This window comes from Balearica regulorum, chromosome 3, assembly GCF_011004875.1.
Source record: "Balearica regulorum gibbericeps isolate bBalReg1 chromosome 3, bBalReg1.pri, whole genome shotgun sequence".
NCBI lineage: Eukaryota > Metazoa > Chordata > Aves > Gruiformes > Gruidae > Balearica > Balearica regulorum.
The window spans coordinates 93556833-93628921 of record NC_046186.1 but is presented as its reverse complement, the minus strand read 5'-3'; the positions used below and the strand labels follow the sequence as shown (position 1 = coordinate 93628921).

General features: G+C 40.6%; 1 protein-coding gene across 1 annotated transcript; it reads left to right on the top strand.

The window, feature by feature from the left end:
- The first annotated feature begins 33947 nt into the window (after positions 1–33947).
- KCNK5 (potassium two pore domain channel subfamily K member 5) lies at positions 33948–68532 on the top strand. Its single transcript, XM_075749011.1, has 5 exons — positions 33948–34410; positions 62434–62545; positions 63984–64150; positions 64868–65036; positions 65873–68532. Exons 1-5 carry the CDS (start codon positions 34225–34227, stop codon positions 66691–66693), a joined length of 1455 nt encoding a protein of 484 aa, XP_075605126.1. The 5' UTR covers positions 33948–34224; the 3' UTR covers positions 66694–68532.
- The last annotated feature ends 3557 nt before the right edge of the window (positions 68533–72089 follow it).

Sequence of the window (72089 nt, the reverse complement as noted above, 5' to 3'; positions counted from 1 at the left end):
AGGAAATACTGAAGAAAGGGATGTGTCTGAAGTTGTCTCTCTTGCCTCCGTTTAGTAGTTTAAGTCAGTTATGAAGTTAGGTGCTTATGTGAGGCAGAACCTGAAACCAGCTCTTGAGCTTCAACATCTCAGTCATGCACTTGAACGCAGACAAATGAGGTGGAAGAACTGCCCTTTCCAGTGGCTCCTTCTTGCACAGTCACTTTCTGGCCCTCCTCAGCCTCAGGGGCATTGAACCCAGGGCTCCCTTTCTGCAGGGTGGCCAGTTGCCAGGCATTGGCCATTCCTGGTGGACACCTCCTACTCTCCTTTTGAGGATAAGGGGTCAGGACTGCAAAACTCACTTGGCAAGGAGCAACAGGGCAAGAAGGACTCACAGTATGCACCACAGTGTCTGGGGACTCAGGAAGGAGGGGAGGACCTCCGTCTCCTAGTCCATGTTTGGTTAGGTGTTTTGTGTTGCTGATCTATTCTATGGATAGAAGAGTGCAACTCTGCTGCTTAGTCCAAGCTATGTGTCCCTAGGCAGTTTAGATGAGATTTGAGTTATTTGCCTCAAGTAGTTGCAAAACTGTCTTAAATTGCTCTTTATGTGGTTAAATGCTGTTATGGATCGCACCATCAGTTGCTGCAATTCAGAAGTTTTAATTTAGTGAGCGTTAGGAGATCTGGTTGGGGATTTTTTTTTTTTGCTTTGCCACAGATTTCCAGAATGACCTTGGCAATAAAATCAATTCAGGTCAAATAACAGTGAACTCAATGTTTTAGGCATTGGCTATCACAAGAAATTCAAATATATCTGCACCTAATTTGTGGAGTCCAGCATTCACCCATTTCTTATACACATCAAGCAGACAAGTTTACTCACTTCCTTATTTTTTGTGACTGTGCTGACCAAACAACACTAGTTTATCCTGGACGTAAACAGAGATTATATCATTTTTGTACAATATAGGAAACCAAATAATGTTTGCAAAGTAATTTGAGATTCTCGGATGCATCAAATTATGTATAGATGCACAGGATACAATGCATATACCTTAGCTAATAATTTTTAATCTTCTCAAGTTTTACAAAATTTCTCAATCTATGATATCTGGATGCTACCTTAGGGAACTGAAGTTCACAATACAATGTTGGTCTCTGTTTCTGAATCTGTTCCAGGAAGATCTGGGGCAACCATGACTTCAGACAAATGTTTTGATTATGGAAATGTCTTGACCTCATCTCTGTGAGGAGCTGAAGACTCATAGACAGTGCCACTGCTTGAGACATAGCAATGTATCAACAATATAATTAATGATTAATGTACTATTTACACCCGCTTCTGCTGTACAAACACACACAAACATGATTTCTGCCACAAAGAGCTTAAAATCTACATCAGAAAATAACAGCAGTTTTCGGGGCCTGGAAAAGGCAAAAAAAGTCAAATCATTGACAATAAAAGGTTGTGCAAAGCAACTCGTCTACACTGTGACTTTAAACTCATGGTTTCTCTGCAAAGAAAAGCTACTGTCATGTAACTTGAAGAGATTTTAAACCAACGTAAAAGGTTATGTAGACACTCCTATTTCAGAATATTAGTGGCTAATTTAAGTGCAGATAAAATTTGCCTAAGTGCTTGCCTACATGGCAGATATTTTTCTCATTATCTTCATATGGTTAGCTAATGAAAAACTTGGTACGGTTTCCTCACGTAGGCACCCAGAGAGAGTACAGAGGTAGGCAATTATGCAACCGATGCAGGAAAGTAGTATCAGCACACTCAATTACACTCTGGAGGCTTCCTAACTACACACATGTATACATCTAACTTAGATATCTGTGTTTTAGGAGTTCCGTACTTCCGTATGTCTTCCCAGGTGTGTCCTCTCGTTCTGCCCAGAGATTGTGTCCAGATGCCCAGTAGCCCAGTTACTGCAGTAGTACAGATCTGCCTGGACTGTCTGACAAGAAGAAAACCCAAAGAAATTTCTGCCGGTTTTGTGCAGATCAAATCTACAGGGTTTGTGCAGTTAGTCCTGTGAGCCTTACTGCATTGGATGCTCATGCACTTCATGACACAAATGTTTCTGTTAGGGAACTCTCATAAAGAAAAAAGGGAGCCCTCCTTAAACAATACACCTTGTTTCATAGAAGAAAAGTGTCTCTTCAGTTTACAGTAAGTTGAATTATTCAAAGAACTCAAAGCTAAATTGGACAGAAAAAAAATATACATCAAAATAAGTGTCAGAATGGGGATTATGTCCTTCTTTGGGGGGGGGGGCGGGAATAAAATAATCCATCATGGTTTTCTTCATACTGAACAAGGCAGTCAAGATCCAAGGGAATTGCTGGAGTAGTAGTCTTGAACTACAGCAGTGAGTTTTGTTGGTGCTCATCTGTCCAAGCTCTGATGGCAGTTTCCCATACTGATATATATTCACTTCTCCAGTTAAATTAGGATGACTTTCTCAGGCTATCCTTTTGCCGTCACTTAAAAGCCATTTCTATATGGTGGATGAAACTAAGAGAATCTCACAGAGCATAGGATGCACCCAGATCTTTTCAAACAGACACAAAATAACGTGGCCTCAACTCACCCTCAGATGAATATTATGAATTCAGATGGATCAAGAGGATGGGCAGACCAGAGCACTGGCAACTGTTCAGACAGGATATCACATCAGAGCCAGGGGGCAGCTCCGGCACGGCAGTCATTGCCCTGATGTTGGCATGCCACTAAATACTTTGGATTCCTTGTAGGTAAACAGCATGTACCCTGGACATACCCGTCTGAGTGCAGAAGGGCTGTGGACAAATGAAAAACGTATAGTGTGAATTGAACACACGGGATTAAATTTTGCCTCAGGTGTCTGCAGTTAAGACCGCTGGTTTTAGTGCAGTTATCCTGGCATGGTGTCTGTGGCACGCGGCAGAGAGCTGTGAGAGGAACCGGAGCTGTTGTTGCTCGGGGCTGTTGCTGGAGGGCATCCGGTCAAGACAGGCACTTGCAGCTGCTGAAGTCTGGACACACACAAACACAGAGGGAATTATCCCTCCTTACACCACGTTTTCCTCAGACCTCGGTCTGAGTCGTCCTCAGCAACCTCTTCCACCGTGTCACTGCGTGTCTCTGCCGTGCCTATGGTTTGCTCCACTTCTCAGCCAGGGTCCAGCTCCTCCACTTTCCCACCTTCAGCCCCTCAGCCCAGTCCCCCCAGCCTGACTTTGCCGCTGCCTTGCTCCTGCAGCTGCACTGGGGGGAAGGCAGTGGGGGATCCCAGGAGCAGCGTGGGACACTGATCCCTCACTGCACAGCGCTCTGTGGCGTGGGACAGCTGATTTGGGGCATCTTGCTTCAGCCCAGCTCAGGGCCCTACTCCCAGGGATGTTGTTTACAAACATATCATTGTTCACAAGGAATCTCTGATGCACTCTAGACAGGGCTATTAAAATCCAGACTGTCCCAAAAGGTCATAAAAAGCCTTGTGGAGTGGCGGGGCTTATCAGCCTGTATGTCACGCATTTATATTGCTTCTGGACCTCAGCAAGTGTCTGTGTTTATCCTGCACACAGAGCTATCTGGAGATGCTAAATTATCTCTGCACTGCTTTCGATTCTTTCGTGTGCACGTGCCCTAGGGTAAGCGAAGTGAAAATATGTCTTGCAGAACAAAAGCCCGGACACAATCTTTCTGATGAGACAAGCTTATTTACAGGTATCTATCTGAGAATGTCTTTGCTCAGTATTACTGTATACTGTGGGTAGAAGAAATCCAATCTTTATGAAGTCCATTTCGCTGAGAAGTGCAAACATGGGGAATGGAAAATCTGGAGGTATTCTGAAGTTACGGATTTGTATCAAGATTGATTACAGTTGTAGCTCCTAATCGCATGTTAGAAATGGCATATACCTGACCAGTACTGTCTGTACTGCTTAAGTCCCTGAGAAGCCCCACAACCTTGCCTTGCAAGATGGAAACAATCTATTTTGTCACTACCACCCTCCGTTCATTAATTTTCAACAGCTAGGGATCTTTAGCCAGCACATCGAATTAATGCATCAGTGGTCTTCCACAAAAAGAGCTCAAACATCAAGCCTCAAGCCCTCTGCATGAGGTAAGAAAATACCTTTGCTAGATACATAACCCAGGATCATGACTAGCTAACAGTTAACTAATGGGATGATACATTTCTCTTTGCCCCTTTGGGCATTAGGAATGGTGAGGCTGGGGAATTGCGTTAATTAATTACGCACCCTCACTGCCCAGCTGCTCTGAATGTTCTGTCCTGGAGTTCATCTTCCAAAAGGCACTTTTATTTTTCTGGGCTTTTAAAGGCAACTGCATTTCAGATTCTTCGGACAGAAGAAAATGGCTGCACTGTAACAGGGTTAAAATCAGGCATATACATTGTCTTCATCAGTGTCTGGAAATATTTCTATGTTAAGGCTATGAACCTTAAACACACTGTTAGGGGAGATACTTCAGGATTTAAAATCAAAAGCAAGTGAAAGTACTGATTAATAAGAATGAGCTGAATAGTAACTAGCTAGGAAATATTTTCCTCATAGCTAAACAGTGAGCAGAAAGAACAGAGATGAGGAAAGATGGAAAACCAAATTCTGAACTAAAGTACTCCATAAAGTCAAGCATCCAAAGAAAAATACATCCTGATTTTTCCCTGTTGCTTTCTTCTGCCCAGGAACTGCATTGTTAGTGTGCGTGGTGCTCTGCAAGCCAAAAAGAGACGCCTCTGTCCCTGCCCTAAGTTAAACAAGCTGATGCTGTCCTGCCTTCCTGACCTCACTGTCCCAAAGATGGGCTATTTTTGCTGCCTGAGCTCTGCTACGTACACAGGTGCTCTAGAGAGAGGCTTGTCTTTCAGAAAGCTCCCCACGGCACAGAGTAGCTGAGGCATCCTTGGTTTTGTGTAGACTAAAGCCACTGAATTGGACTTGGTTTTAGTCCTGGGTTTGTCTAGTTTTAGGTTTCCTTGAGAGCTGGTGACAGTGTGAGTAGGAGGAAAAGAGGGATCCGTGGCAGGTTGGGGAAATCAAAAGACTGGAAAACCATCTCTGCTTGAAGGAAGGGCTTTGAGCCACCTAGTCTAAATCCCAGTTACAACAGAGGTTCTTCATGCAGTGTAATGTGGTAGCCAGACTGAGTCTGGCTCCGTGCAAAAATTGTATCATGATTACTGGTTATCATGTCTCTCCTGAGAGGCGTGCTGTGAGGCTTTCACTTCTGCCTTGTCCCCAGGGCTGGTTTTGGGGCTGGTCGTTGCAAAGGTTAATTGACTGCTTTTATGAGCTATGAGCGAGAGAGGAGAGGAATGGGGAAACAAGTGACGAGAATATTTCCGGAAAAGGACCAAGTACAAAACTGAGGGTAGTAGGGGATGTCTGTGGCCTGAGCAATGGTTACAGCTTGAAAATCTCAGATCCTTTGTGCAGAATGAACTGAGGGGCCCAGAGTGGGCTAAAGCAGAAATCTGACTTGGAAACAGACTGTAAAAAATACAGTGGCGGTGGTGGTCACTTGCTGTACAAAAATATGGTGCAATACCATTCTTATTAACGAAAACATAAAGAAGAAGGCAGGAAGAGCCAGGATCAGAGCGCATGTTAGGAGCAGAGTGATTTCCAAAAAAAGACAAGGCATCAGTGGCCATATACAATTTTGTGCCTACTCAGTGCAACTAATAAACACTACTACAGATACAAATCAAGTATTCATGCATTGAAGTCAAACACCTAACTGCAGACAACTTGCTTGCTTGGTCCTGGAAGCTCTGAGTTTGTGAATTTGGTCTGGATGCCTGAACAGCTCTCAGTCGGGCCTGTGTGCATGTGTGTATGCCTGTATAGCACAGCAGTGCACCCACCAACCCCGACATCTGAATCTCACAGTAGAGTTACGTTAGGGACGGTAATCTATTGGTGTATTTCCTGACAACAGTTTCTGTTGCGGATAACATCAGAAAAACTGAATCTTGGCGAGACTGGATTTTTACTAGAAATACAATGTAGTATTAATGTCCAAAAGCCCACTCAGATAGGAAAGTAAAGGAATTGTTAATGTAAAAAAGCAGATTTTTATAGAATAAAGACAAGGCTTCCCAGCTAGAATTAACCGCCTTCATAGTGTGTTTTAATACTGGTAGGACTTTCTTTTCTCTCTCAGTAAACAGCCATAGCTGACAGGAGCGGACTTATTCTTTACATAGTCTCCACACTGCTTGAAGTTGTGGCAGAACAGAGCAGCAACTATGACAAAGATGAAGCAAACACAGTTTAAAAAAGACGCAACTGGCTAAATAGTAGCATTCAGACTTTTTTTTTAGTGTTGTCATGGGGGAACCCATGCTGACGTCTCAAATGATGTCTACAAGAGCAAAAGAAAGCTCCCTGTGTTGTAAGATGGTCTATTATTCCCAGTTATCTTGTTTTTAAGCCAGAAAATTTAAAATCCTTACCAATTTTTTTTTTTTAACTGTTGGGAGTTGTGGCTCTGAATAAAACCAGTAGGAGTTTTGAGAACTCTTCTCTGAGTATGATTTTAAGAAACAATGGGAGCTGAAAAGCAACTTTCAGCTCAAAAGTGGTTCAGCTTACAGGTTGGATCTGAAACTATATCCTTCGAATCAGTGGATTCACATCGGCAATGTCTCCCTGTGTGTGAGGAGGAACAAGAACAGGCGGACTGCAATAGAAACAGCCTCAAACATGAAAGAAAAGAGAGTGCTCAGGACCACAGAATTACTGGAGGGACAGGGGATGTATTCAGGGTTATACCCACTTTTGTTTATTTCCAGCACATTATTTTATGTGCTTTGCACATGTTCCTTGCATCAAAGAATATATCCAAGTCACAGTAACCAACGAAGTCTTTGGTGCACGTAGACTTTGAGTGTCACGCAATATCAAATATGGTTTCCTATCTTTTTTCAAATATTAGTAATTTGTCTGGCTGGCATAGACATGATATATGAATATGAGTTGGTGTAGGTGGGAAATGAGATAGTATCATTGGGCAGGGTAAAAAAAGGTGACCACATGGTACAGGATGCTCTATTGATAGTCGACCTATGAAAAAACTTGGGCTCCTATGTTCAAAGCCACATACTATCAGGTTTATTCCATGCACGTATTTTCTGGAAACTTTGCCAAATGTTTGCACATAAAATCAGCCTTGGTTATAATGACATCTCTGATAGATAGTCATACAGACACCAGTGAAGCAAAAGCAGTTTCTTTTTCTTTTCACCATATCTTTTTCTGTGATATATATTTCATATAATTATGTGATATATTATATATATTTTCTGTGATACTTTCACACTCAGCACAGCCACTTAGAAGTGCTTGCAAGAAAAAGTGAAAGATTATTTCTTTAAAAAATGTGTGGATACAACTGGAGTTCTTAATCCTTATTTAATCACTAAATTCTGCTTTTCAAACTAGTGAAATCTCATGCCTTGGAGATGTCCTGGACATTTAGCACACTTGGTGTCTAGCTATGAACCCCTGAGTTTAGGCATCCATTTCTAAAAGCAGGTGAAGCTTTTCTTTGTATTTGGGTCCAGCTTGAATGCCTGTTGCACAGCGTGCAGGTGATAGCGAGGTGAAGGCCCTGGTTTAGGTATCAGATCTGGATTCTGTGCCTGGCTCTGCCAAGCCTTCTTTAAATGAGTTGCATCATCTTTGTGCTTCGTTCTTTCCCATCTGGAGAACAAGGAAAACAAATCCCAATTTACATTGGCATTGCGAGCATTAATTCATTACTGTCTGTAAAGGAGATCAATCCTCTGATAAAAAGTGCTACAGGAATGCAAAGTATCTCTATTATATAAATACAAAAATGGGGATAATGTAAAGGTCTGCCTTGGCTAAATCAAAGGCTCCAATACCAACTGCAGTCCCTCTGAGAGCTGAAAACCAACTGGTCTTTGGATATGTGGCAGGATTTGTGCATTCTGATCAGGGCAGGAATAATATTTAGCACTAGTGAAGAATTTCTTTAAAGGTAAAGTTGCTGTTTCTCAGTGACACAGAGCACTTTTCTGTCTAACTTGTCACGTTTGTGTCATCTGTGCTGCAAAGAATGTGCCTCATCTGTGCTATATATTCCTGCTGGCTTCTGTCAGTGGAAAGTTCACTAAGGTACTCAAGGGCCTGTAAGTGGTCTATCACAGTTCAATGGCCCCTTTTATTTCTGACTATCGAGTCCCATAAAGTTCTAGTGACGGCCATTAAGTCTTTATGACACATTATGGAAGAAGCATCATAAAAGGACCATTTAGGAAGAGACTGAGTGAAGCAAATGAGAAGATTTCTATTCAATACTCACTCCAAGTGAGGGTCAACCTAGGACACACAAGTGCACAGTCCAAGTGTAAGTAATAACAAAGAGGTTGTTTTACAAAAATAAAATGTCCACAGGCTTTTGGACTGTGGCTGGAGTCAGCTATACCTCAGACATGTGTGATTCTTGGTGTACTACTGTTACACATTAAACATACCCTGTATGAAGTTCGTAAATATTAGCAAATGCTTTTCTTTCCCTGTATTTGCAAGAATGCAAATTTAGAGGCAAAATTTCTCAAGTGCTCTAGTCCCATGGGTAAAAACAGCCAGTAATGAGAATATGAAGAACAGTAATTCCTTATTCAGTGGAGTGCCGTTAGCAGGGTAGGCTTCTGTGCATTCTCCGTGACTAGCCTTTTGAGTCCTACCACTGTCTACTTCACCAGTTAGTCCTTCAACATCACGTACCATATTTCCAGTGTGTACTTCCCTTTCGGCACCAGCAATATTTTTTAATGACTCCAGGCCTCAGGCAACGGAGACTGTTCAAGCACCACAGACAGAATTGCTTCTTGACCTGGTCACAATTTTTCCACCAAAACAGATTTTCCAGAAAATAACTCTTTTTCACTGGTAACTTTTTAACTTTTTTTTTTTTTTCCCCTGGAGACACAATGGCACTTTGAAAGCTTTTGGCAGAAGTCAGGCAAGTTGGCTGCCCGGCTAAAGGTGTGACTGCCTGATGGGCTCACAGTCTGGCTAGCTTCTCAGGGAACTGGCCAACTTCCTTGGCTTCTCTGCTTGTAGCTGAGCAGGTATTTGGGCTGTCCAGTGGACTGGGTTGTTCCCAGTTGCTGGAAACTTGGCCGCTGGTGTTTTGTCCTGAGTACAATATTAGAAGACTGGAATTTTACACAAAGCAGAAGCTGGTTTGGTTGGGTTTTTTCTTCCTGCCACCACTAGTCACCAAGAATATACAGCACTAAGTTGTGGCCCAGTGATAAAGCTATTGCATCCAAGTAGAAAGGTCTTGATATCACTTTTGACCAGAGTTTGTGTTTCAACCTGTGTCTAAGGATGGTGGCAGTAGACTGCAGTCATTTCTGGTGTAGTCTAAAACATGACTTGTTTTCATTAATTGCTTGATTTTTGCAAGAGTAAAAAAGAAGATGAAAGCCACCATGCACCCTCCTTTTTCCTCCTCATCTTGTGATCTATCAATATATTTCAAGAAGTCTCCTGGCTTAGATTCTTGACGCTGAGAAAGTATTATAATTTTTCCTCATTCCCACTACATGTGAATGCATGTGATGGTCTTGTCTGTTTTCGTCTATGTAATGCAACATCAGTGCCCCAAAGGCACTGGTCATTCATCTACTTCTGCCAGCATTCTTGACACTGTCTTGGCTTCTTCCAGGCAGTTTTTGTGCATCAGCAGCAACACATGAGACAGCATGCCTTCTTAGATCTTTTTCAAGTGACCCCTTAAAAAATTCCTCTGTATGTCTTTTCTACACAGTTTCTTGAATTTAAGCATAGATAATTGACAACCGTTTTGATAAGGAGTACAGAGATGTCATATTTTAGAGGCTAAGATCACTATATTTCCAATGAATTCGCATGAATATTTGTATTAATTTTCATCTGAAGTGTAAAAATGTTTAAAGGCAGTCACTTTAATACAAATTTTACATTCAATTTGCCTCGCCCAGCCCAGGAATGTATTTTATATCTAATTCATGTCCCTCTCATATATTCATGCAGACTATTATATACTGTAAACATTCAATTCAGTTAACATTAAAACTTTTTGACCACAGTCCATCTACTTGGATCCTCTAAGCTTTCCAGTGCCAGACAATATATATATAGCACACATTCTTTCTACAAGAGTTTGCAAAGAAATTACTAGAGCTACACAAATTTTCAGTGAAGTGTATTTGGATTCTTTATCTCAATGTTATTTACAAATTCAGTTTGAATCAATTAGGTACCTTTGGCTAGAACCTGGTAGTCCTCAACTTTTACCACAAAGATGGAGGAGGATGTGACAGATACTGGATTTATCTGACAGCCTGGCAGTAGAGTGTTTACCTGGGCTGTGAATAACCCTGGCTTAGCACCACAACTCCACTTTGCATAAAACATTTAAATATTACAAAAGATAGACCACAGAAAAGTGTCCAGAACCAAGACTCCACCTAATATGTGATAAAGTCCCTGTAAGGCTGGAGCTCCAATCTTTGTTTCTGCAAATGTTTATCCAAAGTGAAAGTCCATCAGCAGATAACTGGAGAGCAGCTCTTTAACCACATGTTGATTATGCCACTTTTCTGGGAGGTGAGCAATGGGAACAGAGGACAGATTTGAATCTGGATAGCTCATGTCCTGTGTAAGTGCTACAGCCCTTGAGATGCTGAATAAAGGGGCAACTGTCTCCCCAGCAGTAGTTCTGAGAATTACTCCCTCTCTACATATTTAGATTTCTGCTTCTGTGAAAATTCTTCAAATGAAATATTTCGTGTTAGCTAGAACATGACATGTCAAATTAAATAAATTTCTAATTTTTGTTTGGCAAGAAGATTCAAATTGTGTTTGATCCAGCTGAATTTTTCCCCAAATTCTTATTTGACTGCCAAGCCACAAAATCAATTATTTGGACAGCCATCTAGTAGATGTGTCTGATGAAATTGCTCAGAATAAATTTTACCAAAAAATCACACTATTTTTCTGTGTTTCTGTAAACAGATAACCTCATTGCCAAACAAATATCTTTAACTATTTACATTCCCTTTGGCTCCCACATTTCTGTAAGGTTTCAAGGACAATCAAAATATCCAAACATAGCTTGTCCTTTTTTGCTAGGATTTCCGTGCCCAACGTGTTGTACCCTCACAAGACCTCGAGAACAAGCTGTGTTTCTATGGATATTTTTAGAAAATATGTGTATTTTATCATTATGTTGTATGCACCACTGAGGAGCCAGATACGTGCTATCACTTTCTTTTGTAAATACAGAAAATGACACATAGGTAGGTAGATTGTTGGCTTGACTCTACCCAGGCAAAGTCTGCAGAAGTAATAAGTGTGTAGAGTCAGATGTTCTCTTATCTTCAGTAAATGTAAGGAGTTAGCAGCCCTCAAAGGCCACTTTCACTGCACTTTAGCTAAGATACAGTAACTGATCACAGCCATAGTAACAGTCATAGCAGTGCAAACTAAGCAGACAAGTCTAAATGTCCTCTAGAAGGGGTCTAAAGCTGTTCACAGTCAAATAGTTGTGCTTTTTTTCAGCTGAATGGGCAGCAGCTGCTAGTTGTGGGGTGGCATTTGGAAGCTGAGCAGTGAAACTCTTGTACAAATGCATACACCCCTATGGTTGGTCTCAGATGCTAGACCTTACTAGCAGCATGAATTTATATGGTTCTGTTACTAGAAGATTTGCTGGGAACTGATGCAACAGCTCTAACAATCCAACAACTGCAAGAAAAGTGGGTAATTCAAGCCTATATTGGAATTATATCTGCTTCCTCAAACCTGTAGTGCTCTACCTCCATGGCAAAGCTGACCATCTGTCCAATCCCTTTGTTTAAAAGACTGACCCCAGGAGTTGTTTCAGATAGTTACATGGATTAACTGAGCAGATGGTTTTAAATAAACATCCACCCAAGTGGTTAACATGTGCTAATCAACCCAGCAGAACTAACAGTTGTGCCTCATCTTTTTCCATCCAGAGTGGCCAGAGGTCTGCTCCTGAGTGGTGCAATTTCTTCAGTGCCCCAGACAGGTACCGACATAAACTCTGGTTTAGCAAGGCATTTAAACACGTGTTTAAATATCACTGCAGCAATCAGATTTGAACCTTGAATGAAGAGCCTTGTTCAGTTGGAAGAATACAGGAATTTCCATGAGAAATCAGATTGAACATCCAGTTAGTCCAAGCCCACCTGAGACTGTGGTCAGACCAGAGGTTTACAAGGCAGGCAGAAGAAGCCTGCAGCAGGCAGATAGAAATCCATCTGCTCCAAGGTGTTTTAAATATTCGGCTATAAGATCAAAGATACTCTCCTGTTCTTCTAGTTTAGTTCCTAGTCTCCCTTTTCCAGGCCACTTGCTGTATTACATACTTTTCTCACGCAGCTCTTACTTGCCTCCAATCTATGAAAATATCAGTCTTTCCAATCTCTCTTACTGTGAGAGGTTTTGATAATTTATCATGCTTTTTTTTCTCCATTGTGGATTTGCAGCACCCTTTGCAAAGTGGCTTGCCGTGGTCCTGTGGTTGTCCCTGGGCATCCTGTTTGGTGCCTGGCACAGCAGGGTGCCTCTCCACTTTTGATTCCCGCTGGTAAGCAGAGGGGTGAGGGAGAGGAATGGAATTTCCCAGCCCCTTTTTGTCACCGTGTGTCATCTTATTGCTGCAAGCTTTGATTCTGAAAACCATTTGCAGTTAAACTTGTAAAGGGTTTTTGAGTAAAGTATGTATTAGTGATAGATGTAATTTGAAGGGTGCTGGGACCCTGGGAAATGAATGAGGTTTGGCTTCTCTGATGCAATTACTAAAATTGCAGATAGATCAGCTCAACAAGCATGTACAATTTCAGTTCATTTTGCATTGGACTCAAAGCCAATGCCTGTGAGACCCTGAAAGGCATATGCTGAAACTGTAACAGGGTTCCACGCACCTCGAGCTGATTTAAGTTTGGGCAGCCTTAGTCTTGCCTTCTTCTTTCTCTCCTTCCCAGCCTCATATTCCTTCCTTCTTCCTTGTGCTAGAACTAATATTTGTATGTCTGCAATATGATCTGGTTTGTGAGATGATCTGGTTTAAAGATAATTAACTTTTTAAAGTTATTTTTTTGGAAACTGCCAAGGCCGCTTGCAGGCCTATGGACCATTTACATCCTTGTTCCATGGTAAATGGGATGTAAAATCTTCATAGGCTTTGAATTCACCAGCCACAGAAGGACACGTGTCTCCCATCTCTTCCACTCAGCTGTGGGAAGATTTAACCTTCTAAAATTCCCTGTTCTACTTAGTGGTATGTCTAATTAATTTTCTCTTAGCGTTTGGAGCTGCACTGCATATGGGAGCACTGTATCTGCAAAGCAAACCCTTAAAGCCAGAATCAGACCATACTTCTGGCGAGAGGCCACTAGAGCGGGAGAAGCAACAAACCTATTTATAATAGGCATTTTGTCCATCAGAAGAATGTCAACAGACAAATTACCGTAACCTGCCTGAACCAGCTCAGCCCTCCTGCAAATGAAAGCTCAAATTGTATTGGGAGTGTTTGTTTTGTCATTTTTTAAATAAATGAAGAAATCAATGGTGTATTCACAGCAGCCAGTAGAGCAAGTTGTCATTTTAGATGGAAAACCCCAGAACCCTTACTGCTGCCACTAAATGACTGCAGTTCTGGCTGGTATCAGCATTAATCCTACCTGGGTAAACACAGATTTGTCTGAGTCACAACTTTAAGTTGTGTCAGCTGCCATGCTTTCATCTAGTAGTTTCAGGAATGTGGTTTCTCTACTGGATCCATCTGGAAATTACCCCCCCCCCCCAAGACAGATTGCTTGTCAGTATCTCCTTAGGGCTTGTCTTCAATGCTAAATGCTGCTTTTCCTACCTTTTTTTTTTTTTTTTTTAACCTTGGGGTAGCTGATGTACCTCAACTATCCAAAGATAAAAGGAAAGGTAAAGAATACCTGCAGCCACAAGAACAGTTGCAGTGGGACAGGGGAGAAATGCTGGCTGTGGGGTAGAGCCTTAGTACAGTAGGACTTTGTAATCTTAGGGACACCTGGGAGCTGTCTACCATGTCATCTCATTCATGCTGGCACATGTGCTGGGTGAATGAGATTGGGAGTAAAGGCTGTACAATGTGCACAAGAAACAGAGAAATGTTTTTTATAATGATTTTGGAGTCCTGATTTTTCCATTTTGAACTGTAAAAAAAAAAAAAAAGCCAGTTCTGTACTTTTCACACTGTTTCACATAATGGGTAGTCTTTGTTTTCAACTACATTAAAGCCCTTCTGTACCTCCATCTTGGTCATTTTATTGTACGATAGCCCTTTCTATTGACAGAGAAACAGCTTGTTGTTGTTAATATTTTCAAGGCAGGTACGTTGACTGGAACAGCATTGCCCAGCTGTCCCAGAGCCTCGAATGGAATCCCGAAACTTCACGGTGCAAATATAAAGGGCTGGTGCGGTCAGGCCACCAGGTCCATCAGCAAGCCCTGACATATTTGGCCATGTTCCACTAGCAAGACACAGAAAGAGGATATCCTGTAAGTCTCTTAGATATTCAGATATTTTTCTGTTCAAATCATCTTCCCTCCTTGTGCAAAATACTCGTGTCTCAGAAAGCTAGGATTAATGCTAAATCGTTGTTACTTACATTACAAGGCAAGGTCTTTAAGTTTAGCCAAGAATATACGATGATGACGTACCTTTGTGTCTCAGATTTTTAACTGATACCACCATGTCCAAGGGAGGTAGAAGATGAAAGTATTAAATCTCCTTGGTTATATTAAGTTAATCAAATTAAAGCCTAAGGCCGGGAAGGAAAATCAAGTTCATTAAGCTGTGCTAAGCCATGCTAACATTTTGCTTTCTTGGGGTATTGACACTGCCAGAAGATATCTCCCCATTCCTAACTTTTCCTGAGTCTCCGTATCATAGGATAGCTTAGCAGCTGGCTTTTTAGCCTGCGTGTCTGCAGATCTCTCTTTGACTTCAGTTTCACTTTGCATGCCATGTTTCCCTCTTCCACGCCCTGCTCTTTCCCCTCAACAAGAGATGCAAATACCAGATAACTGACAGTTTAAGAACTTGTGATCGCCACTGGCATTCATGGTTGGAGGTCGTTATTAAATGAGACATTAGAAATCCCCAGGCATGGAAAATGTGTAGCTAGCTTGACGTTCAGGGCTCTCCACAGATCTTATGCCTGGAGATCTGAGATAGCTTAAATGTTAAAGTTCCTGTCGCTTCTGACTGTGAAGGCGATCTTGAAGTGGCCACTGCCCCTAACCTGCAGGCGGGCAAGTTGAAACAATCGTAGTCAGAAGTGTGAGTTCTCTCTTTGATCTCTCTGAACTGTTAATTGTTTATCCTCAATTAAATATTTACTTTGGACATGTTTTCTAATCTACGGCTTTATGCCGCACAACACAGGTGTGCAGACTCTTGCCATTTTAAGATCGCCGACATTATTTTCAAGATAAGCTTAAGCTTTAGTGTCTTGCAAAAAGACTGAGGCTCCTAGACATGCAAGTCATTTCTAAAAGGAGTCTTAGGCTTCTAAATTGCTGAAGTGCATTGGAGACTTGACCTCTTTACAGAAAAGAAAACTGTAATGATTAGACAGAATACACTCTGATACATAGGAAGTTATGAGTGGCTTTAAGGATTTAGCTTAAGTCAGTAGGCAATCAACTGAAGCTAAATCAACATAGAGAATGCTATGTCTACTCAGATTACATCAGTTTAACATCAGTTTCTATACAGATATAAGACTTACTTGCCTAACACCTTTATAGCTGTGTGAATGTAACTTTACACAAGGAACTACTCTGAGAAATGTGAACACCTCTTTCAGTGATATCAGCCCCTAGATCATCATTGCCATAATGTCACACTGCGCCCTAAATTGAATGAGTGTAACTATTTGGTATCACATACACTTGGAATGAGAATACTGTTGTGACAGAACACGATCACCCAACACTTCTGGAAGTCCTGAAGTTCTTCCCAGCAGAGAGAGACCTCGTTTTACGCAGACTCCCGCATTCCCAGCAATGGCACTCAGAGACAGTCCTTGAGCAGAGCTGGCTGCCAGAGTTACAGTGCTTGACCTGGAAGACAGGAAGCAAGGAAACATTTAGACCACTGGTTTTGAAACAACCCGTATGGCAAGGCAGGGCTGATGGCAGGGGACCTGGGAGCCTTGAAGACTAAATCTGAGCCACCAAGTCAGCATTGTGGCACTGACACGGAGCTATGGACCTGGAAGCTCAAGTTCTTGGTTAATTTCCAGACCTATTGGCTGGACTTTGAGCAAGCCACATGTCATCAGCGGATTCAGCCTGCACTTCTTCAGAAGTGCACTGAAAATATTTTGGTGAAACATTTTATGAGTTTTTAACCCATTTTATGGGTTTATGAGTATATATTTTCTAATAAAACCCTTTTACATTGCAAATTTCTCACTACTCTCAACAGTTAAATTTTCATAATCACCTTTTGTCATGTTCATACAGTCTGTCTCAACATATTGGAGTCATTTGACTCTGCTAGTGCTTGGAGATCACCTAAAAATTCATTTGCAAGGAAGAACGACGATAAAAAATTAAAGATAACCTTCACAAAGATTTTCATCTTTCTCTTCCTTTGAGGTCTGAGTAGATAAAGCTATCTTATATATGTTAATGACACTCTTTGCTTCAGCATCACATCACCTCCCAGAGATTTTATGGTTAATCCATATATACTATTTCCCTTCCCATAATTCCTGCTAAGTTTTCTATCTGTCTTTAGATCATTGCCTTCCCAGAACAAGCATACTCCTCTTCTGAGTTCTGTCGATCTAGCATATAGTGGGGGATACTATAATAATAATAATAATAATAATAATAATAAAATATATCATTAATATAATAAATATTTTAAAACCGTTACTATTTTATACATATGGTGTCATTTAATGTCTTTCCTGGTAAAAAAATAAGTATAATAATCATTGTGCTGTATCATCAATAGTTCTTGAGCTTGAGAATGTGTAATCTAAAAGGAGAACTTATAAAACCGTGTAGGTATTCATTTACTCACTGGGTTCCAATTCAGCAGAACTCTTAAGCACTTATCTAAATTCCTGTGCAGCAAAGCATTTAATCTTAGATTAACTCAAGGTTTTAAATACATTTCTTTTCAAGAAATCACTGAAACTAAATAAATCCATAATCAAACTGAATTACAAATCCATATTGACCAGGACAGCCAACTGGGTTTAAAAGTAATCATGAAAAAGTCATTTGGACCACGTTTCCACCCAGAAATTGTACGGCTCCAACTATCTTCTAAAGTGCGGAAGAAGATATGTGAAGTGTTTATATCAGAGTAGTTCACTACCATATGAAAAGCAGAACATTTTATCTGCTTTTTTCAGCTGCATTTTTCCTATAGGTTTCAGCTATGCAGTTGTGCTGGTAAAAGTCATGTCTCGGACCAAAATATTATGCTAATACTAAATAGTCCACACTGGAAATGACAGAGAGATGAATAACCTCATCTGTCAAAGACATCATGAGGTTGTGAAGATAAAGCTGGATGGAAAAATACTTGCTGTGCCTGAAAAAATTTTCCTACTCTTAGTTAACCAAAGGGTTCCCAAATGATTAGACTTTTTTTGGGTAAACACAAATGTAATATATTACTGTAAGAAAATAAAATAAATATGAAGACAGTAAAGGCTGAAGTAGGGGACTAAAAGAAGATACAGGATTATAGCTTTATCTGTATTGTCAATGTCTTTCATCCCCTGGTTTCTGTTTCCATTCACATACTGCAAATGGCATAAACATTAGATACTAACTGAAGAAATCAAAGAGGAGCACACCAGTAGGAAGCAGTACTATAACACAGCAACCTCAGAAAGCTATATTCCAGCAGTAGGTAAAAACAAGGGCAGCTAGCAGCAGCCAAAAACCAGCAAAGGACAGAGAGTACCCATAACAGCACGTCTTCTGCAATAATCAGCAGATAGGATTAATATTCTTTTTGACACTTTCTTTTTTAGGGTTGAAATTTCCAAGTAAAGTAACATACCCTGACCTTAAAGTGATTTACAAAGCAAAAATAATAGTTTTTCTAGTTCTCATGAGGTTCTGGAACTGAGAACAATTGTCAATGCTAATTTTTTAAGATTCATTTACCTACAGGACTCTTTGGGGATCTTGGATGTCTTATAGTAAGCTTTTTATTTTTGTTTATTTGAACTACTGGCATCAGTCTCTGATTCAATAATGTGAGAGTATAGGAAGGAAGGAAACGTAAAGTCTTTAGCAAAGACTTTTTTGCCTCCTAACTCTTCATAGGGCATTAGAAGTGGAAATTTGCAAACTAGAAACTGAGTTTTAGGTAGGCAGAAAAGAGTCCCTGTCACCTCAGTTAGTCAGCGTTCATTTTTCTGGTTGGCTAATGTCCTATGCCAGTGTCTGCTTGCTGATGTAAAACTTTCTAAAATGTTATCATTCTTAAATTGCTATTACTATTTTGTCCTAAAAAATAAACCAAGAAGATAGAGAATCCATGAATTTGGGGGTAACATTTTGCTCTTTTTTCTAAAAGGAAGAAGTTCTGAAATCTTTCTTGTATTATGACTGAAGATGAGTATTGCAAGTCCTTTTTGACTTCCCAAAATTTGCTGGGAATCATTGAGATTAAGATTTTAAAGACCATGCGGTAACAGAATTTGAGGTAATTACATTTCATTTAATCCAAAACCAGATCAATATGAGAGATGCCCCTGGATAATTAGTCAAGTGATTTGATCAATTCTTAAGATCTTACCTTGACTAATGTTCTTTTATCTCACAGGGAATGTTCAAATATATAAACGTATAAGCTTACAATATAAAGCTATGCCTATAGGCATATAGACAAAGCCACATTCATGGCTCCTAGTTGTAGCTCTGTGGTTCCTAAGTGGAATTTGAAAAGCCTAGATGTGCCCTTACCACTACCCAAACTTTAATCTGATCACTAAACATGAAATGTAGGATGACTTCTAAAAAGACCTTTCTGGGAATTCTCAGCCACATATAGAAACTGAAAAGCATATTAGGAAACTGTTTTGTAAACATGCAAGTGAGAGGTGTTATATTTTTAACATATGAATACCTGGAAGATATTTCTGTTTCCATGAGAAATCTATGATAGTTGAATTCTCTAAGGTTAGGTTAAGTATCGGTCATTGTAACCACCCGAATTTATCCTGGACTAATCATGCAAAAATACTTTCATTTTTTATTTTACTACAGAAACTGATAATACTGACAGAGAGTTGGCAGACTCAAACCTTAAGCCACCTTATTTTCCTACATTCATCTGCAAAGCTCAGAACTGTGTGTTTGTCTGTTCTCTAAAAAAAAAAAAAAAAAAAAAAAAAAATTTAAACCCAGCACTGACACAACCCTTTGCTAACAACTCGGTTCCAATAAGTGGCCAGCGGGACTGGTGACACACTTCCTTTCAGAGCACTGACAATACAGAAGTTGAATAGTGCATTGCATAACCTGAGGATTTGCATTCAAAAAAATAGAGTAAAAGTTGCAATGATGAGCAAACTGAAATTCAAACACCCAGAGTATGAAATCAGCTATTCTCACAGGCAACTCCATTTTGAACAAATTGCTAGTCTTGTGTCCCACTCACTTTCCCAAAATGTGACAAGCAAATACTATCTTGGGCAGAGCTCCACCATCCCATTCTCAATTGGCTAAGCACGGTTACAGCTCCAGAAGTAAAGTGAACACAGCCAGATATGTTCTGTGCACCTTTTTATATATATCTCTATATAAAAACATATAGGGTTATAATTTAATGTGATAAAATCCCATTATGGGAGATGAATGCTATAGAACAGTTTTCAGATTCCCCTCTTTAACTTTCCATAATACACATATGAATCCATCTATGAATGCAAAATTAATTTACACATGCAAATTGCATAACTGATTGAACAGTTACTAGACTTGTGTGCTCAGGTGGGGGATTATTTTAACATCTACCTCAAATTGTGTGGATGCAGTGTAGGCGTTCTGCTGAGATTATGACTAACATACCTCAGGGGAGAGCTGGGAGATGGTTCCAGGAACCTTCTCTAAGACAAGTGCCTCTGACTGCAGGTTCAGGATTGGCCTCTTCTGGAAAATATCTTACAAGTATGTAGTAAGTGTGTGTTTAGATACTTAAATACTACATGCACTGCTTTCAGACTGTATTGTGTGTTTAGGGCATGACCCTGACTCGGAAGGCTACATATGGCAGAGTTGGTTGGTTTGTTTTTCAGTTCCATTGCTTTTTTTTCCTGCTCACCACAATAATGTCTAATTGTTCCTCTTGTTTTAAACATCCACTGACTGCATGCTTCTTCTAAGAGAGTGTAGACAGACCATCTCTATGCAAAGAAGGGACAAATAGCTTTGGGGTTTTTTTAAAAAGTGTTGTTTCTCCTCATATGCTGGACCTTGAGAGGGGAATGTACCTTCAGAAGTGACCAGCGCCCTTCAAATTCTTATCTAAAGGAATCCCACAGGAAACCTTGGAGCTTTTACAAAAATTTGGACTGACTGTTATTTATCAGATTTACAAGGACACTAGTCTTTGGCTATCGAGCCCTCTTGGAGCCACCAACTGTCTTCTCCCCTTCTTGCTTTTAACAGTAGAGGAAAATATTGACTTAAGTTTGCTTCATGCTACCAATTTGTAGTACAAACAGGTTAACTATAAATTCTGGCAAGATCGTAGCTCAGTATTAGCCCTGAAGGCCTGACATCAGCGCCTGGTTATGTCAAGTTGCAGGCTCTCTAGCAACTGACAACAAACATTTGGACCCAGCCTTTACTGGGTGGGGAAATTGTAAGAGCATCTTTCTCACAGTAACCAGTGGCCTGCTGTCATTTCCCTGATGTGGTAGTCAGAGCCTTTAATGGCTGTACATCTCTCAACATCTTCTTAGTTACAAAGTTCCTGGTATTAATTTCTCTCCTGTATGAAAAGACCCATATATTGCCTATACGGCTGGTTCTCGTGACAAGCCAGAAACTGAATCAACCACTCTTGAGTAACAACCCAGAGGCTTATTATAAAACTATCTTTTTAAGCATATTTCAATTGTGTCATTGTAATTAAATGCATGTAAAGCACTTCACAACCATCCAATGCTTGGGAAAGTTAAAAGGGAGACTTGGCAGATACAGCCTATTCTAATATCTAAGGAGCAACTGAGTTCAGAAACTATTCCTAGAGTATGATAACACAGTTTGGGCTTCTCTGAGGAGTGACATTGGTATCGCCCTTGAGTGAACATGGTAAGCATTCAAAAAGAAGGCAAATGAAAATCTCAAAAATAACATTATGTAGTGTCATGACATCATGTTGGTCAGGTAAATTAGTGAGAATGATGGTGACAGAGAATCTCGTCCAGCAGGAACAGGAGGCAAAACTCTCATGTTCCAGTCATGATGGATTTCCTGGGCCTTTGCTCAGAGTCCGTTTCTTGCTTCCTCTTCTCTGCCCACTTTTGTTGTACTGTTCTTTTGCTGTTATTGTTGTTCTTTATTTTCTGCTTAGTTTTGTGACCTAGGGTAATTCACACCACTATATCAGAGCTGCCTGTGAAAACACATTCCCACAACTTCAAGCTGTAGTTAGTGCTAAATAATGCTTATAAATTAGTTTGGGACCATTATGTAAAAGGTATAAAGCCACTGTATTTCTATTATTATGTTAATTCAAAGACCTTCTGATGGTATAGTTTTGGGCCAAATCCTGCTCTCTTTGCAACTCAGAGCAGGGTAAAAGCTTTTTCAGCCCATGATCATTTTGTACTACTCCCAACTTGCTGAAATATGTTCTGTCCACAGCTGAAGAGTTTCTGGTGAATCCAGCCTGTTTTAAACTAAGAGGGCTTGAGTTTATGACATGGTTATCTGTGCAAATGTGCAGACCTCCATGGTTCAGGGTCACTGTTTTAAACAGTATATCTTCACTCGTACTTGTCTCCAGCTTTCTTAAGTATATTATTTAAGGCATTTTAAACAATGAAATTATTACAGCCACTGCACTCACAACTCATTTTTCTACATTTTTACCTTGAGTGGTATCTTGCACACACTATTCTGTAATAAACAATCCATGACAACAGAGGTTAAGTGAGTTGACAACAGAGATGGGTCTGCTCCAAAACTCCAGCTCTGAATGTATCTGAACTTCAGCAAGTTTAAAGTGCAGTGCAGGGCAATGAAACTCAGCCCTTTGTCAAGTCCTTATTTTCTTGACTTCATGGGTTCCTTTCATTTTCTGTGATACAAATTAGTCCTCACCTCGGCCATTTGCATTTACTTCTCTGAAACACAAGTTTAGCTTGCGCTGGGAGGAGCATCCTGCTAGGACAGAAAAGAGAGCTGGTAGTTCAGAAACAGAGCTGGTGGTTCCTCTTTTTCTTACTGGTTGAAGGGGCACTGTTCTTCTCACTGCCTCTCCTTCCTTCTGCTGGCGCCACAAGATTTCCTCTCCTCTTCCACAGTTCTGCAATTGCTGACACCCTTCGGAGAGCACAGAGCGCCACAGTTTCTGTGTTTGAATAGAAGTGCTTTTCAGTACTTTGGCTCTGAAACACAGGAACCCAAAGAACTCGTACTCTCTGACCTCCTTGCTTTAATATTTTATTTTTTTAAAAATTCTTTAACGTACGCTAACCCCTTGACAATTTCAATGTTTTTCTAGGGAAAAGGGAACAACATTTACCTTGTGAGGAAGCTACAAGGAGCTTAGTAACCTGCATGGCAACAGATTCTCATGAAAAGAGCCTCTCTAGCCTAGCATGAACAGATGAATCTTTCAGAATAAGATACAAGATACAGCATTTTTAGGAGATTAGAGAAGGCCTTGGGCTGATCTGGTAAAAAGAAACTGAAGGCTGACAGGTTACAGCCATTTGGCAAGCCAAATAATAACAATGTGTGGTTCGCTATATGAAATTTCTCCATTTTTAAAAGGAAAAGTCAACCGTGGTCATTATTTCTATGGTTATGATGGCAGTGATGTGATCCATTGGTAGATGCCAACAGGAGCCCTGCTGAGCCTGAGGCATTTTGAGTGAGATTCACTCTGCTGCCACCGTTCCGCTGCGCCCATTGCTCCCGGTGGCACCCCCAAGGTAAGAGCTGTTGCCAGCACTGTGGCTGCAGAGAGGAAGCGCTCAAGCCTGGAGCTGGAGCAGGTGGAGGAGACCTCGCAGGGGCCCGCATTCAAAGCAACCTTGTTAAGCAGCACGCGTCTGCCAGCAGTGGCATGCCCTGTGCATCTCCTCTGTGCATGATCTGACACGCCCAGTGTCAGATCACGTATAGGAGCCAAGATGTGGGTATGCATTCTCAAGTGATGATTCCCTCCGGCCTCCTCCCCTCTCCTGTGATGCAATTACCCGGGAGCCTCGCTGTTCCAGACTTTTGACAGTTCAGAGGTCTGCAAAGGGTTGAGCCAGACTCATTTTGTATTATGGATGAAATACGTCTGGTCAAAAAAAGTCCTATCTGTCTGGAGGATTTTAGAGGCTTGTATCCATCCCCTGCATAAGCAGAATTTCTTCCAATAGATAAGACAGGTTCCTGGCTGGACCAATAAGAGAGGAAAAATCTGAAACAATGAACGGGCTGTTTGTTTGTCAATGAGATGCTTGCTCGTTTTTGCTTGTCTCATTCTGAGGCACTATTTTTCAAGAAATATATTTGCTTTGGCAAGTGCACTTGGGAGCCTTGGCCCGTGTCATCACAGCCACCGTACTCAGCTGAGCCTTTTTGCAGGAGGTTGGCAAGGCAGACCAATGCTCCGTGCCAGGCGCCATAGATGTCACAATATTCTGTTAACTGTCAGTGCATGTAGCAGATGCTACATTTCTGAATATAAACTGCACTGTCCAAGCATGGACAATGTATGGAGGTGGACTACTCAAACAGGACAGAAGAGTGATGTAAAAGCTTTCTCCTGCTGTAGTACTTGCAACCTTCATTCTTTGTCTTCATAGTTCAGTAGGTACAAGGGCTTTGGTGGTACTTTCCAAACTGAGAAGAGGAAGAAAAAATAAAGATCCCCACTCCTCCCAGATAATCTTTAGTTCTTTTTAATCAAAATTCTCCCATGTGGCGGAGTGTAACAACACAAGAGTTATATCCCACTTACAGCCAACCTGAGGATTAAGTAGAACTCAGGTGCTATATAAACCATACCCTGGCTCTGCGCAGAGGGCTGAAATTCACTCAGTATTGTGCTGTGCACAGTCCTTCAGTGAGAAAGTCAATACAAGGAATCAAGACTATACCAGTATTACGATTCTTATGCTATGTATGTATCTGGTTCTACTGTTTTCCCTCTTGGCCCAACAAGTGTTGATACTACAGCAGAGGCAGCTTATCCAGCTAGAAGGTGAGCTGCCTGCAGGACTGGCCTTAGAGAAGACACTGTGAGAAGAAACAGAATATGAGAAACTGTCAGAGCTCAATGGGAATAAGTTGTGTGTCTAAAACTCCCCCCCAGGAAGAACAATACATCTTTCTAGTTTGGAGGACATTTTAGTATAGAGGACTTTACAGCTCAGCTTTGGGAATGTGACTGTTTCAGTGGAGGGCTTTGCATGTCACAGGTGGCCTGTGTCAGTTTCAGTGGCTTTTCACTGGTGTCCAAAAGATGATTTGTGAGTTCTGATACATTGCCTGGAAGTGGCCTCCCATATGTGAGATAATACTTAGTGTTACAGAGAGATAGGACTTTTTGTGTCCTGCATTCCAGTTCACGTGTAACCTTCCACTCTCATTTTTACCTACTTATCAACATATCATTTGGATAGTTTTAAGAAATATAAATGTGCTAGGAGCAGGGAAAGTTCTACTGACTTTTTCCTCTATGACTGCATAATGTCTGCCTTTCTGTGAAGCTGAGTTTAGAAGTTGGATCAGGTGTGCTGGAAGCTCTTCTCCTACCCAGTCTGTTTAAAAACAGGCATAAATGGTGTAAAGAGACTGACCAAAAAAGGCAGAGAACTGGATATGCAGCTTTGAAGTTAGTTCAGGAGAATATCAGAGTCATTCTTTCCATTGTTATTTGAACGCTCTCATTACTGCATGGTACGGTGTATTCTTTGGAAAAGGAGTGCATATGGGGGAACAGATTGGACAGTGTTACAGTCTAAAGTTATTTGCTATTCACTCTGCAAGGTACAACTGAAAACATAATTCACTGCAGTGACTAACTGAAAGGTGCATATTGCTTCTGTACGCATTGGCAAACTGTCCAGCTGCTAGTGTGAGCTCTTCCTTATCCCTGCACACTGGCCCTGATGCACCCAACTGTTCTGAAAGCCTGTGTGGAACTGCAAAAGTCACACATGGAAAAGACTGAGAGGTTATTTGATCTGCCTCCTTAGCAGTGCCAGATTGCACCTTTTCTATTATTCAAGGCATTTTTATTCTCCTTTTTTCTCTCTCTCTGCTGCTGTTTGAAGGTATTAAAACCTGCTATCCACACAGGACTGAATTCGGGTTTTATGTCTAAACCACAATCAGTGTAACAATAGTAGATCTCTGACATGGAAGACTGCTGAACTCAGAGGTGTTCTCCACCAAGTGGAGAACAGAAGGAAAGAAAAGGTTCAGATTTGTACAGGATCCTAAAGCGTGGTGTCTCTCTTCAGAAACAGATACGAGTTTGCATCAAGATTAAATGGAGAAAAGACATTTTAGTTTAGTCACTCCAGATGTGAAAGCCAACTTTTTTTCTGGAAAAATGATAGCTGTAGTGTCTGATCGTCTGATCGTGTGGCCCTGTTGCCTACAATGCGTTCAGTGGAGGCCTGCAATGGCAGCCAGCCTGCACAACCCTTCCTGCAGGCTCCAGCGCCATCCTTTCTTACAGTGCCCGCCTTACTGCAGCAGCAGCCTCCCCACTGTCTCTTTGCCAGGAATGACCACATCAGCTTTTCCCACTGTTCTGTACTAGTGACATGAGGTATCAAAATCCCCTCTCTGCTTTACCTATGAGCCCCAGTAATGTCCTTCCCACACTGCTGTGTTAATGGGTGCCAGATTTCCACACATTATCATGATAATGGATATTCCAATTGTAACCTTTCCACATTGCTCTCCAAGCAGATTTAGATGCCAGCATTGCAGCATGCCCTGCAAGCTGGCCAACTATAAAGAAAGGCAAAGGAATTTAACCTCTCTAGATTTCATGCAAGGCATCCGAACACTCCAACAGAGAGCTGCAAAATAACTCGCTTCCCACTGCTGAGAATAATTATTTGTTAGTTAATGTATAATTGTTTAACTAGGGCCTTTCCCAGCATTAGAAGGAAATTTGAGAGGCAGGTCTTCAGCTGATAGATGCAGGTTTAATGATCTTGTCCCAAGTGCTTGTAAAAGACTAGTGTTGAGACAAGCCCAGAACTAAATGAGGCCTTGCTTATTAAGCAAGGCTGCTGTAGTTGCACTAGACAGCACAGCAGAAGAAAGATATTTCTGACAGTTCTTTTATTCATCTGGCTTAGACATTGCTTATTTTTCACATTTTAATAGTTCTGAGGCAATTATCAGTTCTTTCAGTCAAAATGAAAGTTGCATTGTCATCTGTTTATAATAGACACATATTCAAATAACATACAACACAGTTAACGTCAACTGTCAGGTTCTGGCCACTTCTGTTTAGTGAAAGCAGCACGATTTCTTCAACCCAGATAAGGAAAATGATGTTTTTGGTAGGGCAGAGGCAGCTGTCGTGTGGTCTGTTGTACACATAGCACAGTAACTTCAGCAAGGCAGCCTGAGCCTGTCCACGTGCTGGTGACACAGTGGCAGTAATGCTAGTCTGTACACTCCAGACTACTTTTAGACTTATCTTGGAAACGAGGGGGTGGATGGGTAGGGGGGTGTAGTTTCTGCAGGACACATTTCTGCACTCAAATATGGGCTGTGGTAATCAGATCTCTCTTATGAAAATTAAGGGCTTCAGGCTTCTTGGCATATTGCCAGGACAACCTTAACTTGGGCAAAATGTTGGTGCTCCTCCTTCCCCTGTGAAAATTTCATCACGAAAGATGATGATGCAAATTGCTTTATAGGATCACAGACACACCTTTTATTAACTCTGATTGTCACTGAATTGCAAAAGATTGGGGGTGAGAGTAGGGAGTGAAGCAAGGGTAGTAGATGAGGCAGACCTAAGAGCCAGGCTCCCCAGCCCGTAACTTCTTTATTGTTACAAGTATCCCCATCAGTGAGAGTTCTTGAGCAAAGGCTGCTGACCTGAGTGTTTGCAGATTGGTCCCATTATTTGCATATGCTTCCTTGTTCCAAAGAAATCTTAAACACATGCAAGCAGAGCACTGAATTTTGTGTCCTGACTGAAGCAATGCCATCTGCAGAGTACACCCATCTCCTTACTGACTCAATCTTTTAAAATAAATTAACTACCCCATGTAGTTTTTATTTCCTCCTCCTCCTCCCTTTTTCTTCTTCTCTCTTTGGCAAAAGAAGTATCTAATATTCAAAGGAAATGAGTTGTGAAACCTCTAACAGCCTGCTAACCATTAGTTTCTATAACCCATGTTGGCAATGCAATATTCACTGGGGACCTCTGGCTGGCTCAGATGGTCCTCTTGAGAGAAAGAAGCGGCTAGGGATGTTCACTTCTGGATGCCCTTAGAGAGCACTGCATCACTTCATCTTGATAGGCTCAGTGTTCCCTTCCCCATCCCTCTTCTTCCCCTCTCCCCACCAACTGCTCCAGAGATTTTTGCAGATGTACCAGATCCCCAGGTAGAGTTAGAGGTTGTCTATTATGCTCTCTGCCTTCCCTTAACTCTGATTTCTGCCAGGCTTCTCCCACACCTCACTGCTGGCACCGTTGTGAGTCCAGCCTGAGTTACCAGGACTTCTCCATGAGCTCCTCAAGGAGAGCAGCAAAGTGGACAATTTGAATCTGCTCCCATTCACTCACTGCTTCCTCAGTTTCCCTGGACTTTGTTCCAATTGTGAGACCAACAGGCCATTGGACAGAATGATGAACAGAGCACTGCTGAGGTGCTACACAATAGGATGAAAACCTACAGCATCTAATTTGCTTTACCACTTCAGACATGGGTTATCTTGCAATTGACTGTGACCCTCCACACACATCCCTGAAAAGCCATTGAGAGCCAAGAGCATGGTGCTTACCATGAGACCAGGACCAGTGTAAGATATAACTTGCAGGCAGCTTTTATGCTTACACCAGTGACAAGAGTCTAGCTGTTGACCAAAGCACTAGACCAGGTGGATTTTTTCCTGATGTTCTAACTCAGTCATTTTTGTGCCAGGTTGCCTCCCTGGAGTCATATCTGCTAGTGACCTGGATTTGCTTGCTACTTCTACACTGGGTTTTGGCGTGTGGGAGGCACCACTGGAAGGCAACAAACACTGAGATATGACTTGCCTCCAAACCCTCTTAGTATCTCTCCTGATAATGGTCTAGAAGGGTACAAACCATAAGTTAAAAGCTACAAACAGCTTGCAAGCACTTTACTTGCAGGACAGCTGTGGGTGTTGTGGCTCAGCCTTTGCTGTCTTCTTTCCCAATACCGCACATGATGGAGGAGGGACCACAAAGGACCTGTGAAGGTAGACTATGCCAGGAACTCTTGTATTCTTACAAAACTCCTTTAAGCATAGAAGGAAGAGGCACATGCCTGGAGACAGTGTGGGCTGTGACCCTTCTTTCACTCAAGGACACTGAGCACAAAAGCAACTAGTATCCATAGCAAAATATTATTTGAAATTCATGCTCCTTTAACTGAATGTAGCCAATTTTCTTGCTTGCTTACTCGATCTTTTTTTCCTCCAGATAAGTGGAGGAAAATAATAATCTTGCAAGCTGTTGCTGCAGGATTTGGAACAGGAGAATAGGTGATAAGAATATGATCCTTTTCGATGTTTTTAGGATGTATAGCTGTCCTCATTTATTATCCACAAGACTCTATTCACTCAAGAGGGAAAAAAAAAAGCTATCAACATTCTCTCTGCCTTTCCCTCTGCCAAAATTAATGCGGTGACTTTGTTTCTATAAAGGGAAGAGGTAGGTGGGAACAGCTCTTCAGTCATGTTCACTAACAAAACATGAGCACTACATGCCGGGCATAGAAGGGAGCCCGATGTGGGTGTGGAACTGCCCAGTCACACACAAGGCCCTCCCTTGCACAACCTGACGCAGAGACATGCAGTTATGCCACCCAACTGGGAGACGGGGGAGGCCAACAGCTCCTTGAATTCTCCTGTAATCTGCCCTGTCACATTCAGGGAGATGCCGTAACACTGGAGAAGACTTTTGCACTATGTGACATGAGATTGATAAAAGTTAATTTAAACTGGTTTGGGAGACAAGTCTCAGAGCAGTGTGCAGACATTCATCCATATTACTATATGCAAACAGAATTTAACTCCTTCTTAATGACACAAAAATAAGACTCAACAGTGATGTTTTACATAACAAAATAACAGATTGTTGGATTATTCACTGACTCTGTTACCATGGTGCTCAGCTAGCCTTAAGCACACTATCTAGAATAGTAATGTGCTCCAGGTATCATGATGGTAAAACCCACCCAGTCCAGGACCGACATTGTTCAAGTTGAGGGATTTTGTACAGCTTTACACTGAAGTGTCTAGATCACTGACATGAATGTCAGTGTGAGGGACTATCATAAGTGTTTGGTAGTACTAGTGTTTATCTACAAGACTGAGGCCATGGTGAAGCAGAAAGAGGAGACCAGAATCTGTCTCTGTAAAATATTTAGAAGGACAGGGTTTCATCATCCAGTGACTGCTCTGGATGGCTGAGGAACAAGGTAGTCAAGGAAATACAGGCAGAAAAAATGTTGAAATACGTGGACTTCCTGATGAAGACATTTCTCTTGAACACTGCAGGTATCTCAGTGAAAAACAGATGATCCAAATGCATATTTTTCCTTGAACACATTACAGCCATTCCACACAGGTATTGTACTCATCACCAGTTATTCATGACACGGCATGACTAACATCTGTCATGTGGTGTTTGTTCACTCATTATCTGTCCATGGGTGAAGAAGTCTGTTGCAGTGGTATGCAGATTGTTTTGGTAAAGGTTTTTATTCTTTTTTTAATTTTTATTTAGTATATGTTACTGTACGTTCAGGGCACAAAACACACAATGTCTAAATACTTAGGCCAAGAGGTGCGAACAATCCTGTGGAGAACTTTCTACAAATGTCTCATAAAATTCTGCATCATCTGCAGACCAGCTTTACCCTTTCTGTATGCACTGGACTGTACAAAGAAGCCAAAGTGCTCGTGATGATAGTACACCCCTCAACTTACTTAAAATCATACATGGCTAGATGTATAACACTTGAAAGCAATGTTGGAGGTGCCCAAATTTCAATGGATAGAGAAAAGTGAAAGATGCAGAGTTGACAGACATCATTGAGAACAGATTCATCAACCAGCCGAAAATAGACTTACAAGTGAAAAATGGCACAGGCTTGAAGAGAGGCTCATAGTTCATACTCACTACAACATACGCTCCTTGCCACTACATGACAGGTTTCCTTTGCGCAAATAATGTCTTTTACTTGCTCCATCTAACACATTTTCTGATATTTATTCATTCATTTCAAGCTGCTCTAGGAAACATCTGTACAGCAAATGTGTCTTAGACATACAGCTTGGATGAAAGAGATTTCCTTTTGGACTGGACTGCCTGAAATAATGACCTATGCAAATAATATAAATGATTGATACTTGCGGTATAGCTCACCACAGTGCTATCTGCTGTTTCTCTCTTGATTTTTTAATGAGATTTTAAAGCCTTTGAGTGTATAACCCCAGCCTTTTCATTAACTTAGCTAGCATGAAAAGCTGTGGGGCCTATGTGGCAGGTGCTGTGGGTTAACAATAGGGGTACTGTTTAATCCAAGGGAAACAGGGAGTAGAAAAGGGCCGTGAATGGAAGGATATGGGATCTTTTATGAGGTCAGGAGAAGCATTTTGGATCAGGAGGTGCAAAGAGAGGCCAGCTACAGAAAACATTCATTCTTGCCACGCTCACTTGGACAGCAGCATGAAATTATGCCTTGTAACTTGTTCCGCAAAAGACAAAGGAATCAAAGTGAAATATCTAAATACAAGGAAGTTGTTGATACTCAGAGGATCACCTCTACTTGTAGGAGTAGTTGGCTAAGGTTCCCTGGGGAATAAACTATTCTTCTGGGTGGTGTTCCTTACCAGGCTCACCTCTTTGAAACTCAGAGAAACACAAGGAGACAGTCTAACAAGTGCAATAGCATTTCAACACAGGGAAAAAAAAGGTATGTGATTTACAGGTTTGTTTGTTTTTAAACACTGAGTCAGTTACTGAGAGCACTAATTATGCTATCAGGGTTGGGAGTTTAGAGTGGAAAGTAGAAATGTTGAATCAAAATTGCAAAAAAAACCTTTCTATAAAACGCCTGAAAGTGGTTTTGCTCTCATCTGTGCTTTATAATTGCAGTAGGTTCAGGGTCATTGGTGTCACTCCTTGTGCCTTTAAGATAGTGTTTCAATGGTATAAATGGGCCTTTAGAGACTTAGAGACAGATGGAGAAGAGTACAGTTTCAAAATTTAATCAAATACCTTCCAGTTACGAGGCACAGATGTTCAGGGTCAGGAACACACAAGTGTAATATTGCTATAACGTGTCAGGCTACTGACGCTGCTGTTGGAATAACCTAACCATTTGCAGGTGACTCAGAAGAAGGTGCGAGAGCACCAAAAGGAAAATTATATCCTAGTTTGCCTATGGGAAGAGTTCTTCCTCAATACTTTCAGTCAGTTGCCATTAGTATTTACATACCTTACAGTTTTTAACTTTAATTTTAAATTGGTGAGGCAATGATGGATGCTTACATTATTCATTTACGTAGCCAATGGCTTTTCAAGTTTTGCAAAGCTCTTGGGCCAAGTGATAACACCTGGGAATAATTTTCATGTAGTAATTATGCATCATGAAATTCTTCTTTGCCTTTTAATTAAAAGTTCTGCCTTACAACTTCATGAAACTTCCCTCATTTTTGCCTTAATAAAAAAAAGGTTACTGTAGATTCTCTATGACACTCATTATTTTTTAAATGTTTATTATGATGCCTTCTACTTGATTTCTCCTCTAGCATGTATAAATGCTTTTTTTTTTTTACTACTACATTTTGGCAATCTTTTTCTTTTCTTAATGTTTCCTTTACATAACTGGGGAATCCCATGCAAAGGCAGCAATGCTGATCATGTAACATGCTTGTGGATTTTGTGGTTTTTCCAGTCGTACTTCTAGGCTGCCAGGAACCTCTTGCAGTTGTATTTTCACTGAGCACTATACACAGTAGTAGGAAGAACTGCTTAAGGGCCATATAATTTTCTGTGGGCAGTCTCATAAGAGCATCCCTTGGGCATGATTCAAAGTTTTACAGATAGGTGTCTGGATACCTCCTAACCAAGGCAGTTCCTTTGCCTTCCACGTGCTCTTCTTTTTATTTTCTCGTATTCCGTAGCATATTTTCCAGTTGTTTCCTTCCTCTTTCCCATTCTCCTCCATTCTCCCTCCTCCTGTTTCAACTGTGTCTGCATGAGAAATTTCAGCTGGCTCGTCTCAGCCCTTTGGTGTGTGGACTCCAGCTGACATACCCATACATCCCAAAATCCTTAGTGTTGATGCAGTTGATATGGACAAGTCTGTATTTTTCAGTGTTTTCTTCCTACTGGGGGAGGCAAGGTGGCTGAGGAAGGCAGAAAATAAGTTATCCCTACAAAAACAGTGCTTCTAAGATAAACCATGTCCACACCATAAGCCCTTTGCCATGGTGCATAACATGTCACCCTAACCTGTCACTGACTTGCTCTTTCCCTGACCCCATTTCCAGCCCCATTCATTCAAATCAGTTGGGTTGCCTTCCTTCTGCCTTGAAATGCGAACATGGAGGAGTGTGCACTTGTGTGTGGCTGTAAGCAGCTCCCGGGAAGGGCTCCATGAACACGGTGAGCTTTGAGAGAGCTTCTGCCCAGATGGGTTTCTGAGCATCTTGTGGAAAATAACTAACTGGGGTCTCTCCCTCACTCCCAAACTGGCAGGCACACAGATGGGCGCGTATAGGAACATTTATTATTGAATGTACAAAATTAATGAAGGGAGGGAGATGCAGTTCTTGCTGGGAAGGCTCTGTAATGCACGTGTGTGGACAACATCTTGGGGAAGAAGTGAAACCTGCCGACAGCCCTCCTTTTCTCCTCAGAGCTCCTGCTCGCCTTTCCCCTGCACTTCGTTGGAGCCAGGAAAGGCAGCTCTCGTTTCACAGCCTTCCAGTGTCGAAAACGAGACACTCCCGCTGAACCTGGCTGCACGAGGGAAAAAGTAAAGTAAAAATGAGGGGCGTTACCCCTTCTTCCCTTGACTCAAGGAAAAATACGGCAGGGAAAACACGGCTCTGGGCGCAGGGACCACCCCTGCTGGGGGGGAAGGCGCCCGGGGCCGGACTCACCTCAGCGGCCCCCACTCTCGCTCCCAACGGCCGCGCGGGCAGGGCGGGAAGAGGGGAGGTCGCGGCCCCGCTCCCCTTCCCCCAGGCGGCCCCTCACGGGCGGGCGATGGCCAGACCCAACCGCCGCTCGCTCGCCCGCCCCGCGGGGACTGTCCGCCCCTCACCCGGCGGGCCCGGGAGCACCCGGGGGCACTCCGCCGGCTTTTCCCCCGGCGGCAGCCCCGCGTGCGCGGGCCGGTGGGGGGAGGAAGCGGGGGGGGGGAACCAAATTCAAATCGCTGCTGAGGAGGGTGGGGAGAAAACTGGGGGAAGGAGGTAGCTGGGGTGAGCGGAGCGGAGGAGGGAGGAAGGAAAGGAGGGAGGAGGAGAAGAAGAGAGTGGGAGGGGAGTGTGGAAGACTCTAAGGGAAGCTGCAGAGGCCGGGAGAGGAGGCACGGCGGACGGTGGGGGAAGGCAGAGGTGTCAGGGGAAGGACAGGGCGGTTTACAGGCACCCACGGCTGCTGCGCGGGGCAGCCGCCCCGGCCCGCCCGCCGCGCTCCGCCCGCCTTCCCTCCCTCCCGCCGGCACCATGGTGGACAGGGGCCCCTTGCTGACCTCGGCCATCATTTTCTACCTGTCCATCGGGGCAGCGATCTTCGAGGTGCTGGAGGAGCCGCACTGGCGCTCGGCTACCGACGACTACAAGCGGCAGAAGACGGAGCTGCTCAAGCAGTTCCCTTGCCTGGGCCAAGAGGGGCTGGACAAGATCCTGCAGGTACAGCGGGCGCCGCCGGGGCGGGGGCTGGGGCTGGGGGGTGCCGGGTGGCGGTGGCGGGCGGCGGCAGCAGGTGCTGCCGGGCGCCCCGGAGCGGAAAATACCGCGCCTTTGGGCGGGCGGGAGGAGTGCTGCCGGGGCTGCAAAGCCAGTCGGCTTCCCGGGACAACCCGACCGTAGCTGTGTCTTCACAAAGCCCGGTGCCTAAAAACTGTCCCTCGAGCGGGAGCGCGGGGAAAGCTCTTAATTGTTCTTAACTACTTAATGATAGAGTGATTAAATGGGTCCGCGTTGCCCCCCCCCCCCCCAAAGTGATAAAGGAGCTCGGGGTTGATTTCGGTTTTAGCTGGCTGGTACTGAGGACAGGAGGAGTTCCCGCAGGCAGTGTGCTCCCGCAAGCCCGTCTGCTGCTAAACCCAGTAGCCGTGAATGCAACTCTTGTTTTAGAACCCAGGGTGGTTTCTTCTGCCTCAATGGATGTTGTGTTATGAGGTAGGGAGGGTGAAGCCAAGCGTCTTGATCCTCTGCTGTTTGGTTTGATTTCATTCCCGTCCTCTTCTATTTTTCGTGCTGAATACTCTCGTTGTGAGGAAAACTTGTCTGGGGGTCCGAATGCGGGTCCCGGAGGTCAATAGGGGTAACCGAGGGCAAGGCTGAATGCCTCGCACGGAGGGATGCTTGCAACTCCTAGGCTGTTATTTTTACTTTAGGAGAATGACTTCTTTTCAGGCCATAAGGAGTTGATGATCGTCCTATCTCGCTCATCTTGCAGAATGCCTCTTCAAAGCTAATTATTTGTCAATAGCATGTATGAAATAATGGAGCAGTACATACTTGGTTAGTGCCTTTTTATGGACGTCGTGTCCATTAAAAAGTGGTGGCAAGCAATGGTGAACCATGAAAACTAGGCTGTCCAGATATGTGGGACTCCCAGTGGTGAGAATGAGTCATTTGGGTGTTTATTTCAGAAATGTTTATATTGACTAGATCTGCTGGTCATTATGTTTTGGATTTTTTTTTTTAATTTTGCTCTTAAATTCACTAAAAGTCTACTAAAATGCTGAAATACAGAAGACTGGGAAAATGGCTCATTAGTTTTGTTGGTGTAATTGATACTGTGCAAGCTTAAAAGATGATATGGTTCTTGATCCTAAAAGTTTGTGGTTTAAATTCTCTTTCTTCAGTTGGTGACTGCTTTCTGTTTGCTTCAGATAGCAGAGCTTTCTGGTGGTAGTGTCCTTATTGTTACCATCTTAGTACCCCATTAAATACGTGCTTGTGGTATACAGTGGAATGGGTGGATGGAGGCTTGAAACTTTAAAGGGATGTTGGAAAATTAAAGACATGCTATGTTTTTTGAGTATACTTTTGCTGTTCAGGAATCTTACTGAAATCTTACTCTAGGCTATATCCCAAACTTGTTTTAAAATCCTCAAGAAAAAAACCCTTATTTGGATTGGGATGCGCATTGAGCCTGGCATGTTTAACTTGTTGTAGACATAATGCAGAATCTAGATTCTGGCTAAATTTAGGATGAAATTCATGTTGGTATGAGAGAATCATTAGTTGTTGTGGTTTTGGGTTTGGTTTTTTTTTTTAATGATCCTTATCATAATCCTGAAGTGGCAGAAAGATTTTATTTTTTTTTCCCTTAAAACACAAAATGACAATGAAATATCCTCTAGAATGAGGATGGGTGCAGAAGCAGTGAGGAGAAAAGCAAGCAGTATAAGGTGAGCTATGGCCAGATCACAATATTTGGTTTGAGTATCTCTCCCCAGCACAATGTGGAGGGCCTTCCCTCTTCAGTGCATATTAGTTCCTGGTGATATTCTCATATTCATGTGATTTCAGTTTTGCCTCTGTACTACTTCCAATCATACCTTACTTTCCGTGTCCAGTCTTGCTGTCTTGATGATCCCTCATAGATATTCTGTTGTTGTCTTAAGCTCAGGTTAGCTAAAATGTAAGTCTTACCTTGCTCTTATTTCACTCTTACTGGTAACTGGAAGCTTCACTGCCTGTTTTCTTTCAGACTTGTAGTTTTGTTCCTGTTCTTATTCAACTTCTATGTAAGAAGTGGTGGTAAGAAGGGGAGTGGTATCTCTTACAGAGGAGGATGACAGGGTGAAATCTAGCCCACTTGAAGCTAACTGGAGTGGGGGGAATCATGTAAGGGCATCAGGATTTCATCCCAAATAAGCTGTAAAGTATATCAGAAATAATCCTTGTAGTTGTCCTTTCTTGACCGCTATCCATGCTGCTTCTGTTGGGTTCTGGTGAATCTTTAAAACATTACTACATCTGTTCTCTTTCAGCAAATCCTGTTCATCCTGTTCTCGTATTAAACCTCAAAATTTATTCTCTTACAATATATCCAGAATGTTGTTTGAAAACATGTGTTTCCCCCCTTCCCCATGGTGCCCTCCCCCCCTCCCCAATCCTCATCTCTGTTTTATTCATCTGAGCCTCTTCCATGGATTCCCTGAATTTGTGCTTGGGATTTTGCATGATTTGACTAATTGTTCTGCTCTTGTCTCTTTTTTTTAAGTCCCTTCAGTCTTCATCTTGGAGCCTTTTCTCTCACTCTGCTTGCGGTCCCTGCTTACACTCATGACTCTACAGAGCCACATTTAGCTTTGTTACTACTTCACTGATATTTTTTTTTTTAATATCACCATTTAAAACACACCGGATAAAGTTCTTCCACAAATATCACCAACTATAGAGTTTTAAATCAATAATAGAATGTCCTGAGTTGGAAGGGACCTATAAGGATCATCGAGTCCAACTCCTGGCTCCACACAGGACCAGCCGAATTAGACCATATGACTGAGAGCATTATTCACATGCTTCTTGAACTCAGTCAAGGTCGGTGCTGTGACCATGTCTCTGGGGACCCTGTTCCAGTGCTCAACCACCCTCTCAATGAAGAACCTTTTCCTAATATCCAACCTAAACCTCCCCTGTCACAGCTTCATTCTGTTCCCATGGGTTCTATCACTGGTCACCAGAGGGAGGAGATCAGTGCCTGCCCCTTTGCTCCCCCTCGTGAGGAAGTTGTAGGCCGCGATGAGGTCTCCCCTCAGTCTTTTCTTCTCTAGGCTGAACAAACCAAGGGACTTCAGCCTCTCTTTATATGTCTTCCCCTCTAGACCCTTCACCATCTTTTTTGCCCTCCTTTGGACACTCTCCAATAGTTTTATGTCCTTTTTGTACTGTGGTGCCCAAAACTGCACGCAGTACTCGAGGTGAGGCCGCACTTTCCTAGACCGGCTAGCAATGCCGTGCTTGATGCACCCCAGGATATGGTTGGCCTTCCTGGCAGCCTGGGCACACTGTTGACTCATATTCAACTTGCTGTTGACCAAGACCCCCAAGTTCCTTTCAGCACGGCTGGTCTCCAGTGTCTCATCGCCCAGTCTGTATGTATAGCCAGGGTTGCCCCTTCCCAGGTGCAGAATCTGGCGCTTGCCCTTGTTAAACCTCATGCAGCTAGTGATTGCCCAGTTCTCCAATCTGTCTAGATCTCTCTGCAAGGCCTTTCCACCCTCGACGGAATCAACAGCTCCTCCCAATTTGGTGTCATCTGCAAACTTGCTCATGAGACCTTCTAATCCTACATCCAAGTCATTTATGAAAACGTGATTGTTAGCAAAATGCAAGGATGCCAAGAAATGCTCAAATTGAACTAACAGTACCAATTTTGTTTCCCGAAGCATCCTGAAAGCTGACAAGGACTGACTTATTCAGAGACAGATCTCTCTGCTGCCCTCGTTCCCTGCTGGGGTCAGCTGTTGTGTTCGTCTGAGCCTAATGTTACCTGTAAGTGCAATGGAAACTGTGTTGAATGGCTACAAAGTTAGATCTCTAGTGCCATCTTAACATACTTGTCTTTTTAAGTGATTATCAGCACAGACTTTTCAATTCACATACAGACAGGTATTTCTGTACCAAGAGTTTAAGTGATTATTAAGTGGGCTGTATTAGGTCTAGTATTGTCTAAAGCTTATATTGTGTAATAAAGATTTCAGAACACATTACAGTAGAAATATGCTGCAATAAATGTTTATCAAAATGTGTTTAATGCACATTCATGAAACTTGCAAGCTGTGTTTTGTAGGATATGGTAGAAAGCATTTTTCTCCAATGCTAACTGAGAAATGCCTAAAAATTAACATGTTTAAAAACAGCTTTTAGAAGTATCTTATGTGAAGAATCCTTTTGCTTTTGATTATTATCAATACCATATTACTTATTGTAACTATAAGGGGTAAAGAAAGTATTTAAACTCTTCTTGGACTAATGCTACTTAGAACCTGATGTTAAAGGTGACTCACTCTGGACAGTGTATAGGCTGGTTGCTGCCTGCCCGTGCTCTTCTGGGTGAAGCCAATTGCTAAAATGAAAATGAGATGCTTCATGCAACAATTTATGTAGGCCTCCAAAGACACTCAACCACAACCATGTGTTGACACAAGGAACTATGTAATCTCTTCTCACTATGTACAGTTACCTTGGAATAGCAATGTCTCATAACACTATGGAATATCTACAAAAATAAACATTTTTAATAGTGATATAAATGTGCCATGTTTATCAGCTGTAGGATCTTAAAAGTAGTGTAACACCTCTCTCTGTTGATAAAAGCCTATGGCTTGTCTTTGCCACTTGCTGCTGTGGCCCGAAGTCCTAGGACTCTTCAGGAAGAGGGAGAAGGCTGAGATCCACAGTAATGGCAACCTTCGCCTACCCTGCAGGAGTGAGTTTTGGAGATAGAAGGAAATGTCAGACAATTCAGTCATTTCTCTCTTCTCCAGTTCCTTACTTTTACTCTTTATTGCTCCATCCTGATTGTGAAACATCAGTTTGATGATAAAGGAGCTTTTCATGCAAGGAGGAGCCCTCTTGACCCTCAAGTCACTATTCACATGAGCAAAGGTTTGCAACACTGCGCTGCATCTTATTTACTGGGAAATCTCTTTTACTGGCCCACCAATCGTCAAAACTTAAATGCTTCCCATTGATAAGCATCAGGCTGGTGAAAAGAAAGGGAAGAATTTGAAGATGAGTGAAAATGGTTAGTTTCAAAGCAGAGCAATAGCTGGCTCCATTTAGGAGAAGCAGACAAACACACTGAGTATGAGAACAAACAATTGAGGTCTTTATTTGAAAAGTATACAAGACTCTAAACAGGCCTGAGAGAGAACTTTAGAAACCTAAATGTTTAGACTTAAAGCCCAGTGCTGTGAACAAACATTTAGAAGACTTTTAAGGAGAGCTTCTGCTAGGGTATACATGATACACAGGAGGATTATGCTAAAAGAAATAACAGTTAAGTGGCTTAATAGTAGTTTCTCCCCCCCCCTTTTTTTTTTAAAGCCAGGATGTTGTCTTCGCTCACAAATACCAACAGGTGCATTTACAGGTTTTTGGTTTGTGTTTGAGGATGCTGTGAAGTTTGCTTCTAGTTCTTGGCCTTTGTCAGTTTTGTTACAAAACTTTAAAAACATTCTCTGATTCTGAGCACTGTTTCCCACAATGCTTTACTTCCAAGCTGGTATCTCAACGTTTAAACCTATGATGTGCAATACTCTTGAGAGAGTTTGCAAACTATAGTTTTCTTAAAAACTTGAGCTAGGTTTTAAATGCTTTTCATTAATTCAACACTAAATAAAGAGATTATGGCTTTTGCTTATGCTTTATAGAGTGATTTGTTTTCAACGTAAAGTTAATAAGGGTGTATTTTTCATAATCTTTCACTTTCCCTGTGCTCATCAGGAGGTGCAGAAATGAGGTCCTAGACTACTAGGGGTTGGTTGGTTGGTCGGTCGATCTTTAACTTCCTGATCCCTTCTGTCTAAGGTATTGAAGATGGGGGAGACAGATAGGAGAATGAGTTCCTTAGTTGGAATACCAGGTGAGCTGTCCCTTTCAAGAATAAGACTTTTGCATGGGCTGAACAAAGTAAAGCTGAGAAGCTCTCAGACGAGGACAAATGAATGCTAATGAAAAATCTTTAACTGCAAAATTAATTAATTAACATCTAATACCTGTCATATAAAAACTTGACAAAGCAAATTAAGACTTATGCCTGAGAAATAGGTATTGCTAGATTTTTCAAATGTATATCTTCTATTATGTACCCTCTACGTTCAGCAGGGATGGAATGGGTTGAAAATGTAGGACCGCTGTCCACAGTGCTCTGTGGCACCTCAGACTGCAACATTAGGAAAGGAAAACTGAGGATAGGCAGTACTATGTTACTCTACAGCTTTTCTCTGTGTTTCTACATGCAAAATCATACATAAGCAAGCATACTTTTCTGTTGTGGTTTTTTTTTTTCTTTCTTTTTCCCTGTTTAACGATTAAATTGTTTGAACTTTCTTGGAACATAGTTAAACAAAGCTACTAATGCATACACTGCAACTCTCTCTGCTGATGGAGCAATAGCAATTGATCAGAAGTTATAACTTTCCTGCTGTGGGCTTTTCCTTTTTCCTGCTATGGACTTAATCCTTGAGCACTTGTAGTATGTTGTCCTGTTACTTTAGGACAGAATGTTTGGATTACCTGACATGTTACCTTCTGCTACCAGGTGTGTTTTCTGGCAAACTCGGCTCTGGAGACCATGGCATGCAAGAAGATTTGCAGGTTATCAACAGCTTGTTGTCTCAAAAGATCTTGTAACCTCTGCTTTGGTTCATACTGAATATATTGTTATCGCAAGATACCTTCTGTAATCGGTGAAGTTACAGTGTAATGATGACTTTCTACAGATTTCCTTTTTAAAAGTAAATTGTTGTTTTTGCTATTAATACTAATTAAACAAACTGAAATGTTTTGCTTTTCTCTGAATGCTGTTGACCTTCAGAGCAATAACATTTCATGCTGGTACTGCAAGTAGATGTCAACATAATAACATACTACAGGCTGGATTGCAAGTGGCAGTTAATAGTCTGATTAGCTGGGGAGAAAGTGAGAATGGTTTTGTGCTTTGGTGCTATAGACCTGCTGATGACAGTGCCTGCACTTGCAGGATTTTATTTTGTACTGGCTCTTGTATGATCCTATAGATTGAATGCCTATGAGCAAGTAGTTCAGTTTCTTTGAGTGTGTCTTTAGGTTTTGTTTAGTCCACAGTGAGTTCAGCTCATAAGCTCAGTCTGCTGGGTAATAAAAAAATCCAGAAAAACCCCAAGCCATCTATGGTAACAGGGGTGAACTGGAAGAGTTGCACTCTTCATCTAAATTAAAATGCCACTGTAGTCACACCTGAAGCTCTTTATGGTGCTACAGACATCCTTAGGAAAGCCACACTTAGAGGCAGATTGAACCCCTAAAATATGACATGCAATACAGACTCTGCATTTTTACTAGCTCTATTTATTGAGGGGATGGTTTGAAGACATAACTTTGTCTTTATTTTCTGTCTTTGTTCTGATTCAAGTTCCTCAACAGCACTGACAGCTCTAGTGTTACTAGATTTTTTTTCTTTAAAACACCAAGTTCTTTAGCGGAGAACTTCGAGTTGGTAGTTTGTTTTCTGTGTCCACCCATCTTAATTTATCATGTCTTTATATTAGAGGTCTTAGATATTACTGTGTTAATTATGTACTTATCAACATTTTAATCACAGACAGGAGAGATCCCTCCTAGGCATGATCTTCCCTAGCAGCTCTATGTACAGTTAAATCAGTAAGAAAGTTATAATATTTTTTTAAATTTTTTTGCATTGTGTTTTGTGAACTCTGGTGGATCAAAGGCACTGCTAGGTGCAAAGTAGCTTCTGGAATGTTTTAAACTCAAACCTCACACACTGTTTTTTTCTTTTAAGAGAAAGAAATTAGTGATGAAAAGAGAGTAGAAAACTAATAATAGGTTGTGTATCGTAGCCTCTGAATCTGAAATCAACTTCCTTTTCTAACAATATGTGTATCTGTAGTGTTTCTTGTGATGGACCTGTTTTTAAACCCCTGTTGTGGGACCGATTGCTACAGATTAGCCCATCTGTAGGACTATATGTCTACCTTTTCATTAAGGCAGAAACAGATTGTGACTGAGCAAAGTGGCAAATACTAAATTAACTTTGTTCAGTGCTGTCTTACAAATATTGTGTAAGCAGGTTTCAACTGCTGAGAAACAAAACCCAGACCTGTGTGTCTGAGGTTGCAACAGGTGCAAAAAAGTCCCAGTTGGACCTATCATAGGTCTCTCAACTCTGATCCTTCTGAACAACAAAGGTGTTAGTTATTTAACATTAATTTGGACTCCAAAGTAAGTTATAAGATTGTCAGATAATGGCAGCTAAGGAGAGATAGCTAATGGAACTTGAAGATAATTCTGCAAAGGATTGTGAAGGTCCTGAGGTAGAAAGCATAGTTAGATATAATACAGGTTTTTTGGTGGCTTGGCTAAAATATCAAATTTGTCAGTCATGACTTCTGTGTGTGACTTCCAAATGCTCATATCGCTGCTCCTCTTTTTACTCCCTTGGAGTGGGTTGGCAGTAGAAAAGCTTTGGAGGAAAGTCGCTCAAGAATCATGTGTGGTCCCCTGCTAGAGTAGCAGCAGCTGTAAGTACATTTGTTCTGGCCTGGGAGGCTGATGAGTCTCCTCCAGGCACCAAAGAAACAGGGGAGGTGTTTGGAGCCAAGCAGCTGTACAAAGTGAAGGGGTCTAATCAAACTCAGTGGTGGTACCGATTTCTCTGATGGCTTTGTTTGCAGCAATCTGGCTGGAACCCTCACCCTACTGCATGCTCAGCTGTTACAGTTGCTGCTAACCAGCTTCACAGACTGTAATGCAAATATGTTAAAATCAAGTTAAATAGTTGAACTATGATAACTTGCCAATTAAATTAGAATTTCAACCTTCAGGACTGAGTGAGTGGTGTGTACGTGACTGCAGAATGACAGAGGGCAGTTCTGTAATCAATGCTTGCCTTGTTGGCACAAGGGTTTTTGAAGCGCACTGGAGTTTATGCTTAGAAAATCACTCTTTCTTATTGGTATCAGTGCACTCTGAAAGCTTTTCACCTGTGTCACTATCAATTTGCCCTTTTAAAGTAATACTTGCATGTTTCCAACTTAATTTTTTTTATGACTTTTGGGGTAGAAGGCAAGAGAAGGGAGAGAAAGAATGAAAAACTTTGAAGTTGCTTCTGTTGTAGCAGCAAAACTAGTGGCTAACTTTAATTGTGTCTCTACGTAATTTGTTACAGTAGCATTAGATTTTGAAGGCAGTATCTTAGCTGCATTGCAACTGTAGGATAACCGTGCTTTTTCATGAAGTTGCTACATAGACAGCTTTAGGACCTTGCTGAGACAACTTGATTAATGAAATGAGCGTAGTTGTCTTTAAGAGAAGTAAAATACAGTTTACACTCTGAGGTTGCTTTGGCTTTATTTGCATGTGTTTTAAGAATGCTTGCTCAGATCTGCTACAATTAGACAGTTGGTCATTTGGACAGATGTCCCCACAGCTGCCTCCTGCTTCTTGTTTTTTACTAGCAGAGAAACACTGTGGTTAAAGTAGTTTTACACTAGGCGTTGACTAGGTGCTTTCAGCTGAATTCTGTGCATCTTTCTTAGGAAAACAGGAAAACAGTCTCACGTATTTGAGGTAACTGCAGCTCTTCTGTGGTTTTGATGACTTTCTATGTATCTTGTATGTCAAGCAGCTTTTAAGCTTGAGGGTTCTTTATTTAGCAATGTGCAAGTGCTTCCTCTGTCTCGGCTTCTAAGAAGGTATAGATGGCTGCTGAATGGCTAGAGATGTCAGTTGCAGGAAATCCAGGCTAGGAAGGAAAAGTGTGACAAACGGAAGGCAGCAACTGCAGTGCTTCTGCCAGCTGATCCCTCTTCCCTTTAATGCAGAAGCAAGAAGACAGCAGAGTGGTTTGGCTTTCATACATCCTCAGGGATGAGACAGTTGAGAAGTGACAGGGCACAGAGTGTGTCAATTACCTGCCACGTGTCTATGCTGTACATTATCCTTTGCCTTCAGCTTGTCTTGTGTTCGATGTTTAGGAGTGACCTGCAAATATAGGGGAAACTTGATGAATGTGGAAGTGTGCACAGTTTGGTAGTCTGAAAGATTTTTTTTTTTAGTTGACTAAATTTACTTTTTTCACTTATTCAGAACACTTTCTACAGGATATATGCAATGACTTGTTTATCATCTTTTTTTTTGCCCAAGAACTAAATGTGATACGGGACTGAAAAGATTATGGAAGAATTATTGAAGCAGTATCTGCTCTGCTTCTGGTCAAAGTTATTGTTGGGAAGCTCTTGGGAAGAAAGCCCCTTTTGTGTACTTAGTAATATAGTGCTGAACATAATAAAATAGCAGAAGATTGTGTTCCAGTGTACATGTTGTGTGTGTAGTTTTTAATGTTATATGATACCTGCAAAAATGGGGTTGGTTTGTATGCTGACACAACTGTGTCTAAGAAATATTCTAATGCATAGGCAGCTCTTACCAGCGAATTGATGCTATTACCAGTCTAATTCACTCACCCAGCGGAAGAAACAAGATAGACTAGATAAATTATGTTATTACAGGTATGAGAGTGTCCAGATTATTTCCCAGTGCACTTACTTGGGTTACTGATCACACTTCTTTCTATTCTGCCATGACTGTGCTGGCAGATGTCTGTATCTGTATTTCAAAACATTTGTTCAGAGCAGCCTCCTCTCCTTCCTCAATCCTCCTCAAATATCTGTCTTCAGCTAAGGTAGCGTTGAAGGGAATTGTAGTAAGTAACATAACAAAATTTTGTTTCAGCTTAAGCCCTGGATAAAAGCTAAATACATAGTAACAGAAATCTCAAAACAAATAGCATTTCTATGGCAGGTTTTTCTCCCTTGTTACTCCTCTTAACATAAACCCATCACCTTGCTATTCATACAAAACATCCTGTCTGTGTTGACATTGGAAATCTGCCTTTCTTCGTCTCCTCCTCCTGCTTCTGATGGACCGACACAGGGATACTAGCATGGTTGAGGTTATGTAAAGTTTTTTCATTGGCCCTGGAAACTGTTTGGCCTAACAAGGTGAGTTAGTAAAGGCTCTACTCCAAAGAGTTAATAGCCAACAATGTGACTCTCTTGCTCCTGTTCTGTAGTTCAAAAGTCTGCTTGATTAAAAATGTGGCTACACTTAGTACTCTGCTCCACCCAAGTCTAATCACTTTTAGTTTTGTTTCATTGATTTGATGCCATTGGGATAAATAAGATTTTTAATGTAGCGTGTGTAAGCTCACTGAACTGTCAGACAAGTAACAGTTGTTTTACCAGGACCTGCCTTTTTTTTTTTCTTGTTTCTCCTGAAGATAAGTTGTTAAATAGAAAATGAGATGTGTGATGCTACTAGCACACTTTGGCAGCAGCTTCTAATTTGTCTTCAGAGAAGACAGACTTTTAATGTTGTATTGAAATTTGGGGATGAAATACAAAAATGCTTGTGAAATCAAAAGTCTATAATACTTTGTCCTAGCTACTAAGAAACAAACTCCAAACAATTTTTAGGGTGTTCTAACAAAGTGACTTTCTGTAAATTTCTTAATATGAAGCATGGTTTTATGCATGGCTATAAATGGGAGAGAGCATAATATGCTGCTTAATGCAATGTTACTTTATGCTGCAATTCATTCACTGAGTTGAAAAGCTTATTTATGCCTCTAAGTTGTCATGCTTAGATCACCTGTGATTTGACTTGTCCTAATGAACTATTCTTATACACTGAAAGCATGGGGTGGGGAATGGGGAAACTCAGCTTCCCCTTTTACTTCTCCTGTGTAGTGTCAAGGCTCTTCTGTCCAAATATTCCAGTTTATACCATTTTATGGGTGGGTGGAAATCTGCAAAGATTAACTAGATTGCTCAGTTGCTGCTCCAGGTCTTGAAGCCTTGTTTGAATAAGGGGAAAAAAAATTGCAACACTTCAAAGATTTGGTCCAACCCCTCCCCATCTAGTAAATTAATCTCAGTAAACTGTTTTTATTGACACTAGGATTGTTTTGGTTTAATTTAAATCTACTTAAATCAATTGCAGTGAAACTGAAATATATTGTTTTGGAAACTAAACTGCTGCATGGCTTAGCATCTGCTTATGCAATCAGTACCACCTCTGTTGCAATAGTCTGTCTGTTTCTAACCCAACTGGTGTGAGGGCTTGATTAAACTCTTGACTCTTCTGCTTTCACTTTCTTATCTCTAAAATGGGGACAACAGCATTTTTCAAAGCCCTTTTAAAGGGGAGTTGGCTACATTAGCGACCATGTATGTATTCAGATAGGAAGGAAGCCTAATCTGCTATTATAGATTATTCAAACGTCTTAATTTCAGCTGATGCAATGTAAAAGTTGTTGAAATTTTTTTTTTTTTTCCATCCAAGGAAGTGTGTTATACACATATTGGCACAGAAGTCCTAAAAACTAAGCTGTATTAATGAAAGCTATGAAATTGTCTGATAGGTTTTCTTTCTGAATGAGAGTAAATGGAGGCCAAAGAAAAGTTGGGGCACTCTGCATCTGCAGAACAGCTGTAGTTCTCATGCAGCAGTAACCTTTAGTTAATTTGTCTTCAGAACATGTCTATGTGGAACTTGGGAAAGTGAAAAGGAAACAGTTCTATAATTGCATTAATCACAAGAGCAAAGGAATGCTGGTAAGGCACTGAATATGCTTTTCATCAAAATAGTTTATTAACTAGTTCATTAAACTGGAATCTAGTTCTGAAATTAATAGGGGAAAAATCCATATCAACTGTTAAATTCTGTAGTCATGATTTGTCAAAGAAAAGCCAGCTGCCTTTTCAAAACTGTTGGTGTTTATGTCCATTGCACGTAAGTGGAAAGGAGAAATAAAATTAAGCAGCATTAGTTCATTCAAGCATAGGGTCTGCAAGTATTACAAATAGGTAAGCCTCAGCGTTCAATTCTGCAGTGACAAAATAGTTCCATTTAACTAATTTGCTGAATTATGAGTTTCACTTATTATTTAACTCTGCAGAAAGCCACAAAAAGGAAATAACCTTGTTGATCTTTTTCCATTAATATCCCTCACATTGTTTGTCCTATGAATTATGACTTATAGGAAAATTAACTGTCCATGCTATACATCATACACAAGCAAGACTTAAACAGTGCATGCTGTAAAAATATTGACATGCCTCCAAGAGGTTAATATCCCTACAAATTAGAACTTTTTTCCAGAGGAAACAGTAACACCTATTTGTACTGCAGAATGGAAGTAGAGCTCCATTTGTTCAAATGTGAGTTGTGGTTTGTTTTTTTTTTTTTTTTATGGGCTCTTACCACCTAAGTCTCACTTCATGTTTCATCCTAAAATAGAAACTATTCCAAAACTTGAGGGTTTATTGCAGAATTAATTCAATCTCTCATTACAATAGTTTACCTTTAGTTGTCTTTTGCACACATCTGGGCTGAGAGGTCACTAATAAAGCATACTCTTAGCTAGTTACTATGGCAAAGAGAAGGAGCAGCAGGGTTGGTAGTGAGGGACAGCAAGGGGTGGTAGTGAGGGGAAACTTAATCATTCAGCTGTAATTGTTCAATTTATAAAAAAACCCCTCAAAATTCACCATGTAGCAGATAGGACTGCTTGATTTCTGATCAAACAGTGGCTTTAAGGTCTTCTGTGTTTTCTCTTAGGGGCTTGATTGCATGCTTGATTTCATTTCTAAGAATGAAAACTGCTGATGTAGCCGCGAGAGAGTTCGTTATTATACAGTAAAGGTACAGAAATAGCAATAAATATTTCCAAAGGCCTGCCTACTCACAGCTTTTCTGTCAAATGACATGAGAAATGCTGGCTTGGCCTCAATTTCCCTTGGCAAGGAAGAAGAGGCATGTGCTTAGGTCCAACTTTGTTTGGACTGAACATCCTTCTTGAATTTACTGCATGAAAACTGAAGCCTCAGACTGGGCATTACTTTCAGTAGAGGTAGTTTGGGAAAGCAATGCGGGTTTCCATGAGGATGGAGAAAAAGGCAAAACACAGAACTTGTTGTAGACTGTGTAATCAATAAGCATTATCCAAATTCTAGCTGGGCAGAGTACAGCAGGCTTCCAAAAGCACATGTACACAATGTGAAGACTTTTTAGAAAACACTTATGTGTCCTTTGACTAAAAATTTTTCAGACAGCCTGTATTTAAAACACTGTTCTGTAAAATAGAGGTTTATAATGGAAAGCTGCAGGGATAAATGTTACTCTTGCTTTGCTTTTTACAAAACAAAAGAATAAAGACCTAGCCTTCTTCACTCCCAGCCTCCTCCCCCAGTTGGGTAGTATTTCTGCTGCAATCCTTGATTAGTGTTCTGTTTCCATTATCATGTGGAATATTTTCATGCAAAATTTGCTTAATCTGAAGAGGCTAGCTCTTGTGTTATGTCTGTAGCTGTAACAGCCATCTGTAAACCTTCAGTAGAACAGCACTCTGTACAAGTAAGGAGTGCAAATTATCATTACAAAATCACTAATCTTGACTTGTACTTCTCTTAAATGTGGGCTTAGATGAAGCTTCACAAATTCAGTAGGGCAATGTGTCCACTCTTAAGAACCACTAGTGTAGTCAGTAAAGGAAATGACATGTATTTTTTGATGCTCGAGCCCTGTTGAAAGATCTTTTTAAACTCTTGTTAGAAGTCTGCCAGGAAAAAATATAAATCAAGCTTATGCTGCAGAAGTTTTGGTGTTCTATTTATCGGTACAGTTGTTTCTTTCCAAGTAATTTGTTTTACTCTTTAGTATTTATCTCTTGCCTACTCTGCATCATGTCAATCCTTGAGGAAGAACTCCTGCATGGTTTTGGTACCACAGAAAATGGTGAAATTGTTTACTCTTTCTCACAACTTCTGTCTGAAGAACTCCTCTCTTACTAAGAGGATTTTACTGTAGGTCAATAATATGTGCCCTCATGCACTATAATTGTAATAAGTATTTCAGATCCAAAATCTTATTTGTAATGTAAATATTTCTACAATGTGGTGTTAAACTAAACCAATCAATCACTATTAAGCTGGATCTTGGTTTAGATAGGGAGGTTCATCTCCACTACCATGCTGAATGCTTTAATTAAAAACTATTGCATAGGTTGAGAACCTGTTTTAATTTAGAGCTTAATTTCATGCTTAGGTTTGGATTTTTTTTGGTTTTGGGGGGTTTTTTGTTGGTTTGTTTGTTTTGTTCTTATACCAACACTGGGTTATGGTTTAAATGGCTTTTACAGTCTTGTGTTGTAGGTTTTGATGTAGTACAAAAGAAAGCAATGCTATCCCTTCTCAGCCTTAATTTTGCAGTACAAATTGCTTTGGCTGACCCATAACAGAATCCTCATTCTTCTAGCCCTTGTCTGCCTCTGTTCCCGTTTCTTGAAAGTGGATGACCAGAATTGTAGAAATCCTCCAAGCTAAGTTTCACCAATGCTTTGCAGAATGACAGCAAGACATCAGGAAATGGATTTCAAGCATCTAGCTATTCCTTGAAGTTCTTCCCTTTATGTTTTTATTGACGTACTTCTGTTGTTGAGATGCCTAAACCGTATTACCGGACTGATGACATGTCATGGGAAAAATGTATTCCCCTTGCATTTACTGCTGTAGGTTATGACAGCACTTTTATGTCAGAGAATGCAAATGGAGAGGCAGAATAAATTGCAGTGAGTTACTAGGATATCTTAAAGCTAACTTTAAAAACATCTGATTTTTGAAACGTGGTTCTTCATCAAGATATGTTATCCTTGAAACTAAAGCAGTAATGATTTAGTGTACAACTGGCCAGGACTGTTTGCAGGCCTCTCAAATCAGCTGAGCAATAAATGTTTGAAAAGGTGTTTATATATTGAAGGCATGTCAAAGTCTGTAATGTCACTAGATTTACAGGGTGCCCAATTACACTGGTAATATGAATGAAAAGTCTGGTGCCACCCTTGCTAATGACTGAAATGATGCCAGTAACCGACTCTAAAAGATACAGCCAGTGTGCCAGCTGATTGCTCTGTCATCACTTTTTTTTAAGCTTACAGCACTGCTGGGGCTTATCGCAACCTGTGTGCTACCTGTATGAGACCTTATCTTCTCTAAATAAAATTGATGACAAAACCTATATTGCTTTCAAGGGCAATAAAGTCCAGTTTCAAGATACAGAAGTTCTGGAACTCTCCTCTTAGTTCAGGCTAATTGAAGGAGAGATTCAGTACATAGCAGAGACTGAAGGAGGAAGTTACGGAAACTTGATAAATTTTAAGCTGTATTTTGCTAGTCTGCTGTCTCTTGTGGAAGGATGTAATTCAACTAAGTCAGATGGTTTTCCAGTGGTTCCCTTCTGCAGGCATGCATTTTCTGTTGTTAAATTTTCTGTTGTTAACACCCTTTCCTGGAACTACTGTTTTTCTATTAATTTTCAGATACTGCAGAAGTTAGGAAGCTAGGAGGGTTAAATGATACATTTGTTCCCTGCCCATTTGTTTGTCCCACAGGAGATAATTCTCTTGTCATGTCAATGGTGATTATTTCCCAGGATATTTTCCATTAACTTTGAAACTCTCAGCCCTTGTTCTCAGTGCCAAGGGACAGAAAAAACCCAAAAACCCAAACAAGACTGTGCTCGCATGTTGGGAAGCATCATGTCCTCAGGCAATTACGTTTATTACTCTGCTGTAACTTTCCATGCAAAACCCAAAAATATCGATACATTTTGTGAAGCTTGTGTTCACCCTGGTGGGAATGAAGAGGAGATGGTGCTAGTTACCAGTGCTGATCACCAAGCTGGTAATCTTGCAGTACATTACAGCAATACTAAGACCCTGTTTCTCCAAGTAGAAGCAACCCTAAGGACCTGCTGTAGCTAGAGTGGAATTCATTGCAGTAATCAGCATTTACATTTATGTGAACTACTAAAATGGTCAGCACGTGAATGTCTGGTTTTACCTGGGAGGGGCGGGTGAAGAATATTCAACATATCTAATGCTGGCATTATAGAAGTGCTGAAGATATTTATCCTTACTTCTTCTGTATCCTGTTTCATCCTGCTCATGCTTTGTCTAATTTTGATCATCTTTCCAAGCAGGGAATAGCTGGCAAAATTATTTACCTTCGCCATTCCCCAGCAATAAGATGGAATTAATTTGACTGTAGACTCACAAATTGTTTCCACTGGACTGTGTCCCGAGGCTTCCAGACTCATAAATATTAGCCACAATTAAATTTTTATGAGTCTTTCAGGTTCAAGCAAGAACAAAGATGGTTTTTTACATCTCCTCTAAATTCATGATTTATTGCATGGCTGTCAGATAACAAGCTAAAACCAGGACAGAGCATGCATCTTCTGATTTTGCATGTAAAAACCTTTCCTCCCCTTCTTTTCTCTGACTAGAACTATTTCTGGTTAATAAATTGAGGATGTGCTTGAAAAGCATGATTTGTTCTGCCCAGTATGGGTTAATTAACAGATTGCTTTTCTAAAGGATTGCTTAGTCTGGTTAAATTGTAATCTAAAAACAAGAAAACAAATGAGCACTTAGAAGAATGAAATAACAAGTGTTCCTATTTGTGACAAATGTGCATTCTCTACCCTGGTTCTTTTGGCCAACTAGGAAACATAGCGTACCACAGCTTGTGCCTGTAGTACTGTCTTTAGTGAGAATATCCTTCACAAGTTAAACAAATTACTACTTCTTCACTGGGTTGTCAGTGTCAGCAGTTATGGATTAAGAAAGCTTAATGCTTGGTCTCTGATAAAATTTTTAGCTTTTTAATATCATTCCCACACACACGTTGCACTTGCAGAAAGGTAAAACAAAACCCAAGAGGAAAAAACCTGAAGTGCCCAGACTCATTTAAGTCTCCACTCTGTTCCTTTTGAGACTCAGTCCACTGAAGAACTTTCTGCATTGTTTAACATGCATAGTTGGTGGTGTGTTAAAATAATGATGTCAGAGGAGGGGGGAAAAAGGTGCTGTCATTAGTGCTTGGGAGAAGGTGGGGGGAAAACTCCTTTTCACTTAGCAGAATAGTTAGAGAGAAGATCAGGATAGATTTTTAGGCCACTAGCCTAATAAAGGTAGGGACCTGTGACAGTACTATCTTCGGTTTTATTAATGATGGCATTGCATCCGAACGCAAGTGCTTTTGAAAAACTTTGCGCACAACATTTTTGGAAAGTCCTTGAGTCTGTATGCAGTCATACACTAATCCATAGCAAGGATGCTCTTGTTCAAACTCTCCCTGTACATACAGGTTATTCTGGGACTAGGTAGTGTGAATTTTAAAAAGAACAGCTAACCTGATATAAGTTCAGATGCAAATTGGAATTCATTGGCTTATCCAACAAACTGTGTCTTTTGCAGAGATATCTTAGAGCTCACTGTTGAGCAGTTCCAGTTTGCTTTGGGATATTTCTGTGTTCTTCCTCAGTTCTGAGCACCTAAATAAACCTCAGGTGAAGCTCCCTCAGAACTACACTAAATAGTGAATATTTTCCAGCATAGAAGTGTGTGTGTAGGTTTAAGATGTGAATGCTTTCTAGTCCCTCTTCAAGCTCAGTCACATTCTTCAAAGGATAGGCTTTCTTTACAGCAGAGTGATGCAGTTATTTGGTCAAGCGTATTTTCCCTCTGCTGAAGACCACTTCTGTGTTTTGCAGTATCTTGTACGGCTAACTATGTTTAGTGCTGTGATTTTCAGGTATTCTTACTAGACAGCCTATTCTGCTTTCCTGGCTAATAAGTGAATTTAAAGGAATCCTCAGCTCTAACCCATGATTTTCCTCATAGCATGTACATAATTGCTTTCACTGGAATCTGGTTTCAATGTCCAGTACAAGACAATGTATCCCACTGTGCTATCTCTATCTAATAAAACTAGCAAGGATGCTTTAAAAAAGCGCTGGGCACACTGGAGTCTAGAAACAGGAATTTTCCCAATACTTAAAAAAGTCAATAAAGAATAATGACAAAAACAGCCTAATTAAGAAATCAAGACCAAGCCACATGTAAAAAGCCCTCTGGGTATGCTGTATTCTAAACTAACAGACACAAATGATGTCTGGTTTGCTGTCCTGTTATATAACAAAACTATGCAAAGTGAAAACCAGGCATGTATTTACATGCATTCTTTAAATATCAGGCTTAAATGTAGGGACAGCTCTGTATGAAGTGGCATGTACTGGAGGCTCTATTAGGTAGGAAGAGGTATGCTTAGATGGAAGTCCAAGTTGCTGACAGACCAAAGTTTCTGTAATGAAAGGAAAGCAATAGAGTGTCTTTGGTTCTGTAATTCATTTATGCATTGAGAAGCACTGTTGCATGAATATAATGAAACACTGAGAAGTTGTCTGGGTAAATGAAGAATGAACAAGGCTAGCTAAACTTTCTCTGCAGAGCAAGTTCAATCTTGCTTTAGATTTTTTTTTTTGATAGAATGTGGTATCTACAGTGCATTTGACTATATATGTACCTTTCTGGTTTATATGCTAAGACACTGGTGGATCATTTAAAGTAATTTTTAGCAAATTTATTTACATTTTAATATTGCCTTGTTAAAAAAACCCCACACAAACTACTGACATGTTGAAGCAATTAAAAAGTTGAGGAGAACTCCAAGAAGTTCTCCTTTCTCTGAAGACTGTGGAAAACTGACAAGATAACATTCTATCATCTGCTGTATTGGTAGAAGTGTGAAAATACCATCTCATTCTGGATTAAATCTTGCTATTGCTGGAAAGAAAACCCTCCCCTAAAGTATGTAAACCCATATTTTGCCAGGATGTTTTTTTCCAAGTGGGAATTTTCAAAAGTTTGCCCTTTGATAGGAACTGTATTTTAAGATTAAACTGTTGATTGAAAAAATGCAAAATATGTTTTTACTTGAAATAACACTTAATCAAACATTTTATAAATGCAGTGTATGGCAGCAAGGGGAAAAATTGTCCCCTGCTGTTTGTAGTTGATCTATGTAGGAATGTGAACATTGGGACTAATGCTTGCTTTCCAGGGTTTGATTTTATTTTTGTTCTAATTCAATTTCTAGATAAGAGGGAAGGAATCCTGTATACCCACATTGGTCTCTCTAGCTTTTTGGGTAATGTTTGTGTATTCTTCGGTTAGGTTTATTATTTATATCTGTCAACACCAAATGTGAGCTTGTGGGGGTTTTATTATTTAGAAGTAAAAGAAAACATTAATCCCTCGATGCCTACTTCCTATTTTTTGACTCACTTTCAACTTTGGCCTTGTGGTAGGTGGCTACTGGCTGTAACCCCATTGTGCTATTGGAAACAAGTTGTTTCTGCCTTGGATTTTACATTTGTTACCCTAGAACTTCTACAGTCTATTTTAAGCGAGAGTCTTGGAGAACCTAGCAACTCTTAGTATAAGTCAGCTGGGAAGAAATGCCATGCACAGCAGTTGAATTAACTGTGGATTCACTCCTACATGCTCAGTTGATCCAGCATCAGACTTCTGTGTAGTCAACTGATGTCCTCTTTTATAAATGTGTAATTTATTAAATCCCTCCATCCTTCTGTAATGCAGGTGCTGCTGACTCATATCCTGCACCTCTTGCCCCAACCACCTTCCAACTCAACTCTCTGCATAGGTCAGTAAAGGACACTAAAGCTTTCACAGATTAGCAAGACACAAGGGTGTTGCCTGTTAGACCGAGACAATATGGTTCACTAGTCTTATTTTTCTTTCTACAAAAAAGGTCGCAAACCATTCCCCACAGAAGTGAAGTAGGAAATCCAGGACTCAGCTAAAAGACTTCTTTTCACATCTGGCATGGTTCTTGTCCTGACAAACATGAAATTCATATTGCGAACACAGATAATGCTGAGAGGGAAATGAAAGGTCAGCTCTCCTAAGTCCTGCTGGTTAGCGTAGTCCTGCAGAGACTGTCAAGTGGCTAAGGCAGCCTGAAAGGCTCGTTCACTTGGCTCTGTGCGCTGGCCCTGGTCAAAAAGCCAGAGTGTCTCAGTCAGCTGGGAGCTCAGAGTCCAAGTGAGCAATCAGGATAAGCCTGTCATTACACTAGAGATGGGGGTGAAAAAAAGGATGGCAGGAACCACTAGTGTATGCTTTTTCTGGTGACTTTGAGCTGCTCGGGAGGGGTGGATATTTACTACCATCCTTTCCTGAGAACTCTTGCCTTGAGCAGATTACGTACTATATGTGCCAAGTGGCTGGCAGAAATACACATGTCCAAATAGGGTGCTGCTGTTTTGTATTCTAGACTGTGTTTTTTGCATTCTAATCCTCAAAGGATTTCTTTTCTTCTCTCTAAGAAGCGATGAGCTTTGATTTCTGTGTGCACAGACATGTGTATAGCAGCCCTCCTAAAGATGACATTGGAATAGCTGCTCGTTCTGCTGCCTTGATCAAATCATTTAACCTTATGTGTATTCTCTCATCTTTCTGCAGTTCTGCCACGTTGCATCTCTGGCTACCAAAGTGAGCATTGTGGCATAGCAAGATTTTCTTAGCAGTAGTGCAGCTGTCTTCGGAAGTGAAGGCTGGGAATAGAGGTGAAATATTTCAATCTCAAGAATATATAAGTTAATATGAAGGTTTTGGAGAACTCAAGAAAATTTTAATAAATCGTTACATGTATACACCTTATATCTAGACATGAAAAGTAATTGGGGAAAAAAGTTTCTTTGAGTTTTACTCATTGGTAAAACCATTAGTTGTGTAGTTGGCTTCTTTCCCTTTCCTTACACAAACATCAAGCTGCCAAGATACTCGAATGAAGAAAATATTTTCTCTGATGCGCAGTATCCTCCTTTGAGTCAGGACACGTTGGGGAGGCAGGGAGAAGGCAGTTGGCTTTAAATATCTCTTTCGTCTCCCCCCACCCCCTTTCTTCTTTTCTTTCTCCAACAACTATAACTCAAAACAATAGGTAATGACATTATTATATTAAATATATATTTGCTGCTTAAAAACTGGACACACAAACTTATTAAATAGATGAGCCATGACAACTGTCAGCCAGGATTAATATATTCCTAGTTTGACTGTGAATCTACTACTTTTGATCTAGCTATAAAGTACTTACAAATTCAGACTGTGCCTGTGAAATAGCTTCTACTGCTTTTAATATGCAAGCAGATGTCAAAGTGCAGTATGCCAACAGGGCAGGAAATTTCTGGCCACAGCCACTGTGCTGCCTGTCTGCATGATGAGTCTGAGGAAGTTGTTCTGTCAGTCTAGCTGTGACCACCCATAGGCTTTTTTTCCTTCAAAATAGGTACTGACTGAGAGGGTTTATTTTCTCTTTCTTTACATATAATCCTGAGACAATATTATCTGGGTCAGTAGAACTTTGTAATGTATATCTGACCTGGGAGTCTTAACATGTGACTTTTTTTTTTAATTGAAAAGATAAATATATTTTGATTGCATTTAAACATCTGAATATTATAAACAGTTGACTGCTATTGTAACTCTATAGCTGGAGCCAGAAAACCTAGGTAACTGCAAAAACCATGGGGGACAAATAGAGGGGTGTGCAATTTGCATGGCACGGATTTTTATTTTTAAAGTAATTTAGAAGTTACTTTAAATGTTTTCTTGATTTTTAAAAACTACAAAAAATGTCCATACAGCTTCTTGTACCACTTCACCTATTTGTTTTTTGCTGCTGCTGCTGGAATTGTTTAAAATGAAAATCTACTTAAAGATAAACAACAGTACAGAGTTTCATCTGATATTGTAAATTTAAGCCTTATTACCCTGGACAATTTTATTATGATTGGCTAAATTGTCAGTTTTGTATGTACCCACGATTAGATAACTACTGCACAGTTTTCTGGTTTCTTCAAATTGTATAAAAGATTTGGATGTCAATGTGAAAAGAGATTGCTGTTAAAGTGTTATTCCTTGTAGGGACGTCTCTAAAGTGCTTGATGGACTTGTAATTCTCAGTGTTTTTCTGTGCATTAAATCTTTACATCCTTGATAAAATAACTTGAGAAAGAAGCAAAATTACCCCATGTTCCTTCAGAGTCAGAAGTGGGGACAAAGCCTAGGAGTCCTGAAAGGATGCGTCAGGTACTGCTTTAATGGACTGTGGTTTTGGATGCAGCAGCCAGCTGTGATTGTCCTTTATGTACATGGTAATACTCTTGAGAGCAGAATGAAAGCCACTGGTTCTGACTTCAGGCTTAATAGTTCAGTTAAATCTCCTTTCTTATGGAGAAACCTGTAGCGTTTGCAGAAGAATTGTTCATGCCACTGGGAGAAGCTTAAAACTACCATTAGACTTGTGTGTCAGATCTCCAGGGAATGCCTTAAATAACATGAGAGGCTTCAGCCTCTTCAAGAGACCTGGTACTGAGCAATATCTGGCTGTTCTTCTTGTATGTAATAGGGTGCCTGTGGGGCAGGATCTGTTGCTCTAGTTTATATAGCCTGTTTGTTGTCTTGTGTCTTTTAGTTTGGCCTGTCTGTCTGCCCATAAGTACCCCAGAAGTCCTTTTTCTTTCCTATTGCTCGTTGTTATCAGATCCAGCTAATCCTTATTAAAGTGCCTAGGATTTCATGCCAAATATGAAATTATTTCTACTTGATATGCAAAGCCTGTATCACTGCTTTCTTGCAGTCCTTAACTCTTAGAATAAAATCACTAACCGCATGTGGGATCCATGTACCAGTACTGCTGGAGAGCAGCTTTGCAGAAAATGACCTGGGGTCCTGGTGGACATCAAGTTGAACATGAGCCAACCCTTGCAGCAAAGGTGGCTAAAGGTATCCTGGGCTGCATTAGGCAAAGCATTGCCAGCAGGTTGAGGGAGGCGATCCTTCCCCTCTACTCTGTACTGGTGAGGCCACATCTGGAGTACTGTGTCCAGTTCTGGGCTCCCCAATACAAGAGAGGCATGGGACATGCTGGGGATAGTCCAGCAAAGAGTCGCTAAGGTGAGCAAGGGACTGGAGGGTGTTCCAATCCTCCTACGAAGAAAGGCTAAGAGAACTGGGACTGTTCAGCCTGGAGAAGAAAAGGCATGGGTCATCTCCTCAATGTATATAAATACCTGAAGAGACAGTGTAAAGGAGTATTTTCTTCTTTTCCTAGAAAGAAAACAAAGCCTTGTGTGCTTGTTCATGCTTACAGAGGCAGAAGGTGATAGTTCTGTCCCATTTTTTTCCTTCTTCTGAAGGCCAAGAAGCCGAAGTAAAATGGCATATTCAACATATCAAGTTATGATAAAATTTACTTGGAGGCAGTCTCAATGTACTTGTTCTCTTAGTTTTGTACCCTAACATTGCTTCAACAGGGACTAAATGTCATTCTGTTGTGAGCCATTTTACCTTGCAGTCGTATTGATCAAATCTCAAATTCAGCCATCCCTCCTGCTGATACAAAGACAAGGACAGCTAAGACGAGTCTCTGACTATTGCAAGCTGTTGTTTTGAGAAGTTTTCAGCCGTACTGTTACTCAGATGGTGGGATGCAAGTGGCACGTGCCTAAAGCATCTGAGAGAAATGCCTCTCCTTTACCCAAGACAGAGGAGATTTAACAACTAGTTCTTGTGATAGCTGATAAATCTTGAGTTCATCAGGGAGTTAATAAAAATGTCACCAAGCCCAGGAAACAGAAGGCTGTATTGGAGCAGTGCTGGGGTTTGTGGGGAAGTACCTGCAAAGGGAGCAAACCATCTGCTTGATTATGTTCAAATGGCATCCCAGTTTCTACTTGTGTTAATGTCATCAGAAGATGTATTAGTTTTATATGTGTCTTAAATCTCTCTCTGCAATTGTAAGTCTGTTTACTTTCAGCAATAGCTCCAGGGACTCTAGATCTTTCTTCCTTTTTCATTTGCCAAAGTGCAGAATTGGGCTGGTGGAGAGAGAGGGAGAAGAGAAGTCTTGATTCCTGTGAGGCAAAAGTTGTTTGACTGAAAATGAAGTCCTGCTTTTATCAGTACAAACTGTCATGAAGTGGGGTCTAAGGCGATGTGTAAGTCTTGAGATAGGTAACTATTTTTGGGTTTTGAATTTGGGCATACTTGAAAAGGTATTTTTAAATGAGATCTTTTGAGATATTGAGAACATTTGCACCATCTACCCTCTTCTTCTTCTCCCTACCTGCCCCCTATTTTCCCATCCAAAGGCTTTTTAGAGCAAATTTTCTGTAGTTTAAGAAATCCAGCACAGGCAGCCTACGGCGTTCTATATCCTAGCATGTGAAAATAAAGGCATGCCTGATATTGCTTAACAGATTGACCAGCAAAAAACCCCCCATAGTTGCTCTTCAGTTGTATAGTGTCCACTCACAATGTTTGTTGAAGCCAAAAGATTTAATTATTTCAGTATGGGCAAAAGTTATGCTGTTTGGAAAGTAGTTATGTATTTCCCACTGCACCAAAGCTATCTAAGCATGTTTTGTGACCATCTCTGTTCCTGCAGCTGGGATGCATATAGTGCATTCAGGCTTATTGCAGGCATAAAGCAACTTAAAAGTCTAGACTGTAGATTGTAGATAATTGTGTGCTAATAGCAGATAGCTATCTGCAAATAGGGACAGGAAGACAGTGGCAGCTTTGGCTGGAGAGTGTCTGTGATTATCTATATAAAGTGTTTATATAACTCGGAGAGCTGTCCATCTCTCCCCCAAAATGTTAACCGAGTGTGAAGGGCAGCTGTGTGCTACTCAGTCCAGCAGCTTCTTCCCCTTGAGTCCGGGCCCCCCTCACGCCTCCAGACCTCAAACACTGGTGGATCTTAACGTAACTGTATGTTCTGGGAAATGGAGCTCATTAGCTCAGAGTGAAGGTGGAGTAATGCAATGAGATAATGGCACAGTGACAATGAAAACAGATACTTCAGCGTGTCTCTTATGAGATCAGTTGCTCTGTGAGGACATAACAATAAAAAACAAAAATCCAAGTGTGCTTGTAACACGGAAAATGACTGGAGAACTGATGTTTGATATAACATTTAATACAGTGTTGCTGGGCAGTGGAAAAAGTCAAGGCATCTTTTCAGAGATAATAGATCACAGATTGCTTTTATCGGGTACTCTGGACATCCTTTGGGACTTCTAGAAAGTTCATCTGCAGACCATAGCAGAAATGAATGAAGCTACTTTGGTTGGTCTCTACTCATATGAACTCTTGTGATCCATTATAGCTACCTCAACTATTTTTATTTTTTTTTTTTTGGAAGGGGGTGGCATCATGTGTTTACTTGCCTGTTCTCAACCTGCCTGTTTCAAGGCTACTTCTCATTTCAACACTACTTTCTTATGACAAATGGCTGCCTTGGTGAGAACTCTCTCTCTCTCTCCATTCTTTTTTATCCAGAGCCTGTAGGCTATGGAAAGACACTGCATGCAGTTTTGTGCACACTTTAAGTTTACCAGGGGAAAAATCTAGTTCTGTACCTTCATTCACTTTCAATGCTTCTCCTTTTATCTTTTATAATAGCTTGTGTGTTGAAAGTGCATTTTTAATTAAATTGTTTGCATCTTGTATATGCACAATACATTCACTTTGAGGGCATTTTTATTACAGTAGAAGGGCGGTGATATGTAATAAGTCTCAAGAATAATTAAAACTTGTGTTAACTTGTACATGTTTTCAGTAGCGATTGAACTTTGTGTTGAGTCTCTGCTGGGTCCAAGATCAGATCTTAATCAAGTAGGAAGGAAGGAATGGGTGATGAGGAAAGGAAGAGCTGGTTGTAGGTGCTTCTGTAAGTTCTTACCAGTTTAAGATAAATGTCACCTCTCATGTTTATTTAAAAAAAAAAAAAAAGGCATATTGCCTCCAATTTTACTTATTTAGCTCAAGATGGTTTTTGTGCTCAATATTCCCTTTTTGAGGGAGAAACACAGAAAGTTGGATAATGTTATGAATCAACTTTTGGAGATACCTTCACCTCTCCTGTATATGGATGTAGCCTCAGAGGTTTTTTTCAGACAACCCTGGTTTACATTGAAGGGAAAAAAGCAGAGTAACCTGAGAAGGCTGTAACTGCAGCATGATGTGAGAGATTTAAATAACTAGGCATTTCTAGGAGACAATATGATAAATCGCTTTGCTTTACTTCAGGGAGATAGAAATACATGTCAGAATCAGCAAGATGCATGATTTTTGATCTGAAACTTTGACTTTCTGCACTAAATAGTCATTAGGGTTTTTTATCAATGTGTTTTCTACAGTCTAATTTTGAAAAGGCAGGGGAAACTGGGTCTTCCAAGTCCCTTCCTACAGAAAGTAAAGATGGTTAATAAATCTTGAGCACCTGAAGACCTGGAAAGATGTTAAAAAAATGACTTACTGAATCTGTGGAAATACCAATAACTACGCTTTCTTCCCTAAAACATTGTAAATGAGTGCTTTGCATTCATCATGGCATACTAGATTCAAAGATGGGATAAAAAAGAGGCCTGATTCAAGGACCATGATTAGAGTTCTTTTGCATGGAATACTTTGGAAAAGTGTGAATTTTCTGTCTTTGAAAGGTACAGTTTTACGTTAACTTGTAGATGGTTTGACTTTGCCAGGAACAGCAGGTGAATTAACATTAATAGCACTAGCTTTGCCAAGGAGTCTATGACGTCCTGCTCATACTCAGGTCAAGCTGAGGCATGTAACAGTGTTTTGAAATGTATAGTAGTTCTGAAGATGTCCCTAATACTAAACCAAATTCAAGAACTATACTGGAGGTTAAATGCTAGTTCAGTCTGGAGGAGTGTGTTTGGTCTCTGGAAGAGATCCATTTGGGTTAGACTGGTAAATCAAGTAAAAGCTTATCTAATTAAACCCCCCTATTTAAATGTCAGAGCACCTGCACTACTTTTTCTTAGGTGAAGCAAGTTTTTAATATTTCATAAAATTATTGTTAGTGAATATACTAGGCTAGCCCTCACAAAAAACCATGAGTGGTTATTTTCAAAGTATGAACAAAGGGAGAAAACCTGAGAGGGACAGACACATTTCTCTTTCAGACTGCCAGGTTTTTCCAAGAATGACTATAAACTGTTTTGTTACAGATTGTGTCAAATGCTGCTGGACAGGGGGTTGCCATCACTGGGAATAATACTTTCAACAACTGGAATTGGCCTAACGCTGTGATCTTTGCTGCTACTGTGATCACTACAATCGGTGAGTATTTAATATGTTAACTTTCCTAACTGTAGTTTTCTGTATGCTCTAGTGTGTTTGTATTCCTCTTTTTATGTGTCAAACTAGCCATTGAATAAAGTCCCCATGGCTGGAGTTGCCTAGAGTTAAGTGATCATCCGCAGGTTCATAGGGAAAAAAACCCAGTATTTTGGTACACTCTCCATGCATATACAGAAGAGAAATGCATGCCTTTCCAGTAAGTAACAGATTCAAGCTGCTGTTGGGGATGACTGGTGTCATTCTATTTCCATTAATTCATGCACTTAAATTTCCAAATCATAAAATCCTAAACCAAAAGTGTTACAAAACAATCCGTTAAACCAATACTTAAAGCATGTGCATATGAGGGTTTTGTATAGCTGTTCTGTTACTCACATGCATCCTCTTAAGCTACTGAATTATCAGTGTTCTTGGCTTACAGAACAATCTAGACTTTTTATCTATCTCTTAAAGTTTTCTGTCTCTTCAAGAAGGCAAAGTAGAACAAGCATTGTCTTCTAAATCTCACTACTGACTTGTGCTTGTAAAACCTTCTGCATGGAAAGACTACTTCCTCCTTTGATATGCACGTTTTCAGAGCTCAACATCATCTGCCTTCTGCTTTTACAGAAAAATCTTTGCTACGTGCTACACCTACAATGCAAAATAACCAGAGAGGGCTGGATGTATACAGAAATGGGAATGTTACTGTTAAACTGTATGCAGTACTGTGGTTTTCTTTAGTATTTGAAACTCACAATACTCAGCTTATAATGTAACTTATGACAAAAAGTTAATGTCTAAATAACACCTAAATAAGAAAGCTCTGGTGGAAGTTCAGAATATAGGCTGCTGATTTTAGAGCCTTAGTTTGTAATGTCATGTTGGGTTCTGTGGCCAGCAAAGAATTAAATTCAGTTGAAATACCTTGCTATGTTACAACTAGTATTGCACTTAACTGTAAACTCTTACCTTGGAAATGTACCAGGTCACAAGTCAAATGTGCATAGTGGATCTTTCACATGGAAGCTAGCTTCAGGATGAATTTTGAGCTTTTTTTTTTTTCTCCTATAAAATTGACTTAGTTAAATTTTTTAACAGTGCTGCTTAAGGTTGGGGAATCATATTAGAAGTTTTGAGGTGAGCTTTGTTTCATATTTATCTCATCTTGTCAAGAAAAAGATGCACAAAATCTAGGAAACACTTAAAATGCAGTAATCCTCTCAGCCTGCATTAATGGAATACACATTTGCTAGAGTAGAATTGGAAGGCATCCAGATTCAGATCAGCAGCTGGAGTAGGCTAAAGATTTTCTAGATGGTGAAGTAAGGAGCGTCTGATACAGCAGAAGCCCACGCAATGTTGTTTTGTGCATAGGTAGAATCGCCTTGAATTCTCTGCAACAAGAACAGACCATGCACATACTTATCTCTCTTAGGTTACGGAAATGTTTCTCCAAAGACACCCTCTGGGCGTCTCTTCTGCATATTTTATGGGCTCTTTGGAGTTCCTCTCTGCTTGACATGGATCAGTGCTCTGGGGAAGTTCTTTGGAGGCCGTGCCAAGAGGCTGGGCCAGTTCCTGACGAAAAGAGGAGTAAGCCTGGTAAGGTCGTCTCTTGTTTACCCTCGTGCTGTGTGGTTTTGATGCATGAATTAAGCTTACACTTCTTAACTTACCTGCTAAGCTTGGTAGTAAATGAACGCTTGCACAAATATGAATTTTCCCAAATGGTATTGCATAGAAATAACTGAAAGGGGGATTGGGTCTGATATGTTAGTTCTGCAAGAAGTTCTAGCAAAATGAGCTCTTGTAGAAACCTTTGATACTAAATATAGATCTTGTACCTTCTATGGAGACATACGTATCTCCTTACATTAGAAACCTGTAGGACAAACGTAGGTGAGGCTCCATTTCACAGACATTCTGTGCAAGCTCCTCTGGCACAGAAATAAGCTGCTCTGCTCCCCCCCCACCTGCTTCTGTGCTAGCATGAGTACTTCCTGCTGTGCAGTGAACCAACTGGAAAATAATGTTTTGTTCTGAGTTACTAGATTTTTTTGTGGAGGAGTGTTTTTTTTGTTTTGATGATGGCTTAGTATCATCCTCCTCTCCTCCACATGCCCCCCCCCCCCCCCGCCCCCCGTGAGTTCAGTCTCAGATCTAACTGATGGAAAGGACTGATGAGATGGGAGGCAATGCAGAGCCATAGTGCACTCAAATGTCTGATGCTGTCAGATGATGCTTGATGCCATGGATGGGAAAAGAAAATGTGGAGAGCTTTCCTTGACTCTTTTTTTTTTTTTTCTTCTTTCTTTACAGAGGAAAGCACAAATTACATGTACAGCTATCTTCATTGTTTGGGGTGTCCTGGTCCATCTGGTTATTCCTCCCTTTGTTTTTATGGTGACTGAAGGATGGGATTACATAGAAGGCCTCTATTTTTCATTCATCACTATCACCACCATAGGATTTGGAGATTTTGTTGCTGGTCAGTAATTGCATTTTATGTATTATTTCACTACATACACAGTGTCGTAATTCTATTTCCAAACTCTTAATTCAAACAGGTGATTTCTAAGCTTTTCCAAAACATTTTGCTGAATAAAAGATTCAGTTAAAACTGGGTACTGATCCAATGGAGTAGATCTGGTTCTTCAATCTTGGCTTAGATACCTAAGGTCTTTACTGGGCTAAGTCTAGAGCCAAGTTCTGGAGTTTGTAACTTGGGTACCCCAGGTCCTTATTCAGGGCAAGGAGCTAGCCTATCCGCTATGATAGTTAAGAACCTTTGAATGGGATCCAGTATACTAATTGGGGCGCGTAAGTACTGGACAAAGCTCTCTGTGTAGCTGTCTGGAACAAGTCAACAGGAAATTCTGAGCGTATTGGTGTCTCCCTCCTAAACCCTGTCTGTCTTTAAAATCCACTGCCTTGTTCAGGGCTTTGGAGATGGTCCTTGTAAGTGGCATTCTGAATCCTTTTCTCAAGGAAGGTACCTATACCTGCCTCAATGGCAGGGAGAAGGCTTATAATTTTCAAACAGGAAAAAAGTTCATTTTTATAGCTTATGAGGAGAGGATGAATACATGGCCATTTTATGTTGTAGTCCAGTGGTCAGAATGCATGCAGCCAAGAAGTGGAAGACCTGGGATCAACTTTTTCTATGAGAAGGGTTTCAGATCACCACTTACCACCTCTCAGAGCAGTGTTCAAACAACTAGGCTCTGTTAATGTGAAAGGGAGTGGTTCTCAGGGACGTAACTTCAAAGGTTTATCAGTTGCGAGTCCTCTTTCAGTAATGTTCTTGGTTTTAATTTTTTGTAGGTGTAAATCCAGATGCAAACTATCATGCCCTTTACCGATATTTTGTGGAGTTATGGATCTATCTGGGACTAGCTTGGCTTTCACTCTTCGTGAACTGGAAGGTCAGTATGTTTGTGGAAGTCCACAAAGCAATCAAGAAACGGAGGAAAAAAAGAAAAGAGTCATTTGACAACCATCCTCGGTCTAAAAAACCCCTTCAAATGGGTACCTCAAAGGATGTCAACATTTTCAGCTTCCTTTCAAAGAAGGAAGAGACCTACAATGATCTTATTAAGCAAATTGGGAAGAAGGCCCTGAAGACAAACAATGACAAAATGATTAAAGTAGAAAATGCCAAACAAAATATGCAGAATGCCAGTATAGATGCCCAGGTGACTTACACAAAGACAGAGTCATTTGACTACGATGAAGCTTCCCTGGACATTCAAAATGGTCGTGTACTGAGACCTCTGCATGATAAACATATTGGAGACAGCCCTCTGGAAGGAACCATATTTGTAAACCAGCTGGACAGGATTAGTGAAGAAGAAGGCGAAGTGTGGGATTCCAGAGACTATCGACCCTTAATATTTGAGAATGCCAATATAACATTTGTAAATGAAGATGATGATGAAGAGGAAGATATCTCAGATGATGAGGAAACATCAAAATCCTCCATGGATGATAATCTTGCAGAGGAATCTGAAACTGCAAAAAAACTGGTAAAATTCCCATCCTCTGATGAATCTACCTTTACCAATAACGAGCTAGAACTTTCTGTGCCTTATGAACAACTGATGAATGAATATAATACAGTAAGCAATGCGAAGGCTGCAACGTGAAGCATGCTTGACAATGGTTTTCTGAAAGTGGTCAGTGCATATTGAATAAATTAACAGAGCAAGGAGAAAAGCATGTTTTTGCAGTTTCTCCTGTCTCTTTGAAAACAAAAGCAAGTCCCAAACTAATAAACTCCAGTGTCCTTTTTTCCCCATCCTAAGTTGGTTTCTGAGCCCATCAGCTTCACTTACCCAAAAAACTTGTAAAATAACAGTTGAATTTAGAGTCCTGCTCCTTCTTGGGATTTTATGGTTCTTGAACAAAGTAGAAAAGAACAGACTAGTTAATACACTGGACCTGCTCTGCGTTTATGCATTTCATCGAGGAATTAGTTTGGGAGTGTAACAATACTGTTGCAAAGAGACTGTTCTGGGCATCAAATGTGTTCGGTTACTCCATTAGTCTTTCACCTCTGAAAACCTGGATTTGAATCCTGCTTTGATCACAAATGAAAGCAAGGGGTTTGCTTTTTGTTTTAAGTTGCCCATTGTTAAGTTGTTACCACAAAAAACCCGATGCAACTACCAGTTGAGAAACTTTGAGTGGAATACCAGGACACACAGATCTGAGCTGAGGTGTGCTGGCAGACTGAGGAGGAAGCATCTGAAACATCTGTCTAGAATATGTCAGTGCTTGTCAAAGTATAGTGAATCGTAATTTCATAAATAAAATTATTAAAATTAAAAATTCCAAAGGAATGGATCGAGAAGGAGCCTTCTAAAAGGAATAATCATTTGGGATGAAGCTCGCCAATTGTGCTGCTAAACTGCACATCAGCTCCGGAACTGTTGAAGTGACTGGAAGACCCATTGATCAAAGCATGTATGAGCACAAGCAGGATGCAATGAACTTTTCTAATGTTGAAAGTGTCCTTTCACTGTCCGTTTCCTAGAGAAAATACTTGAATGAACCTTATACAGTATCTATGTACAGGTGAAGTTTTATTGACGCTGTTCTTCTGAGGAAAAAAAAATCCCCTTGGGAGGCACAGATATTCTCCAAATGACCTAATGTCTGTCAGAAGGGACCTGTAGCACTGCTGCTGATCTGTGCAGTGTCTTAGTGTTGTTATTTGATGTTCTTCCCTGCCTTGGTACTTCAGACTAGACTTGAATGAGAGATGATTTTTGAAACAGTTGATTACACTTTGCTTATTTGTTTTATTTTAAAGTTTGAGCTATGTGCATGTACAATGGTTATTCAGTCTCACTTTGAAGAAGGCTGGGCAACGTCAAATCTTGGGCAAACTGAGATGTGATCAAGTGACTTAAGGCCATAAGGCACTTTTTAAAAGGAACTTTGGCTCTAAGCTCCTGAAAGTATTATCTTTTGGCTTGGAGATGGGGTTCTCATTGAGAAGGAAGTATGTGTCTTCAAAACATTTGTGCCCAAATTGTTTTGGCTACAAAGAAAATTATACCGTGGTTTTATTTTTCTTTCTTTTTTTCCATATCTATGTGTTAACCCTGACAATTCTTTCAAATGAGGCTCTTGATTACATGTTGGCAAAAGGTACTGACTTCAGTTGTATTCAATACACTTGGAACAGAAAATAGCCAAGACCTTTGAACCGTAACATGTCAAGCTCTGTTGTTCTGTTTAGTTTTATAGTATTTAAGTCATTCCAGTATGTCTGAAAGTTTCCAAAGTTCAGTGAACAGTTAACAGTTGTCTCACTCTTGTTTTTGGTTTAATGCTGGCAGACTCACTAGCTCTGTAAGAAGAGCTTATGGAATCTTGCAATGCTAATCTTGAATTACTAGATATTTCTAATAACTGCAAATATTGGCTGCAGCTTCAGTTGCTGGCTTCTTCCACAGGAGGAGGACATATGGGAAACTGGCACTCTGGTTGGATAGCCTGTTGATGGGAAGTTTTGAAGTCATCTACTGTGAAACAAGGGGGACTGTCTTTACTGGTCTTTTTTTTCAGAATTTTCCATGTTTGTTTCTTTTTTTGTTTCTTTTTTTGTTTCTTTTTTTGTTTCTTTTTTTGTTTCTTTTTTTGTTTCTTTTTTTGTTTCTTTTTTTGTTTCTTTTTTTTGTTTCTTTTTTTTGTTTCTTTTTCCCAAATACAAAGTGAACGCAAGGCTAGGGCCAACTCTGTTGTAGTAGCAAAAAATGTGGAATTGACATCATTGAATTTGGTAGTTAATCTGTATTTTATGATAATATTGCTGAAGAAAGATTCTAATTTTAAATCAAATTTGATTATATTACTGCTATTTGGAGCAGGGATGGCTGGATTAGTTTGACTTGTATCTGACAGGAAAGAAGCAGAGGCCCTACTGAGAAGATTCTGATTTACTTCTAATAGATACCACCACCGCCATTGTTCTAAAACGACTCAAGCCCTCCACGTATTTCTGTTTTTTGTATATGTCTGAGGGATTGTGGTTGACAGCTATACCTTGTAACTGTAAGAAATGGTAGGTAAGACTACATGCACGATACACAGGATGCTTGTGTAATAAGTCTAGCCTTCTCTTTTTTGTTTAAAAAAGTACACATTAGCTTAAAAGAAAAATGAGAAAGCACTCCATATAGCTTTTGTTGTCCTCCAACTTGTCTTCCATTATTGATGCAAAGATCAGTTTTAGTGACATTTAGAAAGCTACAGGACAGTGGGGAGAGAAGAGGCTTGCTGAAAGTGCATGAAATGGAAAAGCATAATCCAATCTTCATTTAAAAAAAGAAAATATTTCTCTTTAATATAGAAATAATACAACCCAGACACTTGGCAGGGCTGATTTGATTGGGAGGGAATGTTGCACGCTGGAACCCAGACTATCCGTTCTCCATAGCAAAGTGCACTTGTACGCCAGAGCTGAGAATGGATGGGATCTGGTTCATATTATCGAGTTAGATGTGGCTCTCTGGGCTTTCCCAGTGTAGTCAGCATAGACTATAAGTGTGCATAATAAGTATCATGGGATTTAAAGTAATAGTTTAAATTTATTAAAACAAAGTAGAATATTCCCGCTTTTTTGGGAAGCATGATCACACCTCACAAAACTGTTCTCAAGACATCCCACCGTGTGCCTTAATGTAATCCTAACACTGGGAAAAAATTCCTCTTTACACAGAGGCCAACACAATTGGTCTCGTTAAGCCCTAGTTGTTTTCAGTGTTTTGGAGGATTTTAGTTGGCACATAGTTTTCATACTGGTTCTCTCCAAAAAGTTGAACCATTTCCCAGGGTTTTTAAAATTATGGTGCATCTCAGAAGTGCCGAAGTGCTACGCAAGACAGCTTTTGCATGCCTGTCTTCCATGTCTTGAGAAAAGCAGCTGCCTGGGGGATCTAAACTAATATCTTTCTGCCTTCAGATTTACATGTAGTGAGTTAGAGGAGTGTCCAGGCTGGATTTTCAGGTATTCAGCCCTAAAAGTGCCTCTGAGTGAATTCCCCAGTGCTACTTGGTAAGGTCTTATATTATCTGGTCAACCTGGAAACATTTCCTTTGGATGCCATGTAGGGTTTCATTTGGCTAACCGATAATGTTAACAGCTGTCTTAATGCTATAGAATTAGTTTTATAGGTGAGACAGATTTGTTCCTGGAAAGAGAGGAAAGGAGATTTTTAAAGAAGAAGAACAAAAAAGTGCTTAAAATCACATAAAGAAAGGGATGGAATAGAAGTCGAAACTCTTCTTTCTTGCTGTTGCCTACAAGTAGATTGTATTTCCAGTCACATCATGTGGAGGATGGGTCCACTTTCACAATATCAACTTACTAATTTTGCCAAGATGAGCCAATATTTTAATTTTTTTTTAAATTGTATTAAAAATCCTGAAATGTGACAACAAAAGTCTGTTCCTACAAAAGCCCTTTTAAGTGCTATAGACTATGTGACCCCATTCTTCATGACGTCATTGTGACACTTCTTAGTTTTGTCTTGTGCTATTGAAGCTTATATTTACCTGAAGGACATCATTTTCAGAGACATATCTCACAGCAGGCAATCTAAGACAGCTGATACACTGGTACGAAATCACTGAGGAAATACAAAAAGTGATGCGTTAAATTTTTCTGAACTATAATGGTTTGTGAATCTGTTGCTGGCAATGGATGTCACAAAACATGCAGAAATAAAACCATAGACTGATAACAGATCCATGGTGACATAGTTGTATATGTTGAGATTTTTCTTTTCCTCCAGTTGATCTGGGAGAGTATGTGTAGAGACAGACAAACGTCACTGATGAGGAGAGCAAAAAGCAATATACAAGTCTGTTGACCTAAACAAAAAAACCCCAAGAACTTTGTTGTAGACTTGTCATTTTTGTGCCTCGTGGGATTCATTCCATTTGTGATGGATTTACCTTTTAAAAAATTAGCTTGTCTTTCATATGGCTTTTGAAGTTTGTATAGTTCTGACTTATCACTCCATAATATGCCTGTCTGTCTGTTCTTTGTTGCTGATTGTCACTGGAATCACACTGTATGTAAATATTTGCTAAGTCTTTGTAAAATAATTTATTTTAATATTTTGCAATAAAAATTTTACAATTTATCCTCTCTGTCATGAGGAGAATGGCAATCAAGATACAAGATTTCTTTTTACAACTCCCTATGCTTGTAATGTACCTCATGAATGAGCCTAGTCCTGATCCAAAGAGCTTGAAGGTAAGGAGCTGATAAAGCAAGCTGGTTTATACAAGCAGATGCCAGTATTTGTAGGGAGTATTGATTACTTCAGCTCAACAGCATCTGGCCTTGAAGTAGAGCATCGCAAAGTATTATTCAGTGAGGATTCTGGACAACTGTTGAAAGATAAACAAAAGCTTATTTTAGGGGCTGTGATTTTTCAGGGGGCTGTTTTTAAAGAAGACGCACTGAGACAGGAAGTGTTAGAATTGATCAGTACTACAATAAAATAAATTAAGTGTTTATGACTGCTATCTGAATCTTATGACAGAGCTATTAAAATATCTGAGTAGCTGTTTATGAATTTTCACAAGATTTCTAGCAGCAGTGCTTACCATTTTGCTAGAAATACTAGCAATAGTTTCAGTCCTTCAACTCCAGCAGTTTCCTTAAAACACCTTGGAAAATAGACAACTACCTGCCTTAACGGTTAAAAAAAGGTGACCTGTGATTGACGGCGAGCCATCTGTAGAAACTGGGATAACCTCAGCCTGAGGGTGAAGAGACTGATCCTTAGCTTTTGGGCAACTGAGTGAAATGGCTGAGGTGTGAGCTAGGAAAGTGGGGAGATGCATAGGCACAGGAGGGAGAAGGGTGGATGCTATCATGATTTCAGTAAGGGTAGCCAATCTCTCTGTTTTCCCCCAGCCCCAAAACAGAGCAGTAGTGGAGGAGGAGGAGGTGCCTGACAGGTGTCTGATGCCAAAAACAGCTGAAGAGGGAGGTGGGGGTCCCCTCATGGAGCTGAGG

Coding starts and splice junctions, on each gene's coding strand:
- KCNK5 (XM_075749011.1), top strand. CDS start 34,225: ATGGTGGACAGGGGCCCCTTGCTGACCTCGGCCATCATTTTCTACCTG. Junction 34,411..62,433: donor GGCTGGACAAGATCCTGCAG/GTACAGCGGGCG, acceptor GTTTTGTTACAG/ATTGTGTCAAATGCTGCTGG. Junction 62,546..63,983: donor TACTGTGATCACTACAATCG/GTGAGTATTTAA, acceptor TATCTCTCTTAG/GTTACGGAAATGTTTCTCCA.